The 72,089-nt window shown below is 38.0% G+C and overlaps 1 protein-coding gene and 2 pseudogenes across 1 annotated transcript; all 3 read left to right on the forward strand.

Moving 5' to 3' along the window:
• The first annotated feature begins 18,791 nt into the window (after positions 1 to 18,791).
• Positions 18,792 to 20,335, forward strand: LOC143564770 (delta(12) fatty acid desaturase DES8.11 pseudogene; annotated as a pseudogene).
• Positions 20,336 to 31,864: 11,529 nt separating this feature from the next.
• On the forward strand, positions 31,865 to 33,629 carry LOC143564771 (delta(12) fatty acid desaturase DES8.11 pseudogene; annotated as a pseudogene).
• A 33,620-nt stretch (positions 33,630 to 67,249) lies between these two features.
• On the forward strand, positions 67,250 to 68,448 carry LOC143564779 (uncharacterized). Its single transcript, XM_077051956.1, has 3 exons — positions 67,250 to 67,255; positions 67,354 to 67,438; positions 67,640 to 68,448. Exons 1-3 carry the CDS (start codon positions 67,250 to 67,252, stop codon positions 68,446 to 68,448), a joined length of 900 nt encoding a protein of 299 aa, XP_076908071.1.
• Positions 68,449 to 72,089: the final 3,641 nt, after the last annotated feature.

Genomic DNA, 72,089 nt, shown 5'->3' on the forward strand with positions numbered 1-72,089 from the left:
GAAGTAAGAAGAGTAAGGAAGTACTACAAGTTCCCGAGAGACATTATAAGCAAGGACTACTTTGAATCATTTTTCAACGAAGAACATAAACAAAACCCTAACCCAAGTCCAATCTACCATCTAAACAACACACCACATGAAGTATACCAACCCCCAAGGTACCATTCGATCGACGTCCCCGATAATCCACCAAAGCCAAGTGTTGAGGCACCAAGGCACTCGAGCTATCCTCCACGGAATATGCCAATGTATCAACCGTTAGAAATACCAACATATCACCCATCAGAGATCCTTAATTATCAACCCACAGAAGTACCACAATATTTCCCAACTGGTTATGTACCGCCAAATCCACATCCGCCATATACCTTTATGTCAAACTTACCAATCAAGAAGGAACCAAAGTCCCCTTCATCCGACTAGATGCAATGCCACTCCGATCAACGAAGGTGGCATACCGGCACATCAACCATGGATTCTACCAGCTCACAACACAACAACGAAGGACCCTGTCGAAAACCTAAGATGAGGGTAACAATGCCATATGAGAAGATCCACATGACTGCAATGACCAAGGAGGAACTAGAAGAAAACCAAGAAGAGGAACCGGAAGAAGAAACCGACCCTGAGAACGGAAGAGGAACCTGAGGAGGAGACAGATCTCGAGGAAGAAGAATTTCCCAACAAACCAAATGAAGTAACCACACCGGAGGAAGAACAACACTCCATCCCAAGCTATGGTTCTGTTGACCCATACATGAAATTTCTCCAAGAACTCAATGGTAAGGCATCGTCAAGCTTCCCTCCATATCAAGGCAAGATTCCATCCATTGAGGAACAGGCTAATGAAATCCGCGAGCAAAATGAGGCTGCCAATGCTTTCTTTAATTACCAATCTGATGAGACAGCAACTCCATACCCTGACCCCAAGAACCACTACGATATTGTGATGATGGGTTACCGTGACCCACCTCCAAGATATGGGTATCCGACTGACATGCCTCAGTCCCAGGAAGAGCATTTGGATCGAGCCTTACACGAGACCGATGACCTTAGAAAGAAGATTGTTGTGGATGGGAAGTAAAAGAAGAAGATGGGAGATAAGCTTCTTCGCAAATGCAACAAACTCACCAAAGTTGTGAAGAAGTTTATGAAGGATTGAGAAGAAGAAGTTTATGTGTGTAAAATAGTTTGTATGATATGTGTAAAATATGTATCATATGTAAGAAGGATAGGATCTATAAGTTTGTGGCAACAATAATATACATATCATTTATGATGTATATGAATGTGAAATAAATAAAACTTGTATAATAAGAAAAGAAATGTGTTAATTTTCAGTTAAAAGATAAAAACATAAAAAGATTAAAAGAGAATGTCGAGACAATGTGATAACCGTGAGGTTTCCCGAAAGGAAGCCGAGAAACGTGAAGCTAAAGGGAAAGGTCCCGAACGAGAGGAACCAATTCCCGACAGATACATGAATCAAATACAACAAATGATTAGAAAAGCTGTTCAGGAAGAATCTGAAAATAGATCCCGATCTAGACAAACAAAACATACACGTTCTGAAAATCCTTCCCACAAATCTGTTTCTAAACCTCGCACTCGACCTTCACGAGAGGAAGAAAGCTAACATGAATCAAACGCTGATGTATGGGTTCGTAAAGAACTTAAGAAACTCAAGATAGGAGGATGTTCCTTTAAGGATTTTAAGTATTACGGACCGAAAGAATTTCACGGGGACAAGGGAGCCATCAATACCGTAAGGTGGCTAGAAGAGATGGAGACGATTGTTATTACAAGCAAGTGTACGGAGGAAGAAAAGATTCAATAATCCGCCTTGATGTTCAAAGGCGAAGCACTGGAGTGGTGGAACACACTGATGATGAGTAGAGGAAGGGAGGTGATGTACAAGTTGACCTGGAATGAATTCAAAGAGTTGTTAATGTCAAAGTTCTGTCCGATGCATGAGACGGACCAGATACAAACTAAGTTCTTGGCTCACAAGGTTGTCGGAACAAACCTTCGTGAGTACAACACAATTTCACGAATATTGTCGTTTGGTACCCCAGCTGGTTACCCCCGAGTCCAGCAAAGTCACTCGTTATATATGGGGACTACCACGAGAAATTCGTGATATGGTGACGTCACACTTGCCACAAACCGCTGACTCCACGATGGAGTTGGCTGGATATCTAATGGGTGGAATGATACTCAATAAAGAAGAAGACAAGAAGGTTGTGACAACGCAAGATTCGAAGAAAGATGGGAATACCCGTTTCAAGGGTAAGGGAATTGACCAACGAAGGTCTGGCTTCAACCCCGGCATACCACAATGCAAAATCTATAAGAAATATCATCGGGGTAAATGCCTTCTAGCTCCACGACTTTGTGAATCATGTCACAAACCCGGCCAAGCTGCGGCCGATTGTTGGAAAAAGAAGATGACCTGCTACAATTGTAAAGAGATGGGACATCTTAGCTTCGAGTGTCCCAAGAATAAACCCGCGACTGGTGGTGCAGGTGGTAGCGGTCAGAAGAACGACCCAAAGAAGGGCAATGCAGGAGTCTTCATCTTAGACACGAAGAAAGCGGCCGACATGCCGGAAACTATCACCGGTACGTTTCTTGTTAACAACGCTTATGCTAGAGTCTTGTTTGATTCGGGTGCCAACTTAAGTTTTATAGATTATAAGTTTTGTAGTCTATTAAACGAACCTTTAATCAAACTTAATAAAACTCTAAGCGTCGAGAACGCTAATGGCGAAACTGTTAAAATCACCGAAGCCTTAGAAAACGGAAAGATCTTATTAGCAGGTTATGTTTTGCCTATTCTATTATTACCCATGACTCTTGCTGGTTTTGATGTTGTATTGGGTATGGATTGGTTATCCGACAACCCTGCTCGTATCCTTTGCAGTAGCAAGACCGTTGAACTTCGAGCCCCGGATAAACGAACTATTCGAATTGAAGGGGATAAAGACGCAGGCCGAGTTACCCTAATCTCCATGATAAGGGCAAACAAGCGTTTAAATCAGGGATGCTTAGCATTCATGGCCTACGTCACCGAAGAATCCAAACCTAAAGAACTTAAAGACGTTCCCATTATTTCTAATTATGCCGCTGTATTTCCCAACGAACTCCCCGGCATTCCTCCCGATCGTGAAGTAGAGTTTAGGATTGATCTCATTCCTGGTACTGCTTTGATCGCCAAGGCTCCGTATCGCCTCGCACCAACCGAGATGAAGGAATTGAAGAAACAATTGGACGAACTTCTGGAGAAAGGATTTATACGACCAAGTTCATCACCGTGGGGAGCGTCGATACTATTCGTCAAGAAGAAAGATGGATCCATGCGTATGTGCATCGACTACCGAGCTCTCAACAAAGTTACAATCAAGAATCGATATCCACTTCCCCGAATTGATGACCTTTTTGATCAACTTCAAGGTGCTAGCTATTTTTCAAAAATCGATCTTCGTTCCGGCTATCACCAACTTAAAGTTCAATCCGAAGATATTCCGAAATCCGCTTTCCGAACAAGGTATGGACATTATGAGTTCACGGTTATGCCGTTTGGACTTACTAATGCCCCAGCTGCGTTTATGGATATGATGAACCATATCTGTAAGCCTTACTTGGATAAATTTGTAATCGTTTTCATCGACGACATACTCATTTATTCTAAGTCTAAGGACGATTATGAGAATCACCTCCAAACCTTACTTGAAATCTTAAGAACCGAGAAGTTGTACGCCTAGTTCTCGAAATGCGAGTTCTGGTTGCACGAAGTGCATTTCTTGGTCACATCATCAATATTAACGGTATTCAAGTTGACCCCACTAAGATTGAATCTATCTCTAAGTGAGAGATCCCGAAGTCGCCAACCGAGATTCGAAGTTTCTTGGTATTCGCCGGCTATTACCGTAGGTTCATCGAAAACTTTTCCCGAATCGTTGTTCCTCTAACTTCTTTGACTCGTAAAAATATCAAGTACGAATGGGGAACAAAGCAACAAGAAGCGTTCGATATACTTAAACAAAAGCTTACCCAAGCTCCTATACTGGCCTTGCCAGAAGGTACCGAAGACTTTGTTGTCTTTAGTGATGCATCTCATTCCGGCTTGGGATTTGTGCTAATGCAACGAAAGAAAGTAATCGCCTACGCCTCTCGTCAACTCAAGGTGCACGAAAAGAACTATACAACTCACGATTTAGAGTTAGGCGCCATAATCTTTGCACTTAAGATATGGAGACACTATCTCTATGGAGTAATATTTATCGTGTACACCGATCATAAAAGCTTGAAACACATCTTTGAGCAAAAAGAGCTTAATATGCGCCAATGACGCTGGATGGAAACTCTTAACGACTACGACTGTGAAATCGTTTATCACGAAGGTAAAGCCAACGTTGTGGCTGATGCCTTAAGTCGTAAAGAGCACGAAAAACCAAAAAGAGTCCGAGCGTGAAGGCTAGAACTTCAAATTGATCTTATCGACCAAATTAAATCTGCTCAAGCTCAAGCTATTCACGAAAACAAGATCTCCGATGAAAAGCGTAACGGCACCATTGACTCGCTAGTCAAGGGTGACGATGGTATCCTTAGAATGGGAAACCGGATTTGGGTACCAATCATTGGAGACTTACGTGAGAAGATTCTGAATGAAGCTCACAAAACAAAGTACATGATGCACCCCGGTAGTGACAAAATGTATCAAAACCTTAAGTCGAACTACTGGTGGAATGGAATGAAAAAGAACATCGCTTCGCACGTTGCGAAATGTCTAACTTGTTTGAAAGTCAAGGTTGAACATCAAAAGCCTTCGGGATTGCTTCAGCAACCTGAACTTCCCGTTTGGAAGTGGGAGTTAATCATTATGGACTTCATAACCAAACTCCCAAAAACGACTCGTCAACATAATGCTATATGGGTGATTGTGGATCGTTTAACAAAATCCGCACACTTCATTCCTATCAACGAGTCGTACTTAATGGATAGATTAGCACGTATTTATGTGAGCAACATTGTCGCTTTGCATGGAATACCACTATCAATAATTTCCGATCGAGACAGTCGTTTCACGTCTCACTTTTGGAAAAGCTTCCAACAAGCACTCGGTACAAAGTTAAACCTTAGCACCGCCTATCATCCACAAACTGATGGGCAAAGTGAAAGGACAATTCAAAAGTTGGAAGATATGCTCCGCGCTTGTGTGATAGACTTAGGTGGAAGTTAGGACGACCACTTACCCCTAATGGAATTTTCGTATAACAATAGTTATCACTCGAGCATTCAAGCCGCACCATTCGAGGCGTTATATGGTCGTAAATGTAGGACGCCCGTGTGCTGGTCTGAAACTGGAGACAATCAATTGTCTGGACCTGAAATGGTCCAAGAAACTACCGACAAGGTTCTTCAAATCTGAGAACGACTTAAAACGGCACGTGACCGCCAAAAGAGTTACGCCGATGTCTGTCGTAAGCCATTAGAATTCAATGTTGGTGATAAAGTTCTTTTGAAAGTCTCGCCATGGAAGGGCGTAGTACGCTTCGGCAAGAAAGGTAAGTTAAGTCCTCGGTTCATTGGACCCTTCGAGGTACTCGAACGAATTGGTACTGTCGCATACCGTTTGCGACTACCCGAGGAAATGCAAGGGATACACGATGTATTCCATGTTTCGAATCTTCGTAAATGTCTAGCCGACGAATCTCTTTCGATGCCCCTAAAAGATGTAGAAATTAACGTGAACTTAAAGTTCATTGAAAAACCAATTCAATTTAAAGATTCGAAAACTAAGAAACTTAAAAGGCGAACCTTGAAAATCGTTAAAGTAAGATGGGACTCACGAAGAGGGCCTGAGTATACTTGGGAACTCAAGTCCGAGATGAGAAAGAAATATCCCTACTTTTTCTCGTAAGCAATCTCGAGGACGAAATTTATTTCAAGGTGGGGAGGATGTAACATCACGTAAAATTTGGGCCAAAAATGTCAATTTTCAAAGTCAAGGGACCAATTCTGCCAAAATTTAAACCCCAGGGACCAAAAATATAATTTCTGGTTTTCCTAACCTATCGCGGTACGCGATGGGTCAGAGGAGACACCCATCGTGTACCGCGATAGGGTTGTCTGACACGACTGACACGTGTGCCACGTGGTACACGGTGGCAGCGCCTGCCGCCACGTGTCACCACGTGGCAACACGTCCGCCACGTGGAACGGTGGCCTGCCACGTGTCGACACGTGGCAGGTCTAGGCACTGACTCAGCAAGCCTACATCGCGGTACGCGATGGGCTTGCCAGGTGACCCATCGCGTACCGCGATGGGGTCCGAGATCAGCCCTATAAATAGCGGGTTCCAGCACTTCACATTTGCACATCAAATTTCACACATATACTCTCTCTCTAGCTTTCTCTCACTACCTCGAAATACGTGCCATTGATCCGTCTCGATAAACGTGCTCCGAAACCTCGTTTTCCGTGCCCGTTACCTCGATTTCCGTGCCACTCCCCAACATTCCGAACAAGAAGGAAGTGCTGTCCCACGACCGGGTGATCTCCTCGAAGTGCGTGCCAAAGGTTTCTCGAGAAACGTGTAAAGTGTGGAAAGGAGTGTTGATCAAGTGAACGTTAAGAAGCGAGTAGCGTCGAAGTGTTGCCCAAGTGTGAAGGGTATTAATAAAGCCAAACAAGGTAGGCATAATGCCCGACCAAAATAATAATAAAATATTATAACGGCTTAATGCCCTAAAGTCGGAATTATACTCGATGATTATAAAAGAGAGAAAACGTATAACAAAGAAAATAAAGAAAAGAAAGATGAAAATATATATGTGAATATATATATATATGATTATTCTTTGTTATAAAATATATTATTTAAGTGTAATGAGTATACTTAAATAATAAAGAAAATACGTTTCTTAAAGAAAAAGAAACGTCTGGTTTTTAAATATAAACTAAAGGTTTATAAAGAATACTTTATAACTAAAGGTTTTAAAGTAAAAGAAATAATGAACTAAAGGTTCATCGAGATGATAAGACTAAAGGTCTTAAGCCGGATCGTGTATCCGACTAATGAATGTTATACTCGTACTATAGGTACGAGATAGCAAAGGAAAGACTAACGGACGGTGTTGGAAGCCGATCCCATTGAAAAGGTGAATACGCCACACTTTTTATAAACTTGTTTTCAAACAAACAAACGTGTTTTGTGTAAAACTTTAGATGAGGCTGTGTGTCTCAAAAACCATTGTAAATAAGAGTATAAACCTAGCCCTCAGGCTGTGATATACGTTTGTCTGGATCCTTACATATGTGGTATGCGGTGGGCACATCGCACCACGCCTGGTCACGACCTCCAGCCACGATGGGCCGGACCAAAGTATGTCCGAGTGAGAATGACCTTGTGTATATTTATGGTACCTAAGTATGTCGAAACGCTGTAGTGTTTTGCTGAGGTGTCCTAGTGTAGAGACTCGAGTTTATGATGATTGTTTAAACTTGATTATTCCTAAGCCAAGATGGGCCGAGGCTTACGTGGTCTCGAGGGGTAATTAAGTAAAGAAAATATTTTAGCGTCAGCATATTCACCAGCATTCGTTGCTGACGTATTTTATTAACATTTTGCAGGTAATCAGGAATAGAGCTTGCAAGACGAAGAAGCTCAAGTATCCGATGACTCGGATAAATTTGTGTAAATATTAAAATATGTTGGTTTTGTAAAACTTATAAACAAGTAAACTTAAAACGAGACTGTCGTCTCGTTCTTTTGTAATGTAAATATTTATAAATCGATCCTTTGTTTTTATAAAGACTTCCGCATTAACCCGCAACTCTAATTTATTTACAAATATGGCACCAACAATGGTTCACACTCCTAGGCCTAGAATGGGGGTGTGACATCCAGCCTACCTTATGTGACATATTGTTGTAGAGATAATTTTCAACTGGCTTGCGAAAGGCGCCGTACACCTAATGGGTTTATGCTAATTCAAGTCACATTGGGTCCGCCAATTATGTTATAAATATCAACACCCTAAACTTCAATCTATTATATGTTATTTAACTATTATCTCAGTTGAGCAGATTGAAAGATTAATGTATGTAAAATTAAGGAAAATTCAAATCCACAAGAGGACCATCTCACTGGTTTCGTTGAAGCAAACACACAATAGACCATCCAAGTGTGCTAGTATTTCTACACCCATGAGGCCATTCTGGAGCGGGAATGAAATTATTGTCTCTAGACCATAAGTGTTGTGTTTCAGGTTCATCGAATAAGTTGAGTAGTTGAAATCATGTAATAAAATAGTTCTTTGCTTTGCTGCAATACGCGAACGGGAGTAGTGAGCGGCCTCAAACTCCGGTGTTGATATCATGTCACGCCATTGCCTGCTCATAGACCTACATTTAACAACTTCTATGGCATCCAAGCGTGTTAGTATGTAGAACGTTATGATGTCGAGAGGTAAGCAGGCCATATTCGTGGGTGGTAGTGGTGCAAGAAATGAACATAGATGTTGGAGGAAAGTAAGGGTAATAATAACTTATATAGTGTAGGAAATGTTGAAGTTTAATGCATGCATAAATAGGTGTTAATTGGTGACTTCATAGAGTGTGAGTTTCATTTCATCAATATAAAATGATGAGTTATTTTATTTAATATGACTTTAAGGGATGAACCTAAATACATAGGAAGCTGAGAATTAAAAACGGTAAGCCCTCTATTAAGAGCAGATGGAAAATAAGTGTGAATTATGTATTATCGTATTATCCATTTATTTTAAATACTAAAAAGATGTCACCTTTTGTAGCATATCCTTTGTTTGAATTGATCTATATGATCAGAAACTCGTGGTTGTTCGTTGTTACTTTTTACTTTTTTTTAGAAAATATTTGAAGCCAAATTTTTAGTAATAAAACCCCTAAACTCTAGACATGTAAACAAATAAAAGCCAACTTTAAAGAAAAAAAACTAAAATCGGACTATTAAAGAGCCCAAAGTTACAAGAAATAAAAAGAAACAAACAGAAACTGCAGCAACAAACACAAACTACATCAACAATTGTCTGCAACGTAAAGTTAATAAAATTGAACCGACTCCATTTCTCCCACTCCAATCCGGTAATGTGATGGTTTGATCTTAATAGCTTGACAATTTGAAACTTGAAACTGACTTATAGATTGTTTGTTATTCTACCCATATTATTAAACTTATATTTTAAAGTGCATATAATGTATAAAAATTTTATGAGGTAATATGGTTAACAACATCTAATATTGTTAGTTTTTATCTTTTTTTTTTTGATAAAATCTTTGAAGCCAATTTTCCAATAATAAAACCCCTAAATTCTAGATATGTAAACAAATAAAGACCAACTTTTAAAGGAAAAAAAAAACCAAAATCGGACTATTAAAGAGTCCAAAGTTACAAGGAATAAAAAGAAACAAACACAAACTGCATCAACAAACACAAATTACATCAAGAACTTTCTGTGACGGAAAGTTAATAAAATTGAACCGACTCCATTTCACCCACTCCAAGCCAGTAATGAGTAATGTGCTGGTTTGATTTTAATAGCTTGACGGAATTGAATCTAATTGTTGTTAGAATCAATTAAGCAGTGGAAACAATAATCAAATAGCACTATACAGCTTTAATCTCATTAATCACTTTAGACTCCCTATCTTTTAAGACTTCTAACAGTATTACATGCAATTAAATATGCATAAACTAACAATCCATGTAATCAAAGTTCACAAATTTATAGACAAACAAAGTCTAAATTCGATGCCTCAAATCAACATCGCATTCGTCATCTTAAAGAAACATGGTCACTTCTCTCAATCTACTTTACTTTACTTGTTCAATGTAGTACCAAATCAATTTAATTCAATTCGTTGCTTACTTATTACTTACTTACTTGTATATCATCAATCAATCAATCTATTATTAATAGGTTGGGGCTTTTTACACACATTTTAACTCACATTATAGTAGTAGTAGTAGTAATAATAATAATAATAATAATGTTCCTTCATATGCATTACAATTTTAATAATAATAATCTCACAACAACATCTAGATTGTATTACATATATCATATCTCAAGCCGCCAGTTAAACCAACATAATGAATTTTACAAATTTCCGACACTACCAAAAGTGTGGTTATAAGTTTAGTCCGAGCTTTCACAATATTCAGGCATTATATAGCATCTTCTTCCTTAGCCCAAATCGCCTCAACATTTCCTTATTACATTCTTCGAACCTAGAGAAATAGTGTATATAGAGCATGATAAGTAGAGAAAAGGGAGGTTGTTAGTCATTGGTATCTATGTATGTATATCTAATACAAGCACAAGAAGCCACTGTATATAGGCTAACAAAGTTAATAGAAACATAATGAAACATGGGAGTTAAGAATGTGGATAGTCACAATAATAATAATAATAATAATAATAATAATAATAATAATAATAATAACTAAAGGATTAAGGATTGAAGGGTAATCTTACAAAAAGTGAAGCTACTAAAAGCTTTATGATTGATGGATACATTGACAAATTATTTTTCATGCCCTAATATGAAATGTCGGTTTTGTCCTTCACATGCAATTATGAAAAGACGCTTGTGCCTATCACTCTTCCTTTATATATAATATAGATTACTTAGATTGTTTTATTCTTTCTTTGAAGAAAATAGATATTCAAGGTAAATTAATATTTTTGAACAGAAAAATAAATACAACAATATGTTCCTAAAAATACCATCATATATCAATTTATAAACCAAACAATTAATCTGTGTATTAAAAAAAAATTGAAGTCCGATGTCAACATTACTTCTGGACGCATTATGGTTTTATTTTTGTTATAATTGAAGAAAGCAAGAAAGCTACACATATGATTTCATATGTATATTTTAACGTGTATACATTGACCCATCTACCTATTTAACCTGTTTGAACCGTAACCTAATCAGCCCAGTTAGTGGTGTTATATGGGTCGTGCTCACAGTTTGGCCAGTCCGGCACAAATTTAAAAGCAACTGGAACCCGAAAATCGGGCTACACATGCGAACACAACATGGAATTAGTTTGGGTCAAAACGGGTTTTATGCAATCAAAACGGGCTCTTTCACACAGTTCGGGTCAACATGACTTTTAAGCAAAATGATTTTTAAGCAAATGATTTCCGGTTAATTTGGGCCATTTTTAATAAACATAAATTTGATTTGGGTAAAAAGAGGTTTGGCCAAAATGAAAACAAGTTACAACTAGCGTCTTACAATTGGTTATAATCCATAATATATTAAATACTATTACACTAGATACACTTCTATACAGTTGGTGTGTGTGCATATAAATGTGCTTATTCACCCTATGACATTGATTTTGCAGTATGGAGAATACGCAGAGCTATTGGCAACTGGGGTATAAACTTCAAGGCAGTCAAAAGTGTCAAAGAGGATAAGAAGTTGTATGTAGCAATTTAAGGTTGGCTTCTTATTGTTTGCAATTTGCTTGGTGCTTTATGTTTTTTAATCTGATAGGGGCTGACACTTTGAGTGCCTTTGGCGTCGCAACCTCGGTTGCATCCGTGGAGGCGTTGTGCCATAGTTTGTTGACAATGGCAATGACAAACTGTGTATCTAAGCCTCTTTGTTTGTAATGACTATGATGATCTATTTACTTAATTCCATTGGTTTAATTTTCTTTTTGTTATTTATTTAACTTTAATTTAACAACCACTTTGCTCAACGCTTCTTATTGGGCTTTTGATGATCAGGTAGGTTACGTTATAGATCATAGTTGTAACCGAGATCATCCCTAACCAGCACAACGCGTGGGTTCTAAGCCCTAGTTATACCTTAAGTCGGATTAGTAGAAACAATCGGGAAATTAAGGACTGTTGAAATTCTTTAGCATGTTTCTAAAGTTTGTTGGAAAATTTATTAGTGAAAATGGGTTTTTCACTAACTTTGGACATAAATAATATATTTATATATGTGTTGTATAAATATTGATTTGAGTATCCAAAACGGAGCTCAGATGAATGAATATCAATGCTCGAAGTTGTATGGTTGGAATAACCAAAGAAGAGAAAATTAGATTTATCTTTGACATCGTGTCCAACATAGGAGCGCATGAGTGTCGTGCTTGCATAACGGACTGTTGCGAACAGTTGTTTGGACCTGGTCAAATAGTTTGTCTCAACTCATGTCATGAATAAATATGATGGTTTTGATTCACCACTTAAATCTAATTAAAATTATTTAACCATGTTAATTACAATAATTAATTTCAAGTTTAATACAAGATTAATTATCTTGTTTATGACTAAATTAATTTTATTGTTTATGACATATTAATTTTGGTTGAGTATTTCTCTTTTTTTGTAAGTATATAATGAACTTGTTGGTTCATGTTGGAAAGACTTGAAAAAGTTTTGGAGTCACCTACACACACTCATGACAAAATTTAGAGAGGAGCACCTTCTATATTATGTCAAACAACTTCAACAAATTTTCCTACATCTTGATAAACACTAATATAGCCGGTGACTTCATCGGGTTCGTGGCCATCTCCGGCAGTACACATGTTGTTCCGGTTGGTGTACCCTGGGAAACAGACGCGCTTGAGAGTAGGCACGAAAACTGTTTTAAGGGTCCCGTGTCTAACACGATCCTCAACCAAAACCGTTACTGAATTTCAATAAACGAATTGTTGTTTTGAAGAAACATTTGTTGAAGACTCAAGTGATGAAGACTTGTGACATGGATTCTATAAGAAAGCTTATGGAAGCTCTCTCAGTAAGATATGGATTGAATCATTTCGGTATATAAAATTGCATTTTATATTCTTTTTATGTACTTTTGTAAACGGTATTGTACTAAGTAAATTTCCCACAATTAACGAGAGTATCGTTATTATATTTTTATTATTATCTTAACTAAAAGTGAACCACTTTTCCTACAATCTTAAAACAGATTTCTGTGAAGATTGACGGTTCAATCTTAAAACCTATTGATAAGAATTTTTGGTTCACGAAAGTTTAAAATGTTAATTGGATTTTTTTCTATAAAATCTTATAATATTTGGGGAAATAACGTGATTAGTACAAAAGATATCGGATTTATTTATATTGGAGTACAATATTAAATCTGAATACCATTACAAATCGTATGGTTCGTTTCAACCTTTAGAGTCCTTAAAACGATTTGTTATCGTTTTATATCTAACAATTGTGTTAGAAAAGGCTTCTAGCAATCCGTTTGAGTTAAAATATTTTATGAGTCAAGTAAACCTAGTATGAATTTGTTGCATTTTTTTTATATGCTAACATACATATGCCATAAAATAATATAAGAGTTTTTTGACAATTTCTTCTCATGAATTAATATGGGAGTTTGCTATTAAATTTGACACTAAACATGTCATTATTAAAATGGCGGTTTTATTTTGACTCATAAAATCCATGTTGATTTTGTTTAGTACAAAACTTAATATGGAAAATAAGTTTCAAGTGGGTGATAGATGAGATGAACAAAAGTGCCTATTTTGTTGCATATATATTTGTGTGAAGAGAATCACAATATATTGAAACGATTTGAAAAACCGTTGGGTTTTTAATTTAAAATGATTTTTATAATCATTCTTCATCTAACAAGCGCGTTAGAATATATTATTTAGCTTAATAATATTGGTCTTATTGGGTTTGAAATGTTTATATTTTCTAATGAGCGTATTAGAAGTTATGAATGACTTATGTTAATAAGAACCAACATTTTATTGTTTAGTAAAAATTTGTTTCTAATGAGCGTATTAGAATTGTTTTATCTTATAAACCATCTACTTCAACGATGTGCAATCGTTTATCTTTCTAACGAGGGTGTTAGAATCGGTTTAGTGTGATAAAACTATATTTTGGTGAACAAACGATTTGTAATCGTTTTAATTTTCTAACGAGCGGGTTAGATAACGTTTTATTTAATAAACATATTTTGGAGTTTATGGTCTTGATTGGTTATCAAAACATAAAACACAAAGTTTATTATTAAAACAATTGCAAACTTAAAATATGACTTGAACAAATAAAACTCGTTTTTTGCAATTAATATTGGTTTGTTGCTAGAAAAATAATTAGCACATCTTGAACCATATATTAGCTAGTCTCGAGTAAATTATTTGTTAAAACATTTTTTTATTGTTGTGAACATAATTAATTGTTCAACTACTTGTGAGTAGTTTGTCATGTAAACAACTTTATTGTTTTGGACTAGATTTGTCATTGTTCAAGTTTGGAGTTTCAAGATGAAACAACTAACTTGTCTTTATGAATACTTGACAATTTATTGAGAGAGTATCTCATGATATGTCGAAAGACAAGATATCAAACGTTTAAATCGTGAGAGTATAATGATAAATACTATACGTATATTGAAAGGATATATACAAGAATGAAATATATCATTAAACGTTGAGAGTATCAACATGAGAATTTCACAAAGTGTGAATTCTAATTTGATTACAACATATGAAAGAAATATATGTTATTATTATTAACATTTATAATAAATCGTTCGAGATTTGTTAATGATGGACTCGTAGATGCTTCTACCACCATCAATTTTGTTTGAACTATGTGGAGGACGTGTCCTTCATTTTGGGAGAGTATCCTAATACATGGTTTCAAGAAAACAAGGTCTTCACCAAAATTGACTTGGATTAAGACTTATGTGTAAGTCCACATAAGTCAAATGTTGAAGCCTTGAAGATCAAGGGAAAAAGAGTTGTGTTCTTGAACTGAATGATAAAGTCATGTTTTGTAACATGAAATAATCTAGATATTTTTTCTAAACATTGAAGTTTGTGGTGTGTCTAAGTGAATGTGAACAAGGTATATGGTGTTATACCTTGAGGCTGTGAAGAATCAGAATGATGCATCTTCTGTTCACATGCTAAAGTATTGTAGTCTAAAGCATGCTAGACTAGTACTTAGTTAATTATGGTACTCCCCGGAGACTAATTAACTTTATATATTCAAAACGTATATATGGATACACAACGAATTTGTGTGTAGAGAAAGTTGAAAGATACTTTCATTTATTATAAGGAAGGGCATTAAACTCATTGGTTTGATGACAAACTTATGACAATAACAAATGTTGGTTGGTCAACTCAAAAGCTATTGAGTACCAAAATAAACATTGATGAACTCAATGATGCAATGAGGAAACTCTTGTTCAAATCACGAGTATCTAAATGTCGTTATAAACATTTGTTGTCATAAGTAAGGTTATACAAATAATAGTTCAAATGGCAAGAAATGTGGGGGGATGAGACATTTAAGAACCGACCCTTTGGGTATGTAAATTGGTTGTATGAGAGGATTCTCAAACACGTAGAAAGGGAGAACCTTTCATTACCCCATTTGGATGCTATCCAATAACACTTAAATGTGGGATTAACTTGCATTTGAATATTGGGCATATATTTGGTTGCTAATGTTTGGCAATAAGAATTTGGTGATCCAAATAGATATTGCAAACACGTGTTCGCGTAAAACATAATATGTATGTTCTTCTAAGACACTTATTATAACAAGGTTCAAGGTGATACCTATTGTTATAGTCATAGAAGCTTGAATATAGGCAAATTAACTTACAAGTTAAGAACACATCATAACAACTCATCTCAAGCTGAAATTATCTACAAATGACTTGACAAAGTCATAGATAATATTTTGGATCCAACAACCCGAGGGTTTACGAGAGATGAAGTTGTGGAATGGGACTAAAGCCCGTGGGAAAAAGGAAGTATGAGGGAAACCTAACTTAGCAGACTGGAGATCCCAAGAGCTAAGTTCAATAGGACAATTTAATCATATAACCGAAGGGTAGTCACTGTGGGGGGCATCGCTAATGTATATGTTTACATACAAGCTAATATATATGTTTATATATATATATATATCCTCCAAAAAATAAAGGGAGGTTAATTACTTCCTAGTCCATTCCTATTAACAACGGTGACATGTTGTGAGGTTAAGCATAATGTATAGTTGATGATTTTGTGTAAATCGTGTTAACCTTAATGTTTTTAATGATTTGAGATAAAGTCACCTATGTGAAAGAGAAGTGGGGTCGCTTCGAATGAAACTGTGGGGTGCGCAGTTCCTAGAGCTTTCACAGAACCAGGCTAGTGTTCCATGACCATAACGGACACAACAGTGAGGGGATGTGCCCAGCTAAAGAGAGTATTGTGTGAAGGCATATTGTCGTTTCCACAAATGGGGGTCTGTTCAAAGACATCGCGTATACAAACCGCTAGGAGGCTAAGTATGCTTCACAAAGGAAGGTTCAAAGGATAACACATACCTATCCTGCAATACTCAACTGTCGAGGTTTTCATTGAAAATTTTGTGTGTTTTGATGATCTCCATTCATGTGGGGGATTGTTGGAAAATTTATTATGAAAATGGGTTTTTCACTAACTTTGGACATAAATAATATATTTATATATGTGTTGTATAAATATTGATTTGAGTATCCAAAACGGAGCTTAGATGAATGAATATCAATGCTCGAAGTTGTATGGTTGGAATAACCATAGAAGAGAAAGTTAGATTTATCTTTGACATCGTGTCCCACATAGGAGCACATGAGTGTCGCGCCTGCATAACGGACTGTTGCGAACAGTTGTTTGGACCTGGTCAAATAGTTTGTCTCAACTCATGTCATGAATAAATATGATGGTTTTGATTCACCACTTAAATCTAATTAAAAGTATTTAACCATGTTAATTACAATAATTAATTTCAAGTTTAATACAAGATTAATTATCTTGTTTATGACTAAATTAATTTTATTGTTTATGACATATTAATTTTGGTTGAGTATTTCTCTTTTTTTGTAAGTATATAATGAACTTGTTGGTTCATGTTGAAAAGGCTTGAAAAAGTTTTGGAGTCACTTACACACACTCATAACAAAATTTAGAGAGGAGCACTTTCTATATTATGTCAAACAACTTCAACAAATTTTCCTACATCTTGATAAACACTAATATAGCCGGTGACTTCATCGGGTTCGTGGCCATCTCCGGCAGTACACATGCTGTTCCGGTTGGTGTACCCTGGGAAACAGACGCGCTTGAGAGTAGGCACGAAAACTGTTTTAAGGGCCCCGTGTCTAACACGATCCTCAACCAAAACCGTTACCCAATTTCAATAAACGAATTGTTGTTTTGAAGAAACATTTGTTGAAGACTCAAGTGATGAAGACTTGTGACATGGATTCTAGAAGAAAGCTTATGGAAGCTCTCTTAGTAAGATATGGATTGAATCATTTCGGTATATAAAATTGCATTTTATATTCTTTTTATGTACTTTTGTAAACGGTATTGTACTAAGTGAATTTCCCAAGATTAACGAGAGTATCGTTATTATATTTTTATTATTATCTTAACTAAAAGTGAACCACTTTTCCTACAAAGTTTGATGTTTTTTTTTGTTTTTTTTTTTCTTAAATTAAGGATCACCCTAACATTTATAACGAAAAGAGTTTTAACAACTTCATCGTCGAAAAATAAGATGCATAATGTCTTAAATGTTATCCATTCCGCTTAAAATTGGGCATGCTCGAATTGTAGAATAATGAAAACCTCGTAAGGTGTAATGTATTATTGATCAACTATATATAGAAGTACAATGAGATAAATATAAGAAAACATAATTAAATACAATCTCCTAATTATGGTAATACTATAATACGAAAATCTAATAATATATTCTTCTACAATATTCTCTAACATTCCCATGCAGTCAGAGCGGTAGGAAATCGGACTCTCAGACCGGAGCGTAAAGCTTGTGAAGATACACGATCGGATGACACGTAGAGCAAGAACTTGATCGGTTGTAAGACCTAAGAAGATCGGCGGCGTCTTGACCGTGGCCAGAGGACGGTTAAGATTGATGACAAGAGCTTCCACTGCGGCAACAGGAGCTATGATTAAGTCGGCCGAAGCAACGACTTGGCAACCCATGGCGGCAATTTATTTCTTCCAAAGAATAAAACTAAATAAATAAACACCAAAAACAAATATAAATAAAATTATCAATCGTAAATCCAAAAATAAAACACAAAACTTCAAGTTAAAAAACAATCGATAGATTGGAGATGAGGGTTGGAACTCTTTTTTTTTAATAAATTACGTAAAAAGAGGAAACCAAAACAAAAGAAAATAGATTGAAAAAAAAATATCAAAGTATTAAAAGAAAACTAAGTAAAACGTAGTTGACCCAAAAAAATATAATAAAAAATTAAGTTTTTGATCGGGAAATATAAGAGTGAACCGTAGAAAACTAAGAAATATGGTAATTGTTCTTGCTCGGAATTGAATGGGAAGAAAACCAGCGGCAACGGTGCCATTTACTATGGCCCATAGGCGCGTAAATCTGAGATAGAACACCAACCAGAAAGTAATATATTATGTATGTACAAAAGTCCACGGGGCAGGACAGGAACGAGAAGAAGAGAAAAAAACAGACTAGAACCTTAAGAGAAATACAATCTCCTAATTATGGTAATACTATAATACTAAAACTCTTATAATATATTCTTCTACAATATTCTTTAACACGAATTATAGTATAGGCAATATTGTTTAAAATTTAAGAGAAAGGTTATTTCTGAAAAATGGGTTGATGCATGTTTTGATATCGTAATTTTGCCTAACTTAATTTTGGATTGATTGAAATTAAGGTATAACCAACCTCCCTTTGTCTGGCCCACTCTCCATTAGTACAATTCATGTGCCAAATCATAATAGGACGCCAGCACCCAAACTTCAACCACAGCTATAAATATGCAATATAGCTTCTGAAGTTACAACACAACACAAGAAAGCAAGTACAAGTAAAGAGCTCTTATCAGAGGTATACATCTCTACGATCATATATAATTTGATAAAATTCTATGAATATAGCTATAGATAGACGTGTATATGTTTTATGCATGCAAACTCACGAAATCATTTCTGCAGGTTGAAACAATGGGGGCTGGTGGACGGATGAATGTTGCTAGTGCCGACGACAAACCCCTCGCTCACAGACGTGTACCAGTCTCAAAACCTCCGTTCGAGCTTAGTGATCTAAAAAAAGCAATACCACCACACTGTTTCCAGCGTTCTCTTGTGCGTTCCTTAGCAGCCGTTTTTCGTGATTTTATCCTTGTGGGTGCCTTATACTATCTCGCAGATACCTTCATTCCTATGCTTCCTAAACCCTTAGCATATGTAGCATGGCCAGTTTATTGGTTTTTCCAAGGAGCTTATCTTATGGGGTTATGGGTCATAGGCCACGAATGCGGCCATCACGGGTTTAGCGAGTACCCATGGCTTAATGACACCATTGGGTTCATCGTATACTTGTTGATCCTCACTCCGTATTTTGGTTTCAAATACTGCCATCGTACCCATCATGCCAACACTAACTCTATTGAATACGACGAGGTTTGGATCCCCAAACGCAAGTCGGATAAATTGTACTCCGAACTTCTCAACAACCCAACAGGCGCATTTCTTGTATTCGTGTTCAAGATTGTTCTTGGCTTCCCTTTGTACTTTGTATTCAATCTTTATGGCAGGAAATATGAGAAGGGAATCGCAAGTCACTTTTATCCCTACAGTCCTATCTTTAATGACAGCGAGCGCTTTCAAATTTTCCTAACCGATCTTGGAGTCTTTGCCACTTGTTATGCAGTTTACCGCGCTGCAAAAATCATGGGCACACAATGGGTGATTAACATCTCCGGAATTCCCATACTTGTCATGAGTGGCTTCTTTATCTTACATATCTACACCACACGCACCCTTCCATCCCTCACTACGATTCCACCGAATGGGACTGGCTTCGAGGGGCTTTAGCGACCGTTGACAGAAACTTTGGAATCTTGAACCATGCTTTCCATGATGTTACCCGTACTCACACCGTTCACCATCTCTTCCCAACAATTCCTCATTACCATACTTTCGAGGCCAGGCAGGCAGTGAGGCCTATCTTGGGTGAATACTACAAATACGACGATACGCCCATTCTAGAGGCTGTTTGGAGGGAGACAAAGGACTGCATCTTTATCGAACCGGATGAGGGTAATGGAACGAAAAAGGGTATCTACTGGTTTCAAAAATAGGGACCATGATATCGTTGGTTATGTGATATGTCTGTTATGTTTTAATATATAGTAAGAATAATGGCTAAGGGGTAGCGAGTGAAGGCATGCCATTATGTATTCAATATCTGATGTGATTTTCTTATTTTATATTAATGTCTTAATGGCAATCAAAAGACTAATCCAGATGTAGTTCGGTTTGTGTTATATATAAAAGGATCAATATTTTCTCTAAAAAAAAAAGACTAATCGTAATTACATGCAGATATAATGCGCGTGAATTAGAATTTAGAAAGTAAGGTTGTTCTTGGTGATTTATAATCATTCGGTAAGACGACAATAAATAGACACAACCGATCAAACATCCTCATGGATAATTTTTGCTAAAACATGTTCTCGTACAGATTAAATGAGCACATATACCGAAAATATTTGATGCTTAAAACGGCAATTACATCACACGTTGCGGGAACTTTCAAGGGACCTCTTAGCGGCATGGGTAATAAGGATGTGCAAGTTTACTATATGTCATGCAGTCATGATGATGTGAACATTCTTTTGATGGTTACACGCGCTTTTGATGCTTGTGGGAAGGTTCACATGTTCTTTGGATATAATATTTATCCATAATACTAGGAGTCTAGACTCTTAACGATACACGAATACACGACACGTACGTACACGACTTTGATATTTCCATTAGAGTATGTGGGTCACGTTGTGATAGTGGCTTTTTGGCTAAAAGATGTATAGTAATGAAGCCCCTTCAAATCATCATTTTATTTTTATTTTATTATTATATTTTATCAAAATAAATAAATAAATAAATAACAAGCCCACCAATCACATTCCACCTATTTCCCCCTACTGACACTATATGGGAAGTAGTGGAGCACCCCCCCCCCCCCCCCGCCATCTATAGCGCCCAAAGCGCCTCGAGGGCTGTGTTCCCGGCACTTTGAAAGCTCAATGTGGAGTAAGAAGCGACCCACTACGCATGTTCTTAAGGATTTCCACAGAGTTCTGCCTACCAGGTACAAGAATCCAACTGCTCTACACATTCGTGGCATTATATGGCTTTTGGAAATTGTAAACATGCGAATTCTTAATCTTACCATGGGAACACTCTCTACACATTCAAAGCCTAAAACTTTTAATATACTTTTATCCAATTTATTGCCTTTTCTTTGATTGAATAATTTACCTTTTAACTATGTTAATTATTATTATTATTATTATTATTATTATTATACACATAAAAATATATTTTATGAGCGTAAACGAAATAATAAGCCGAACTTAGGCCACGCTCGTATGATCTTAACCTCGATCAACTCATTTAAATTAAGAGTCGAACTTGTCTCTGAGTAAATAAATAACTAATTAGGTGTAAAAAATAAGACGAGTTGATTACGAGAAGGCTTTCTTTACACTCATCTAAGAATTACTCGATTATATTTTAGAACAATTGCACTATGGAGATTGTGGGTTAAAAAGTTTTTATCCTCTATTATATCACTCATACTTGTTAGCGATCACACACCAGGGAAGTGATCATCGATTGTGGAGTTAGATAAGGTGGGCGAACGATTATTACACTTCCTCTTCTTTTTAGTTAGACAAAGCACCGTTAATTGTTAACATGAATTTAACTAAGAATTAAAAATCAATTCTTATTAAATTAAAAAAACAAGTCCTTATTATGGAAATCAAATACCCTCTTCCTCAGGGTAAACTAACCCTTATTAATGTCTCTTTTTAATAAGCCTTCTTGTTTATTAACTTATTATTATTGTTTTTCTCTCTCTCTCTCTTTGAAGCTCCTCTACAGGTCATCGACTCTCTTGAAGGTATTCATAGAAGAATCCTCTAGATAATAACAACTCAAACTCGTAACAATATGTTGGATTGCTTGAGATAAAATCGTAACTTCAAAAGACCTAATATGACATCCCACATCGGTTGGGAAGGAGAACTAGGCCTTCTTTATAAGGAGGTGGATACCTTCCCCATCATAACGCGTTTTGGGCGCTTAATGGTAGTGGATGAGTGAAGAATTCCACAGTTAAGCGTGCTCAGGATGGGTGACCACCTGGGCAATCAAAAGCAAATCCGTGAGGTGATGGTAGTACGTCCCGGCCAAAGCGGACAATATTAGGGTGCGGTGGTAGCTGAGTTGTTACAGAAGGTATCAAAGCCAGGGCCGGACCGGTGGTGCCAGGTCCCGCGAGGACGCTGGACTCCTAAGGGGGGTGGATTGTGACATCCCACATCGGTTGGGAAGGAGAACTAGGCCTTCTTTATAAGGAGGTGGATACCTTCCCCATCATAACGTGTTTTGGGCGTTTTGGCCGGGGTGTTACAAATTCCACAGTTAAGCGTGCTCAGGTGGGAGAAGTATGAGGATGGGTGACCACCTGGGCAACCAAAAGCAAATCCGTGAGACGATTGTGGTACGTCCCGGCCAAAACGGACAATATTATGATGCAGTGGTAGCTGGGTTGTTACACCTAATTGACCAGGAATTTAGAGAACAAATTTGTGAAGCCCTACCGATGATATGGTACACCATAATAACCCAGAAAGCCTATGATGGAGAAGATTTAATTCTATCATATTTTCGTACATATATTTTTCCTTCGTTTATTCTTATTGTTTCCATATTAGAGAAATTGTTATTTCTTTATATTCCCATGTACTCATTCATTCATGATATGAGAAAATACCAATTTTAATATGGTATCAGGGCGTCATATGCTTGAACCAAAAAATACCTAAACTTCATCTGAAACACATCCACAACATCCCCCATCCCGTTGATCATGACCAACGACAAACCAAACATGACCAAACCCAACATTAACACCCAATCTCCGAACAAATTAGAGGGTTCGTCAATACATCAAGACAGCTTATGTTGAAGGTGATTCGAGCCCCATGCCGGGACTGACTGGTGAACAATACTAACAATTTTTGAGTCACTTTGCGGATAGGGGAAAACCTTTTAAAGATGGTGCACCACCGGCCGTAAACATGGCAAGCAAAACAATTGAAGATGATGAATGGGTTATAGACCCGGGTACCTTTGAGCACATAACTCACATAGGTCATTGGCTTGATGAAATAGTTAATACTTTTCATAAATTTCCGGTCACCATACCGAATGGAGACTCAATGCTAATGGAAGGGATAGGAAATCGTACTCTACCAAATGAAAGCAAACTTAAAGAAGTTTTATATGTTTTGATATTTAATTGCAAATTTTTGTATCTATTAGTCGTATATCCCAAGACCTTTAGTGTCCTATAAGTTTCTCTTCTGAATTTTGTATTATGTGTGGATTGATTTAGAAGAAATTGACTGGAGTGGGTAAGTGCAAGCAAGGTCTATATCGGATTATGATTGTGAGAAGTGAAAAAAAGGAAATGATGACGTACTACTATTGGCACGTGGCACAACAGAATGGGTAATGTAGGGCTAATATTCTATATTATTATTAGGATTGTGTATGTCTTTCAGTTTTCTTATAGTAAATTTATTACGTATTCAATACGTTTATTTTGTACTGTAAAAGCCCATCGGGTAAGTCCACTTGGGCACATGAAATGAAAACCCAGGAGAAATGTGGACCCTATAAAAGGGTTACTTTCACTCATTTCTACTTACAACTTCTTACAAAAACTTCATCTTTTTCTCTCGTTTTGTGTTTGCAAAATTAAGATGCGAGATCCGAGTGCTGTTAATGATTTCCGTTAAGTAACAACACGGATTGATCCGAGTAAAGTTGTGAGATCCAGTAAATAGGACCTACAATTGGTATAAGAGCTTCGGCTCAACTTTTTGTGATTTTTGGATCATACTTTTCGGGCTTTGATTTTAGTTTTTGTTGGATATGAGGTTGTTTTGGTGTTATTCACTACTTTTGGAGTACTTTACACCTTAAATCTATACGAAAATCATCAAATCTGTGTTTCTGGTGATTTTGTGTTTTTTATGTCCGGTTCATATTTGTTTGAAAAACTCAGATCTAGGTCGATTTAATGGTTATGAACTAAAGTCTTTTTGACTTTATTGGTAGTTTAAGTGTTATCTTTTCAAGGAGAAAAATATTATTGTAGCAGTCGCATACTGTAGCAGTCGCATTATTGTAGCAGTCGCTTTACTGTAGCAGTCGCATCATTGTTCACATTCAGAAAAAAAAATTGCAATTTTTTCCGCAAAATATAAATAAATAAATAAATTTAAATTAAAATGTCTTACAATCTTGATCTGTTAAAAAACTATTTGATGCTTAAGAATGAAGTTGGGACAAGTGCTGCAGATGGAAGCCGTCAAGCAAGTCGTATCCTTCCTGAGAACTACCTGATGCTTAAGAATGAAGCTAAGACAAGTGCTACAGGTGGAAGCAGTGAAACAAGTCATATCCTTCCCGAGGTACACACACGTTTATGCTCTAAGTTATGCATAGACAAAGTAGAGAACTATAGAGCCTATAATGCTAGTTTATTAAGAGAAAACATTGGCATTAAGTACCTAAATGATGAGTATAAGAAAACTGAGAAGATATTTACCACTAGAATTAAAACTCATCATGATGACATGGAAAACCTACATCGAAAGTTATTTGAAGCTAATTTACAAGTTGATTCTCACAAAAGCAAATAACTATTTTAAATGCTAAAATTGTAGAACTTGGGCTTGATCTTTCCAAAAGAAAGACAACTGTCGATTTTGAAATGACTTATGTAAGTTCAATGGTATTACTGGTTCACAAATGGGGTGAAACAAAAGACGGGTATTGGATATGATTTTACTGCAGTTTCACCACCATTTAGTGATAATTATACATCCCTACCCCACTTTAGTTTCAACACCCTCCAAAAGACGAAATGGTCTATGGATTTGGTCATGTACCAAAATCTAAGATATTCGTCCCTGCAGTTCCTTTGACTGCTGATCTAATCAGTGAGCCAATGAGCTCTCATGGTAGTTCATCTTGTTCAGTAGGTGGTTTAGAAGGAAAGAAGTCGTTGGAGGATGACATGAGTTGTGAAATACTCACTTTTTGAGTGTGATGTGAATTCAAAACAATCAAGTGTCACCTCTGTCTGTACTGATAATAACTCTATTTGCTTGCAAAATACATTAACTCCATCTTCGGATATTAATGATGATTGTAACAATGTTGATGTTGGCATTGTTTATGATATTTTGGATGAAAATATTGATGTTGTTTCCAATATTGATTGTGTTAATTTAACTAATGATTCTTGTGTTAAAAATTGTGAAAACTTTAGTGAGTCTGTTGATTTGAACACACCAAGTTGTTCATCATCAAGTTGTGAGACTAAGGAATATACATTTAAAAACAAGGTATTTGAAAACGAAAATCAGACTAGTACTTCTAGTAAGTATGTTCCTCCATGTTGCAAAAATTCAGTCTTACAACTTTCCTGATGGTAACTACTATGGTCATAGAAAGCAACCACTCGCTGAGTCTTATTACACAAATGCTTTTGATAATCGTGGTTAAAAATTTTATGCAAATCACAATCATGATTCATTCTTCCAAAGATCACCTATTCCAGGCTATCCACATTCTTATGGTTCTGAGATTATGGTGTTCAAAGTAGAAAATGTTGTTTTATTTGTGGTCATTCTTCTCATCTTGCAAGACATTGCAAGCACTGGTTCAAGCAACAACTTGATATTTAAAGGCAACTTATTCAGTCCCCGAAAGGTGCTTTTAGTAGCCCTAAATCAAGGACTGATCAAGCTGATAGTGAATCAAGTGAAGTGGATGTGAGATCCGAAGTTAATAAAAGTAAAACACAAAAAGAAACATTTTTGTAAAACTAAGAAGGATAAAATGAAAAAGAATCCTAAGACTGTAAAGTCTGAGGATTCACTAAAACAATTTTAAAATCAAGAAAAGAAAAGTCCAAAATTGACGAAACCAAGGAACACGTTTTTGCTTGGATTCCTAAGGACTATTCTTCATCAAGTAAGGCTTCACCAAGAAATAAATGTCTTTCAGGAAATAAAATAAAGTTTGGTCAGTTTACGGTTGACCTTCCCGGGACAAAAATGTCTCTAGAACCCATGTCTAATTAAACGCTTAGTGCATGCAGGTCAATCAAGGAGGACTATCAATAGTATTCGGTACTTAGATAGTGGTTGTTCCCGACATATGATGGGAGACGAACCCTTGCTATTTGACGCTAAACCATTCGATGGAAGATTCTAATATTTTGTAAGCGACATGGGAGGACAAACTTCAAGGAAGGGAAATGTTTCATATGGTGCTTTGTGCTTCAACAACGCCAACCTTGCTCAAATGGCTCCACCACAACTCGTCGAACGCTTCTCAAACTCACCTCGTTCAACTACTTCTCTAAAGTGATGGATCTAACATCAGCTTCTGGGTTCTGTTTGAATCTTTTCAAGTTTGTTTTACAATGTGATAATGCATGCTTAGCATAGTCCATCTAACAACAGCTTTGCTGACCTTTTCACTAAAGCCATCGATCATGCTCGATTTGAATTTATGTTTGAATCGCTCAGCATGATCAATTTTGATTAAAACAACCGATTATATCTTTTTGTATGTAAATTTGTAAATACTTTCGTACGTGTCACAAATTTAGAGGGAGAAAATGAGTTCATAGAACTCACCAAAAATATGTTTTACTTGTCTTAAGAAAAACAAAAATTAATAAGTTTTTAACTCACCAAAGAGATTTTACATTTTATCTTTTAAGAAAATAAGAAAATGTTTCAAATAGAATGATATCCCGTTTGGATGGAGCTTGTGAAAATGATAAGAGATTGACTTAATGCTTCTAGCTCATGGATAAAGTAGGCTAAGAAGAAAATAAGCTCATAATCTGATGTGCTCGATAGGCTTTACATGTTTAGTATGAACCTATGTGATATAAACTAAAGTTTACTAGATTAAGTGGTTTTATTCTTTGAAAGTGTGTGCATGTCTCAAGATACATCTTTTCGAATGATAGACAGAAATGTGATTATCCCGTCATACACGAGTCTGTTAATGGTTGCTTACCAATATATACTTATACACACACACACACAATTTTTGTTCCTAAATGTTGAAAATTCTAAAAAAAAGGAAAAAAATAACGTTCTTATATGCTAAAGAATCACATGAAAAGGTAGAAAAACTGCAAAAGAGCTTAAGTGTTTAATATCAGCACACAATGTTGACAATTAGCAAAGAAAATAGGATACATTAGAACAACTTGAGGTGGGGCAATAAGTCTGACAATCATTAGTCATAAACACCTTAAATGAAGGCATGTAAGTCTGAACTGTGTGACACGTAAGTCCATGGTTCAACCCTTCTTGTTTTTAAAAGTTTTGAAAATTATCTTGAAAGTTTGTTTATATTAAAATGTTTTTAGCCAATCATTGGGGGGGGGGGGTGGAGTCAATTCGGATGATATGGAGGAAGCATAATAAAATTTGAGAATAGATATGAGACATCATTATTTTGATAAGTGGGGACCACACACAGTCTATGCCTAATCATAACTTAATTAGTACCATAAGATTATGAAAACACACGTGTAGATTAAAAGTGGATCAATATATGAGTAGTCAATCTGACTTAGAGTTGTAATATCAACCAAAGTATAAATGTTGCAAAGAGCATCCTAGTCAATATGATTCCATGTTACGATCTTTCTCATAAAAATATTTACGGCTTATGTTTATTATTTGCATTTTTCATCATAGAAAATACAAAACATTATGTATATATTTTTGTAATGTTAAAATATATGAAAATGCCAAAAAAATATTTAAAGTCTTAATTGGGTTCGTACATATTTTATTAAACATTTGTTTTATTCAAACTCGAATGTTTTGTTATCAAAGTCGTTCATGCAAAGTTCATTGGAAACCTAAGACTTAAACAAATCATTTATATGTTGAGGAACTTAAATTGGTATTTTAGGAAAAGTAAAAAAGAATTAAAATTTCAGAGTTATTCTGCGAACACCTCAAACCAAGAGCACGTTTTAAAAAAAGGCAATTCTTCTTTGACCCTCAAGAGGTTTGTTAACGAATCTTATACGTTCCAAGTTTTGTGCAGTTGCAAATGGATAGGTAGATAAATATCAAGTCTGTTGGGCTGCAAAGACCGTAGTTGCAGATGCTGAAGCGCTCAAAATAAAACGAGAATGTGAAAGTTGGTGTGGTGGTTGAACCTAAAAATAAGCTGATCGTGTCTGAAGAGCAGTCAAAGAACAAAGGAAAGAAATCAGTCGGCACAAGAAAGTCAACAAACAAAAATTAGATGTCGAGCCTCCCGCATTTTATGTTTAAAATTTGTTGTTACTGATCCTTTCCAGAAAATAAGATTGGAGTTCAAGTCTACAAGAATGAAAATAAAGAATTGTCTAAAATCCAATCTCGTTCGCGCTCTTGGACCAAGATAAGTACTAAATTTCAAGAAATAAAGACGAATCAAAGAGCTTGATGAAGGTGCCTCGACATATTCAATCATAGACGGAGATTGTTTGGCTAATATTCTATATTATTATTAGGATTGTGTATATATCTCACTTTGCTTATAGTCAGTTTGTTACGTACTCAGTATATTTATTTTGTATGGTATTTTGGGTAAACCCACTTAAGCCCATTAAATTAAAACCTAGGAGAAATGGTATAGGGTTACTTTCACCCATTTCTACATACAACTTCTTACAAAAACTTCATCTTTTTCTCTCTTTTTGTGTTTGCAAAACTAAGACTTAAGATCCGATCATCCTAGTGTTATTGATTTTCAGTATCTAACAACACAGATTGATACGAGTAAAGTTATGAGATCCATTATATATGGACCTACAGATCATGCATCTGATGATAAACTTTCACATTTTGATTTTGTCAATAATCTTTTATTGGAAACTAGAAATATGGTTTGTGATTTATATGCTAAAGCCAAACACAAAAGGTCACCTTTTCCGACCGACTATATTAAGACCCATGATTTGTTCCATTGTGATATTTTGAGAAAATACCAGACTCTATATTTGTCACCAGCAAACTACTTTTTGTCTATTGTTGACGATTATAGCCGAACCGTGCGAGCATACATTTTAAAACAAAAGTATGAGGCAAGTGACCATTTGATATATATTTTTTTAAAATAGTCAGGGCATAGTTTGAAAAAAAAGGTTAAAAAGATCAAGTCTGACAATGGGGGTTTGGGGAGTTTACTTCAAACCGCATTATTGATTTCTATAATGAACAAGGAATTGTCCTACAACTACATGTCCACACACACACCACAACAAAACGGTTTGGTGGAACTAAAATATAGGGCCTCATAGGCATTTACTTGAAATGGCTACAACTCTCAAGTTTGAAGCTATACTTCCTATCAAATTTTGGGGTGAATATATACTGACAGCCACATATATCATTAACCACATCCCGTCTAAAGTTATTAGTAATAAGGCCCCATATGAAATTTTGTTTAAACAAAAACCCGATTATGATGCCGTGAGAGTATTTGGTTGCTTGGCATATTACCGAAACACTGAAACCAAAAAGGATAATTTGAAGAAAGGGGGGGGGGGTATTCTTGGGTTATCCGCATTGAACAAAATGTTATAAAATACATAAAAAGGCACATAACAAAATTATCATGTCAAAGGACGTGAAGTTTGCTGAAAATGTATTCTCGTATGCCACTGTTGACACTTCCGATGAAAAGGAAGATAATAGAATGTTTGAATTTCCAAGCTGGTAATACATAAAGTTTGATGAGATATTAGAAAATAGCCAAAGAAAATCTAGTGAAGTCACTAATTCTAATGGCGGTGGATTGAATTTGAATCTTGGGCCTCAAGTTCAAAATGAGGAAACCTCACTTGGTGAACCAAGTCTTCAACTAGAAAATGAAACTCAACTTGGGTCAGAAACTAAAATTCAATTAGTTGAGCTTTCAAATGCTCAAAATCAAGAATTATACCGCAAGCCCAAAATGAGAATGCACCTCAAGCTGACAATAAACAGTGTACCTCAAACTCCACTCATCGAACCTCCCTTGAACAGTGCCACCTCAAATTAGAAATGAAGAGTGGCTGACAATTTAGACACGAATACACGACAAGAGCCTACACGACTTTAACATGTATCGGGTATGGCCTTAACATGTTTCGTGTACTAAACCGATAGATACAATTGATCTATTAATTTTCGTGTGAAAACAGGTAAAATACCCGTTACATGTTAAGTACCCGTTAGAACTTGATTAGATTTTCTTATAAATAAAAATTTATAAAAATATAATATGTTATATACCCTATATAGTTGATTCTCAATTTTTAATTTTATACCAAACTATTGAACAACGACGCATATCCAGATCCAGTACAACATCGAGCAAACACAATTTTTATACTAAATTTTTGTGTTGAGACGGATCGTTTATTATTTGATATGGTTTGTCTAATTAGTCAGAACCACCATATGACTTTTAAACCTTAATACGGGTCGTATTAAGTGGTTAGATGGTCCATATAACCTACTTTTGAGCTATTTTCATTCTTAACCCATAAGTTAAACTTTGGGGTGAATATCATTTGGTCCCATGATTATAAAGTATCAAAATGTAGGTTCGAGCGTTATTTTTATGGATATTTACGCCTTCTCTTTTATGGGATATTATACCTTAGCCCATTTAGCTTTTAAATGTTGGCAAATTTGGTATGAAATTTTCGGGATGCTCCCAAATATGATTATGAAATCTGAACCGAAATATTTTTCAATCCTTGGGTGATTACTTCATTTAGGTATATCTTATTTACCTTGTGACTTTTCTTGTCTTTTATGATGACCATTGTCATCAACCGGTGTTGTTGAACTTGCTTTCTCCTGGCCTAGAAAAGGAAACACATTTAAACATAATGAAGCGTTCATATATCCCATGATTTCTTATGTGCATTCATATTCTTAGAATCATGTACAAGAAACTATTATGCTATATTGTTATACAGTCAATAATTCTTGTATCCTACCTTTTGGACCTTAGGGGCATGCATTAGTACCTTCGCTTGACACCACCACATTATCAAGTATTTGTATGATAACTTTCATTTCATTCACAACTCACAAGGGGTTTCATCCTTTCTCTTTTGTGTACCGTATTGAAACATAGTTAGCATACAATATTACTTCCACAACAAATCCCAGCTCAACCAAAAGTAATCAATACGACATTCGTCATCTCTCTTAATGTATGAATCTTTTGTTCTGCAATGCCATTTTGTCGTTGAGAATAAGGAGTGTTGCACTCATGTATGATCCCACTTTGTGCACATATATTTTTGAATTTGAAGCATATCCGTATCCTTTTTCACTCATTACAACCTTGACTTTCTTGTTGAGTTGATTGCCGACCTCATTCTTGTACAAGCAAAACTTTTATATTGCTTCATCCTTACTCCTAAGTAAGTATACATAAAAATACCGTCTAGTATCTTTTTTTCACCTATAATCCCACTTACCTTACACTTACAACCTTCATACTTTCGTTTATGTATTATTTAGTTGTAGTTTTATAAAGTTCGATATGTTCATGTGTTTACATGGCACGTATATAACACATAATTTAGCTTTTCTTTTCATGAAAATGACGTTATATGTAAGTTATGCGCCTACGTAACATGAATGGATCCTATGCACGTAATTTATGTGCCGATTTGGCGATCACATAAAATTAGGCATGTTCGAATTCTAGTATAGGCAATATTTTGTAAAATTTAAGAGAAAGGTTAATTCTGCAAAATGGGTTGATGGTTTGATTTCGTGATTTTGCCTACATTTATTTTTGGATTAATTTAATTGAAATTAAACAATAACCAACCTCCTTTTGTCTGGTCCACTATCCATTAGTACAATTCATGTGCCAAATCATAATAGGACGCCAGCACCCAAACTTCAACCACAGCTATAAATATGCAATATAGCTTCTGAAGTTTCAACACAACAAAGCAATCACAAGTAACGAGCTCTTATCAGAGGTATGCATCTCTACGATCATATATAATTTGATAAAATTCTATGAATATAGCTATAGATAGACGTGTATATGTTTTATGCATGCAAACTCATGAAATCATGTCTGCAGGTTGAAACAATGGGGGCTGGTGGACGGATGAATGTTGCTAGTGCCGACGACAAACCCCTAGCTCACAGACGTGTACCAGTCTCAAAACCTCCGTTCGAGCTTAGTGATCTAAAGAAAGCAATACCACCACACTGTTTCCAGCGTTCTCTGGTGCGTTCCTTAGCAGCTGTTTTTCGTGATTTTATCCTTGTGGGTGCGTTATACTATCTCGCAGATACCTTCATTCCCATGCTTCCTAAACCCTTAGCATATGTAGCATGGCCTGTTTATTGGTTTTTCCAAGGAGCTTATCTTATGGGGTTATGGGTCATAGGCCACGAATGCGGCCATCATGGGTTTAGCGAGTACCCATGGCTTAATGACACCATTGGGTTCATCGTACACTCGTTGATCCTCACTCCGTATTTTGGTTTCAAATACAGCCATCGTACCCATCATGCCAACACTAACTCTATTGAATACGACGAGGTTTGGATCCCCAAACGCAAGTCGGATAAATTGTACTCCGAACTTCTCAACAACCCAATAGGCGCATTTCTTGTATTCGTGTTCAAGATTGTTCTTGGCTTCCCTTTGTACTTTGTATTCAATCTTTATGGCAGGAAATATGAGAAGGGAATCGCAAGTCACTTTTACCCCTACAGTCCTATCTTTAATGACAGCGAGCGCTTTCAAATTTTCCTAACCGATCTTGGAGTCTTTGCCACTTGTTATGCAGTTTACCGCGCTGCAAAAATCATGGGCATGCAATGGGTGATCAACATCTACGGAATTCCCATACTTGTCATGAGTGGCTTCTTTATCTTACTCACATATCTACACCACACGCACCCTTCCATCCCTCACTACGATTCCACCGAATGGGACTGGCTTCGAGGTGCTTTAGCCACTGTCGATAGAAACTTTGGAATCTTGAACCATGCTTTCCATGATGTTACCCGTACTCACACCGTTCACCATCTCTTCCCAACAATTCCACATTACCATACTTTCGAGGCCAGGCAGGCAGTGAGGCCTATCTTGGGTGAATACTACAAATACGACGATACGCCCATTCTAGAGGCTGTTTGGAGGGAGACAAAGGACTGCATCTTTATAGAACCGGATGAGGGTAATGGAACGAAAAAGGGTATCTATTGGTTTCAAAAATAGGGACCATGATCGATATCGTTGCTTATGTCTGTTATCTTTTAATATATGTAATAAGAATAATGGCTAAGGGGTAGCGAGTGAAGGTATGCCATTATGTATTCAATGTTTGATGTGGTTCTCTTGTTTTGTATTAATGTCTTAATGGCAATCAAAAAACTTTTAATAGATCGATTAATGAATGTTTGAATCAACAATGGACATAATCTTAATTACGTGAATTAGAAAGTAGGGTTGATTCACCGGGTTGATTCTTGGTGATTTATAAATTATAATCATTTAGTAAGACAAGAAACAGAAACAATTGCTATAACATGTTCACCTACTGATTTATATGAACACAGCTACAGAAGTTACAAGATACAATTTTTTGACTTAACTTTTCATTTTGTGAAACCCTTTTGCATATACAGTATGCAGTTCCTAAAGGCTAAAACTACTATTATAATTAACAGATTTTATATCGAAAAATTCAAACTCATAGGAAATGTTAATACCCTTTAAATAAGTTATATCTTCTATGGAGGTAGTCTTCAAAATTGATCTATGCATGGTAGGTTTAAAAACAACATTTCTAGTACCCTTTTTAACTACTTCAAATCACCCAAAAACTTGACGCAAGTTAGTATTCAGTTTTCATGGACCGCATGGATGGGCGACAAAATTTAACAATATAAATATATTTTCATTTCATGAAAATTCTAACTCCAAAGATCAAAATTGAACGTTTTTTTCACTTAAATGCATATAAATGAAACCAGGTTGATATGCTTTTTTAACGACGACTTTTTTTTATTTAGGCTACCGCACTTTTCAAATTGGAGAGCCCCGATGCCCCATTCAGACCATGCAATATTGTCTTAACCAGGCACACACGGGCTTTAGAGTTTGGCTTGTCCGTTCCCCCGGGAAACCATACTGTCGACTGTCACCTTATAGTTGTTATGCCACTACAAGAGCAGAACTCTCTGGCGTAACACACGGTGAGACAACAACCCGGGTGGGATTTGGGTTCGAACCGACAATTTTTGCACAAAGCATTGCTCAAATCCTTCATTGTTAATATCCACCTAAAAGTGACATAGTTTCCAGGTTAATATGTTAGTGATCTACATATGAATATATGATTCTTTACTAATATTATAATATAACATCTACTTAAATATTGTATGTGTCTATATAATCGTACCCCAATATTTATATGATGTATGCCACCATTGGTCGTTTTCTACCAATGGGTCTCATGGCCAACATAAGGGAGGTTAGCATACGACAAGTCAAATGTCTGATAAGACTTTACATAAATATAAAGAATTGCAAAGAAAACCAAATTTATCTAATTTTGAGTAATGACCAAAGGGGTTTTGGTTCATGTAACATGGTGGAGCCACCGATGCGTTAAAAAGGCAAAAGATAGAGAGAGAATGAAATAAGAAAAATAAACATTTTAACCAAAATATTATAAAAATAGTATTGACTTTCTTCTTGACAAAATCGGTTATTTAAGGATTTCTATGGTTCTGCCCGCGTGGTGCGAGAATCCAACTGCTCTTCACCTACGTGGCACTATAAGTGTAAACGAACTAATAAGCTGAACCAAAGCCAAGCTCGTATAATCTCAACCTTGATCAATTAACTCATTTAACCATAGAGTAGAACTCGGCTATGAGCAGATAAATAACTAATTAGGTGCAAATATAAGACGAGTGATTACGAGAAGACTTTCTTTACACTCATCTAAGTATTACTCGATTATATATTAGAACAAAAGAATTTCCTAGCACTATGGAGATTATGGGTTAAAAAGATTTTATCCTCTGTTGTATCATCCATACTAGTTAGCGGTCACACACCAAGGAACTGATTAACGAATGTGGAGTTAGACAAGGCCGACAAACGATATTTCATTTCCTCTCCTTTTTATTTATTTGGGCATGGTACTGTTGACTTCTAAATGAATTTAATTAAGAATTGGAAACGATTCTTATTAAATTTGAAACAAGCACTTCTTCTGGAAATCAAAGACCCTCTTCCTCGAGGTAAAATAATCCTTATTAAGACCACGTGTAGTGGTAACTTATCATATAGGGGTGTTTTCTGACACGTGTCGTCTTTTTTAGCAATGACTAGTTTTGCAAAAAGTGATGTAATGGTAAAAATAGCCCCAACCCCTTTCAATCATTACACAATTATTACTTTTTAAATATAAATAAATATATAAATTAAAAGACATAAAATTGTGATTGGCCAAACCCTCCCACTACCATATTTGTGTACACAACGTGGCTAGCCGAGACCAAAACAAGCCGGGGCAGTGTGCCCGACGTTTTGGCCTCATTTCCATCTCCACAATGGCACCACAACGCGTGATATAAGGCCTTTTTTCAAAAGCCTCCCAGTTTATTATTATTGTTTTATATCTTTTTTTTTTAAGTTCCTCTACATGTCATTGAATCTCTTAAAGGTATTAAGAGAAGATTCCTTTAACGAAGTGATGGATTGCTTGAGATAAAATCTTAGCTCCAAAAGACCTTAGTGGACTAGGAATTCAGGGCATACATTTGCAAAGCCCTACCAATGAAATGGTGGACGGTAATAACACCGAAAGCCTACAGGTGAAACCAATTAATTAAATATATTCGCTTTGGTGGCCGAATATGGAGATGCAGTTTAGGGGTGTTTGGCTGAGCTTTTTTTTTTTGCTTTTTGCTTTTTGGAGGGGCAAAATGTCCAAAATGCCCCTCCAAAAAGCAAAAAAACTTCAATTTGATGCTTTTAAGTGCTTTTGGAAAGATATCACAAAACTATAGCTCGAACGGTCCAACATGAACATCGAATTGTTCAACGACAATGTCAGCAACGGGAAGAGCATTATTTTTTAGGAGGACCCCTCGATAAATCATAGGCAATTGAAGGTAGTTTTTCCATACATTTGTGATCTAGATTAGAAAAGAAAACGTGTACGTGTTTCGCGGTAGAGCATTTTTAGAAGTTAGATAACGGTGTGTCATGGTAATGGAATATTGGAATTGGAAATCCACACTTGAAATAAGAGATTATAAATTTACAAGTTTGTGACAACAAATTAAATTCTCACTATCTCATCAAAGGAATCAACAAGCGGTCTTGGACTAAAAACGCCTTTGCAGGATGAGTATAAGCAGTTTTGTAAAAATCCTGACTAGGCACCGATTAATTGCTAGTCCCCACTTCACTGATTAATTTTGGGCTAGTCAGCTAATTAATCGGTCAATGGTTAAATCTGGCCAAAATGACGGTTTCCGGTGAGATTCCGACCAAAATAGGTGGTTTCCTATGAGATTCCGACCAAAAGCAGCGGTTTCTGGCGAGATTCAGGCCAAAATATGTTTGTGGTGGTGGTGGAGGTGGTGATGGCGACGGTGGCGGTCAGGTGGTGGCGGCGGAGGTGGTGGTGGTGACGATGGCGGTGGTGGTCAGATGATGGTGGTGGCTATGGTAGTGGTGGTGGTGGTGGCGGTGTTTGTTGTGGTGTTGTTGAGAAAGTAGGTTGAATGAGGAATGGAATGAAAAAAAAGAAAGGGGTGGGAAGAAATGGTTTTGATGGAATGGGATTCCATGTGTAATGGATGATTTCATCTCATTGTGCAACCAAACACCTCTTATTTCATTCTCACGTAATTAATCATTTCATTCCACCTGTCATTACTGCATAACAAACGCTACCCTACGATTTATCCATTAAAGTTGAATTTACCAAAAATAATATTGAATTTAATGGTGAAAGCTGACCCACCGCTAACAATAACAAATTAAAAAAGAAACAAAATTTGGGTTGTTGCACTACTAAAAGAGCAATTAGCAAAACGTTTTTAAACTAGAAGACGGTACATGGTTCATGCGAACAGCCTTCAAGAGATGCGGTGTGGTGGTAAAATACATCCTAAAAGTGAATTATCCGAATCTTATAAGCTACAAGTGTAGCCGTGTAGGTGATTTATATAAATATTTAGGAGTATATTGGTTATGTACTTATGTTGAGGAGGGTTATACTAAAAAGAAGTAGTTTTCTAGGAAGACTAGGAATAAATCATAGTCATTGGATTATGCTAATCAATGGTTGAGATTTAAAATTACCAAAAACCGACATAGTTTCCTAGAATTACTCTTTCATCACTATAACCGACATAGTTTCCTAAAATTGTTCTTTCACCATCATTTGTAATGCCAAATGTCAAAATTTTGTTGTTTCTTACCATTCATAGGAAACTCCTTATTCTTATTTGAACCTTTTTCACGGTTCAAATATATATATATATACTAGACGAGTACCCGCGCGATCCAGCGGGAAATACGGACCTTGGTAATCACATTATAGATTTATGGGTGCACGTCGTTTCGTTTGTAACCGTGAAACCATTTATTGGTATAGGTATTCATAGTTCTTATTTTAAACTCATTTTAATATCGAAGTACAAACGGAACAGACCTAACCATTGTTAATGGTTTGATTTTGTTGAGTAATTTTCAACGGTTTATTTTCAATTTTCGGTGACCAAAAACCGTTAATAATGGCTTGGCTCATGGTTTAATTTAAGACCATCAAAACTGGACGGAAAACGGCTATATGTAAAATTTTATTTTTTTTAACTGAAAAGAAACTATGACATTATCATACTCAAATTAAAGAGAACTAAATACTCGTTTTTATGGTGCAATTTAAAAAAAAAAATATTAACGTATGAAAAAGTTATAACCGTTTAAAAATCGTGGGGGTATTTGGGTTAAAAATGAAATTATAAACCATAGATAGTTAAAAGATAATAGACAAAAGTTATAACTATTCCTTAAATTTTTAAAATTTTATTGAAGTTAAAAGGGGCAATCGTATAACTATTTTGGAGAAAAATGAAATAGTGAGATTCATTTAATGTTATAATGACCATTTTGCCCTCATTTTAGTTTAGATATAGATATGATACGTGTAATCTCGCAAAAAAACACATCGTTTTAGTGTGTTATTGTTATAACTGCGGTCCAACGAGGCTAAGCATGTGCGGACGAGGCTAAGCAGGTGCGGACCTAGGGGGATTAATCGGGTGTATTAATCGGCGCATAGTCAGGATTTTTGCAACCCTTGTTATATATAATTACACTACTTGATTCTCACAATTAGAAAATTATGTGCATTACGTACACGGCACCCTTACCCCCTTGATTTCAAAAACACACTAACCCTAAAATCACAACTACGTGATCTGTTTGTCGTCCATCGCCTCTGTCGTCCCGTCAAAGTCGACCGTCCACCGTGAGCACTGCTCTCTTCCGTCACCACCATCGATCGTTTTTCGGAGGCCAGTTGTTCAATTTCCAATTGAAATTGAAATTGTTGAACCTAATTGATTAATTAACCTTGAAATTGATCCAATTAATCATCAATTTGAAGCTTCAATCGATTAATTTTGAGTTTTGAATGATGGGTTTTAACCTTGAATGTATCAGGATTTTAGCCTGAATGTTTAAGTTTTTCTGCTTGAACGTTTTAAGGTTGGGAATTTGGCTTGAAAGTTTTAGTGTTTTTAACCTTGAACGTATTTCGCCTACGCAATGTACGTTAAGCAATTATTGTACGTTAACTTACCTATATATATATAAGTATTAAAATCTGATAAAAAAAATTTTCCAACAATCCATATTTCATCATTTTTGTTGGAAAATCATTACCAGTGGCAAATCTGTCAGAAGTTGCAATGGTTGTCCGTTTTTGTTCTATTAGATCATTCCCATCCAATCCCCAAAAATTATGTGAGAGAAGTTCGTAAATTATAGGGTGAAGTTTTGAGTGATTGTGATTGCAAATTATAGAATGGAGAGAGAAAATGTAGTTATTTTTGTAAATTTAGAGAAACAAAGTTTGGCCCTTTTTATTTTTAATATTTATTGAATTGGTTATAAGTATAGGAGAAAGAAAACTTAATAATAAAAGTATAAATAAAATTAATTAAATAAACAGGAGAAAGAAATGTTATGCGTTTTAGTATAATAAGAGAGATGAGTATATGAGATAGGTTAAGAATGCTTTACAGTGACTATGACTGATTTTCTTCATCCCAACCTAACGTCCCTATTTTATGCCATATTTGTTTATTTTATGGTAAATAAAATGTTGGAAATGGTTTTCTTGGAATTAAATTGCAGAAAAATGGTATAGAAATCTGCATCTTTGTCTGAGGATTTACCATTTCTTAAGCTATCTTAGCATCATTGTCCTTTTATGAGTTTATCCATTGTACGGGCCCACTACGTGAGAATTGACCTTCGACCACACAAAAAAAGTGTGGTCGTAGGCCTTTAGCCACACACATTTGGTTCAGGTCATATGTGTCTAAAGGTCGTGACACCGTGGGTATGATATGGCCACACAGAGTTTTTAGTGGCCTTATGTGGTAATAAGTGTGGCTAAAGGGTATAGGCATTAGTTGCTGGCCATCAAGAAGCCTCTCCAATAAGTGTGGCTAAACGGTAGAAAATGGTCACATGACAATTTACTATGAGTGACCATTGCATCTATATAGCCACATGAATTCATGTTTCAGCCACATGAATTTTATATTAATGTGGCCAATAGGGTTGTGTTAAGCTTGCATTGTGACCTATACCGTGTGGATATAGCAAAGAAATGGCCACTTAAATTTAATAATAGAGTGGCTAATTATATGATATAGACATTGGATATTATATTAAAAGTTGCTAAATATGTTTACTTGTCACTCAAACACTCATTTGTAGATTATAGTGTGGCTATTGTCTTACCGTTTGTCACACGTAATGTTTTTCTTAATTTAAAGTGTGGCTGTTGTCAAACTTTTCGTCACACATAGTGAGGTACTGTGTGACTAATAATATCATATACACACTGGAGGTTATTGTCAATGTGGCTAAAAATGTGAACTTGCTAGTCAAAAACTCTTTTGTAGTTTGTGGTGTGGCCATTGTCTTACCGTTTGTCACACATAATGTTATTCGTAATTTAAAGTGTGGCTATTGTCAAACTTTTCGTCACACATAGTGAAGTACTGTGTGGCTAATCATATCTTATAGACACTGGAGGTTATTGTCAATATGGCTAAAAATGTGAACTTGCCAGTCAAGCACTCTTTTGTAGTTTGTGGTGTGGCTATTGTATTATCATTTGTCACACATAATGCTTTTTCTAATTTAAAGTGTGGCTAATGTCAAACTTTTCGTCACACATGTGATGTATTGTGTGGCCAGTCATATCATATAGACACTGGAGTTTATTGTCAATGTGGCTAAAAATGTAACTAAACACATTAGCATAAATTCAAAACATGTTTTTTCATAAGTTTAACAAACCCAACAAAATAAATTTAAAACAGGTTTACATTACCAAACCTTCGCTAATAAGTTATAAATTCAAAATATTTGAAACTACTACTAATTACTACCGACCTCAAACTTTATCATAAGCTCATCAGATTGTTTTTGCCTCCTTTCTTCATTTTCCTTGCGTTCTTTTTTCATTTGTTCCATTCGTTGCTCGTTCTTCCAACTCGTTTCTTGACTTCCTTTATTTTCTAGTTCTTTTTCTATTTCGGCTCTAACTTTTTGAACCTAAAATTGTTAAAAATATTAGCATCATAACTAATAATGGGTTAATGTAAGGCGAAACCTCAAAGCCAAGTAGGGGTGTTCACGGTCCGGTTTTCGCGGTTTTTCGTCAAACTATAAACCAAACAGTTGGTAATGGTTTTTAATTTATGTAAACCAAAACCAAACCGTATAACTTTTAAACCGAACCAAACCAAACCGTTACTAACGGTTTGGTTCCGGTTTGGTTTCATGGACCTGAACCCGAACCAACCCGTTTATATATTACACCCACAAAATCAGTATGTAATTTTCATTTCAAATTTTTAGTTATAAACCGAACCAACCCGTTTATGAGTATACCACATGTATATTAAATTATAGTGTTAGCAGTTTTTATGTTACCACATGTATATGAAATATGAAACGGTCTATTTCATTTGTTCGCCCCTGGTTGATATGTTATACCTAATTATATAACAAAATGAAAATTGATAAAGATAACTTACAAATGCGTGTTCTGACTCATCCGTACAAAAATCAAATCCAACAAGGCTATTAATGTTGAGCTCGCCCACCCAATATTTTTTCTTGCTTTCTTTGCTAAGGTGGGTATCTAAGAATACTTCAATCCACTTAACTTTTTGACCATGTCATTTTTCCTAATAAGAAGTAATGTAATAAACGTTAAAGCACAAACAATTATAATTTTTGACCTATTTTTTTAAGATTGAATTTACAAATAAAACTAGCTTACCAAGCGGATACGATGCTCATCAAACCCTATTGAACCGCCCGTATGCTGAGATATACTGCCATCATTACCCTCTTTCGTGCGGTTGTCTCTCCCGCTCGCGGACTTCTTTAGCCATTTTTCTGTGTTCCAACCCTATAAAGAGAGAAAAATATATGATACATATATAGGGTAAAAAATATAAAAAAATAAAAAACTTGAATCGACGCATAGCACAACGACCTTCACGCACAATCACATTAGACAACTGTACTAAAAAGTCCTAACATGTATTCACACATCGTATCATGACAAATCAACCAAACATTCATCATACAACTTAACTTATGATCACTTAGTTCACGAGACAGATTATAACATGTACAAACTGATTTTATTCACTATGAAAAGATGAGGAATAAATTCTACAAAATTTACCACAGTATAATATTTGAATTAGGTTTCTCAATCAATTTTTATTATATTTTTCTCATGCATACAAAACTCACAATAATTCAAGCATTAAAGATATATACCAACAATTCAGCAGATTGCACAACAAACACTTGTTTAATGGTTCTATCAACTCATTAATCCAAATTGTGCAAGATCAATTGGGTTGTCTTCAAAGCTCATAATACTAATTTTCAGAACTGGAACCAACCCGTTTGGTTTTGTCAATAGGGAGTTATGGTGTCGGAAAGACAGACCAGAATATAACTCCCCAAATCAGCTTTGACTAGTGTTTTTGTAAGATTATAAAAACTATTCAAAACTCGTCCAAAAATTACAAATTTTACCTTTCTCGAAACTAGACTCATAGTACTATATCCTAGAATCGACAATCGTTCAATAATAATCGTTTAACATGAAGTTACATACCAATAAATAAACAAAAACGAATCTGTTAGCAATGAAAGAAGGTGTATTAAACTTCAATTACAAGTGAAATACATACATTTTTAGCGATGAAAGAAGATGTACTAAGATTCAATTACAAGAAATAACACTTAAAATTTAAAATCCCCAAACTTGGTTCTTAGGGTTCTTCACACTCAACACGAATCCGGCAAAAATCGAGATAGAATTGATGGAAACCGATACCATACGTGAATTCCTCTCGCAAAAATAATAAGATTAGAGCCCAGAATCAAAGGATTTGGTTAAAAATTGAGTGAGTTAGAGAATTAAAGATGAAAGATGGTGGGTGTAGAGAGATGAAGAAGAAGAAGAAGAATAAGAAGTAATGAAAAGAAAGAAAAAAAGGTAGGTTAATTAGAAATTAGATTTAAGAATGAGAGGGTAATTCAAATTTTTTTAAAGAAAAGAGGGGGTGAATTTAATTTTAAATTTTGAGGGAAGTAAAATTAATAGGAAATAAATAGAATTAAATATTTTTATTTTTAATTAAAATAAAGAGTTGTTAGTGTGTGTGTAACAACTAATTAAACCTTAAATAATATAACAAATTGTATTTTAAATATAAAAACATATAAAATAAATATAAGTGATATTTATAGTTGCTCTAAAAGAGTTGTATAAGAGTGTAGTAATCAGTGTTAACGCCCAATAATAAACCATACGCTTATTAGTGGGTCATCCTAGTTCTTGATCGGTGTTAGTGTCTCATTATAGCACTATCATGTCACAGTTGCTCTAAAAGAGTTGTATAGGAGTGTCATTAGTCATGATTAGATGTTAACGCCAGAAACACACCATACTTTCCTCAATAGGCCTTATTTGGCTATCATTAGTCATAGACTCATAGTTAGATGTTAGTGTCCCTTGGTTACGTCATAGTTGCTTTAAGAAGTTTGTATATGACTATCATTAGTCCTACTTAGATGTTAACGCCCAAAACATGTCATGCATTCATCAATGGGCCTTGAATGATACTAGTGGTCATTATAGCATCTATCATGTCCCCGTTGCTACAAGAGGGTTGTATATGAGTGTAGTGAGCCATAGGCATAGTTGGTCGTTATACTTTGAATTAATGGGCCGTCTTGGGCCTTGATTGTTGTTAGTGACCCATTATAGTCTCTATCATATCATAGTTGTTCTAAAAGGGTTGAATATGAGTTTAGTGAGTTATAGTTTGGTTAACGCCCAACAAAATGTCTTACTTTCATCAATGGGCCTTATTGGACCTTAACTGGTGTTTGTGGCCCATTATAGCCTTTATCACATCATAGTTGCTCTAAGAAGGTTGTATAGGAATGTCATTAGTCATAGTTAGATGTTAATGGCCGATAACATGTGATACTTTCATCATAGGTCTTATTGGGCCTTGTTGGTGTTAGTGGCCCATTATAGCCTTTTTCATGTCATAGTCTCTCTAATGGGTCATATTAGGGCTTGAAATCTCTTAGTGGTCTATTATGGCATGTGATATGTAACATTAGATATTTAAGGGTTATATCGTGTTATAAGGAGTCATATTAGACCATAATAGACAAAAACAACTCATACATGTCCTAATGGATCATATTGGGCCTTGAAATATTTAATGGGCCATTATGCATATAATTTTAAATTGTGTCTTAAGAGGTACAACTCGCATAACCCGTCAATATACATTAAACATAGGGGTGGAAAATGGGTTGGGTTGGGTCGGAACGGGTTATGGGTCGAAACGGGTCAGGTCCAAACGGGTCAATTAAAAAAAGGGGTTGTTATGGTTCGGGTCGGAATGGGTCAGGGTCAAAAGATTCGGGTCATAACGGGTCAGGGTCAAAATGGGTCGTCGGAACGTGTCAAAACAGGTTTCAGGTCGATTTTTTTTTGAACAAGGACAACGGAGGAAATGTTTTAGTTTTTTTACTTTTTCCGTTTTTATTTATAATTTGACTTATAATTTTTTTATTATTACTTTTGAATATTTTTTTAAATTGTGTCTTAAGAGGTACAACTCGCCTAACCCGTCAATATACATTAAACATAGGGGTGGCAAATGGGTTGGGTTAGGTCGGAACGGATTATGGGTCGAAACAGGTCAATTAAAAAAAGGGGTGTTATGGTTCGGGTCGGAATGGGTCAGGGTCAAAAGGTTCGGGTCATAACGGGTCCGGGTCAAAATGGGTCAAGGTCGGAACGTGTCAAAACAGGTTTCAGGTCGATTTTTTTTAACAAGGACAACGGAGGAAATGTTTTAGTTTTTTTACTTTTTCCGTTTTTTATTTATAATTTGACTTATGATTTTTTTATTATTATTTTTGAATATTTTTTTAAATTGTGTCTTAAGAGGTACAACTCACCTAACACGTCAATATACATTAAACATATGGGTGGCAAATGGGTTGGGTTGGGTCGAAATGGGTTGGGTTGGGTCGAAATGGGTTATGAGTCGGAACGGGTCAGGGTCGAAACAGGTCAGGGTCGGAACGACTCAATTAAAAAAATCGTTGGTGATAATAAGTAATGTCAACAGTACCAAAAGTCCTAACATGTATCCACACATCACGTATAATATCCGAACATCACGAATAATATCTGTATGAACTTGTCTTTTAATCAAAGATAGTACATATTTTAAAACTTATTCATAATTCATTATCAATATTAGAAACTTGCACTTTGATGTGTATTGGTGTCCAAATCCGAGCACTTGATCTTCGGCTTTTCACTTCCATTTGCGGGCTTCGCCAATATTTAAATATTATATATAAATAAGATATTAATCCCAGAGTAACATTAGTCAAAATATTAAGCCAAACCAGGTCCAGCGTAGTCTATGTCGGCTACCTTTATGCAACTCCAAAGATTCAATTTATTATGTATCTTAACTCGCCCGATTGATCATAAGCTTCACGTACCTGTTTCTAATCAGCATGATTATAACCCATCAACATAATTACAACCCATTTAAATTAATCTTAATGCTATTTCACGTCTCAACTAAAATTCAACTTTAGAAACGGTTACAACTTTCCAACATATTATTTACAACCCGTCTAAACAACTTAACGAATCATTTATCTAATTAAATCATGTTACTAATTTAATATTCACCAACGAGTCAAATCTTCATCTAGTTACTATATTATTATTATAATCGACAAGCTGGTCCGAAACTCAAATCAAACCGTACTACACAATGCTAGTACTATTTATATTCTAGACACGAATAATTCCCACTTAGACATTTGGTAGGGTAAACTTCAAACTGTAATGAGTTAAAACAACCAGTACGCACTAAGTATAATCAAAAGAATCAACTTTCAATTAATGGGTTAAGGCGGCCCGTATCCATTTGATATTCATAATAAATCAAAACATACTAATAAGACTTGTAACTTCTTAAAATAGATGTAAGATAAACTTACCTTTGTTCGTAGGAGCTTGATTACACTTCGTCCATTTGACTCGTTGGCTTCCAAGCTTCAACATACCTGGCTTGTTAAAGTCAACTTTCAACAAGTTAGAATACATAATGTGGAAACTCGGCATTAGTATTCTTTATATTTTCATATCACTCTCATTCATACCGAATAATTAACAAGCCAAGAATCATCAATGTGTTCATCAAGTTATCAGTTAAACATTTTCAAGTCATTTATCCATTTCCCCCATTTTAACGGTTAACTCAGTACATATACGACTAGGCTCTACTTAGCAACTTCATACATTATGACATTAATTTACATTAAAGCAGTTATGTCATAATCTCTTCTAAACAATTGCGCACACCATTTATTATTATGAAAAAAACTATTTTCAGTACTACACCTTTTATGCAGCACCTATTCACCTCAACTTTTGACCAGTTAAAAGTCAGAACTAACTTAATATGCTCAAAAGTAAAATGTAGTAAACTCACAGAGGTTTCCAAGCATATAAAGTTCACCTTTATCGGAGCTACGTTTTATTATATGTGATTTTTAGCAAAACAGGTCAGTAACCTATTTTCTGTCAAAACAGTATGTTGAATCTGCTGTATTGCTCTAGAAACTAACTATTTTGAACAATATTTCATCCGAAACAACTTTTCATGTTCACATATAAAATGTAGTAGACTCAAGGAGCTTTTCAAGAATATAAAATACATCTTTCTCGGATTTTTATACTATTTTATATGATTATTCAAAGAACAGGACAACAACATAATTTAACTTCAAACAGCATGCTGTCATCATTTTAATCTATCGTTTTGATCCGTTTTAAGTCTGAATTAGCTTATCGTGTTCAAAGATGAAACCTAGTACATAAAAAGAGGTTTTCGAGCATGTATAATACACATTCACCCGATTTTTCTATGATTTTATACGAACTTTATTGACAGCAGTAATATGAATTTCACATCTTAACAACTCTTTTAATTTCTTGTTGGTTGAGACATTTTCACAAACACCTTGTGTGCATTCATTTGAAATCATTCCTTTAAATCTCTACGCACGATCTGAAATGCCTATTTGCTCACACATTTTAACAATGACCTCTTATGTTTGATGCATTACAACAATCAACTTATGTGTACAGATTATAATCATATGACCACATCCATAAAAGATCTCTAATTTATCAACTGTGTTCATCAAATATGGTATACTCTTGAACACAGTTTAACACTACTGTGATAGAATCAACAATTATAACTAGTAATAGATCACATAATCAATACTATCACTATCAGTTCATCAATAATCACATAAAACACGTACTGGATCATCATGCATGAAGTGTAGATAACAAAGCCCCAACTTTAGGGTTAGAAACACTTACCCAATAATCCATCTAATAGACGATGATTATGTATTTTCTAATGCTAGATTTGATAATCGATTTGAGAAGTGAAATCATATGTTCTCCTTCTTGCTCGTTCTCTTCTTCTTGCTTGTTTTCTTCTTCTGTCCACACACACATCCAGAACATCCAAAAATATACATCACCCACCCTTTTGTTTTATTTCCTCTTTGACCTCTCTTTGGTTTAAAATCCATATTTATAAAAATCTTGAAATTTGGGATATTACATAATCGTTATTTAACATCGAGTTACAGACCAATCAATAAACGAGAACGAATATGTCAACCAACTGATCTCAACAAAACTCAAACCCTAACATTTTTTGACATCTCTAGGGTTCTAATTAATCATTTTGAAAACCTCCGTTAGATTTGATCGCAGGATGGTTGATGAAGTTTGGAGCAAGAATCAAAGTGATGAAGAAGAGTAATGAGCTTCAATCGATGTTTATGGGTTAGGTTTGTAATTGGGAGGAGGTGAAGGTGCTGGTACTTAGGAAAAATAAAGCGTTGTAGCCATATAAAACTAAACTACTCTTTGGTCACACAACCTCGTATAAGTGGCCATATATTTTAAGCGTTTTAGCCACATTACTAATAAATACAATGGTTGTTCGTCATATTTCGCCACATTATTAAAAATGTGGCTAACAAATGTGACATTAGGCCAAACAACGTAATATAAGTGGCTATATCTTTTACCTTTTAGACACATCTCTTATCAATACAGTAGCCGTTCGTCACATTTGCACACTATTAAAACATGTGGCTAGTTAAATGTCACAGTTTTTGGCTAATGTATGTGTTTTTGGTCACATGTATCAAAGATCAAACAAACTATGACTGTAGGTCACATTTCGCCACACGTTTTTATAATGTGGCTAGATTTTGTCACAGGTTTTTTCAAAGTGTGGCGAAAAGTACCTGAGTAGGTATAAAATAGTCACATGAAGAATAACATGTGTGACCAAAACATTCTGAAAGGTTTTTAAACATGGTCAAAGACCTTTTAGCCACACATTTAAGCCGAAGTGTGGCAAATCGCCCAGACCACATGTGTGGCTAAAAGTCGATATTCACGGATCGATCTACAATAGATGAACCAAAGTCGCTGCCCCTCCGAATCTCTATAGAACATTACTATAAGGGATGTGTGTCAATATGCAACGAGACAAGTAACAGAGAGAGATAGAGATAATTTTGATGGGAAGAGAGGGCGAAATATGTCTTTAAACAATACTCCCTATTGTGGATATCACTATTCGTTCGACAAGAGATTATCAACATGGTACATATTATTTGAATTATAAATTAATATATTTATTTAATAATATATTATTCTTATGAAAGGTTTGGGACATCAAGAAGTGGAAGGCAGTGTCGAGGTCTGACAAGGAAAATCGTAGCACCTACACACCTAGTATGGGGACATTGTCGTAGCACCTACACACCTAGTATGGGGACATTATCTCGACGCACTATGCGTCGATAACTATGTCACAACGGTCGAAGGAACTAGCTATTTTATTTTTTAACGTTCTCTAACATATGCATTTATTTATTAAGAATCAACGTAACTTATTGGTTTAGGTTGTAGAGAACTAGAGAAGGGTACACAAGCCACTCGGGTTGAAATTCAAACGAAGACACACACAAAGAAGTGACATGGGTCACTTCTTAATCAATTTCCCTCTATCCGAAGGTGCGAAGTGTTGGCAAGACATTTTACTCAAATCTTTCTTTTTCTTGTATCATTACAACTTTTCACAAACTAAGTACCGACAAATACACATTTTTGGATCATGGCATGCAAAATCTTCACGAAACAACTTGTAAGCAATGTGCCATGGATGGAAGAAGGGGCACATATTCGGGACATGGATCGCCACCTATCCCATTATTCCATTATCGGTGAGCTCAGAACTTCCAATACACTGTACCTTCCTCGCACCAATCGAGAGAGATGTAATAATTTTTATATAATGCATTTATTTTGTCGTCAAGAATCAACTAATCATTTGTTTAATGTTCATAGATTGTCGTACTGAAAGCACAATTGAAAATGCTATAGAGGGAGCAAGAAACGGATGGTAATAATTAAGTCGCATTGTCTCATATTCTGATTGTATAATCGCCTTCAGAAATTCTTCAATCTTGTACTATGACCAGTGGCAGGTGGGGGTCGACTTTTGCATTCTCGCTTCCCATCTTTCATCAATCTTCATTCCAAGTCCTCCAAACTCAATCCAAACCTGGTTCCATAGCATTTTTGACACACCTTATGTTAGTGATTTTAGTGTAATTGGAGAATACCTTGTTAATCAAGTTAATTGCAATATGAATTTAAATAAGTCGGGTGCGGGGTGCACACTTATTTGATCTTATTATAATTGGAACTCGCCCCTAAGTAAGGGGGTTCCAAGGGGGAAACGCCCCCTTGGCGGGGGTCCGGGGCAACGCCCTGGTAGGCAGGGTCCAAGGGGCAGCACCGTTGGCTGAGGTCGAGCTCTTTATTAAAAGCGTATTCGTTACAAAGATTAATAAAATAAGAGGAGCGTATTTTCAGTTATTTTTTATAACTGTTATGATAACTGTATCCATGTTTCAAACCTTAATATAACGTAGTTTGATCATATGATATTTTCTTCTGGTTCATAATAACTCTCTCAAATTCGTACTTGATTATTGCTCTCATTTCTGAGTTTTATCCAATCAAAATATTTGTGAACCACAGATAATTTTGATCCGAAAGTGTTTCACGACTCTCAAATTTTCCGAAGATATGGGATTTGTAGAAATCCCCAACACCTCACCTAAAACACAATAATATCTCAGTAACCATGTAGCATATGAATAAATAGTTAAACACGCACAATTAACAACAAACAAACAAACAAACGTACCCAGTAAATCCCACAAATAGCAAAAGTTATTAGTAGGGTCTGGGGAATGTGTGATGTAGGCAAACCTTTTCTCTATCCATGATGATAGAGAAGCTGCTTCCAAAAAGACCACCGGCTCCAAAGCATACAACATACAAATACACATGTACAAATAACAAAGTATATAGTGATACAAACACATATGAAATCATAGAATCCAAATAAACATACCAACAAAAGAAAAAACACAAACAAAATCCCCTAAAATGGAGAAGAGTCTACGTCCATATGCTAAAAGCTAAGTTTCAAAAGTGACATTCTCTAGGACTCGTTAACCTTAATCCTACGTCTCCATAAAGTCATGTCGTGGACAACGCCTTCCAGTCGGTAACTCCATCACCAACGACTGTGATGGAATCATCCGTCAGTATTGACTAGTGAATGTAGAAATATAAAATAGTTATTATTTTTCTTATCTTACCTAAACCGAAAATCAATTAACGATGGTTTTCGAGTCCGAATTCGATCCTCAGATGTATATTAGTTCGATTACGCTTACTAAGTACTCGATCTTCTCGGTTGGCCACATCTGTATTTCATAACCTGATAGGACAGCGAACTGGACGGGTAATCGGTTCAACCGGTCCGACAGCCCGAACAACTTTCGACTAAAAACGACGGGTAGGGCTGAAAATAAAATATTTCAAAAGAAAAATATTTTGTATAGTTCATACAGTCCGGTAATCTGGTCGGACCGGTCCTCTAAGAACCGAGCGAACTACATAAAATCGGACTGATCAGTGAACCGAATTCCGGTCCGATCCGGTGTGGTCACAACAACATTAAAAAATACAATGCTGTTACAAACTATAGCGACACATATTTCTCTAGGAGATTTCATAATTTGAATTTGAATAAAGCTTGTTGCATCTTAGTTTATAAGATTGTTAAATGTTAACTATTTTTACGAAACTATTTATGTAAAAATAGTCTATAAAATCATAATCAACCTTATTACGTAAAGAAACACCCTAATACATAATTTTATTCGATGCCCTATAGTCCTATACTCTCGTACAAATGCAAGCTACAAAGCTCCTAATTATGAGTCTTAGTTGATGAGTTAATAATGGCTGGAAAGAAGAACCCAAAAGCAACAAGCAAAGGCTGATTAAAAATGATGGAATCATGATGATCAATTCCAGGTGGATAACAAGTTCCAAAGAGTTTCTTGAATTACAAACAAAAAAGCATCAAACAAAAGTTGATTAATAATCCGGGAATCACCAGTTCCAAAGAGATGATTCTTTTTTTTTTTTTGAACGGCTAACTAAGTAATGTCGGGTATCCCGTACGCGGCCCCTATTAACTAAAGGTAGCCCGAGCCGGCCACTAGTCCGGACGGACGGAGCCCTTAGCGGTCCACCTGTTGAGGGATTCACCGGATAAAACCCAACCCCCACGCCCGCCAAACGGCACGACAGCGAGAGCCGGTAAAACCGGGTGAGATCAGGACTCGAACCCTGGCAAGCCGGGGTTATCTCTCATATCTCTCATATAAGTGGTGGTAGTGATGTTAGATCCCCTACCTCTCACTTATAAAGTGAATGCTCTACCATTGAGCCACAACCAACCTATCCAAAGAGATGATTCTTGATTCTTTCTTAAAAGTTGATAGACATTGGCTGGAAATATGAACCAACAAGTTGATTTAGAAGGCCGGTGAATTATTAAAAAAAAGTATCACAAGAAAGATAAAAGTTTCGCTCTTTGACTCAATTGATTAGTTGGGTTTATCAATTCTTTTTATATGTAAAGGACAGACAAAAGTGAAAGAGATACACACGACATATGACTGAATTCTTAGAATAATTTCATTGATCATGTCGTTACTATATATAATTACAAAGCATCTCTCTTTGAGATAATATACAACTATTAATGAGAGATACAAAGGAATAGTATTTATTTCAAATATAATTCCTATCTATTACACCCTCACAGTCGAAAGTCAAAGTGCATGGAAGGTAAATGAGTCTTGAGACTGAAGCGGAAGTCCTACAACAGTACATGAGAAAGGCCTTTCATAAAGATGTCAAGCAGTTTTAAAATTTTGATTATGAAAACACGGTTACTTTGGCTGTAAAATCAATATGATAAAAATGTGACGACACTTTATAAGGTTCAGGTAATGCAATGAACTATATAATCGTAACTCTTATCTCATGGATAACCACACAGGAAAGATTCGTTAATTATTTTTGATATATAATTACTAGACGTATTAGTTTGGTTATGATTATTCACATAACTTAATCCGTCGAATTGACACAACTAGATAGACGTGGTCTACCTAATTAATAGTTTATTAGTATATGACTCTATATAAATTAATGATCAAAGGGAAATGGTTCAATGACTACAAGGACTTAATCCAAAATGTTGATAAACACAAACCAATTGATTGATAAGAAACGGGAATCCCAGAAAAACAACTGTTTAATCAGTTTAAATAAACGTAAAGCTAGATTAATCGAATGATTAAATCAATACTCAATCAAATCATATATAGAAGTTACAAAACCATTAGTTCATACAAACCCTACACCTGAAGTAATCATAAGTGGTTTAGTCTTGCCTTCGTATCTCAATTCTCTTGATTTTTGGTTGAAAGGATGAATTCATGGATGATTTGGTGATTCATGGGTGCTGATTTGATGACTTAGAGCTCCCAAAAATAGTCCAAAACGGCTGGGGTATGAAGATATCTCGACCTAGGGTTAAATCGGGGTTAAATATGGAAGAAACCCAAAAACCGAATTTCCTCGTCGGGTCCACCGTAAGCTACGCTGGACTTCTGCTCTACGGTAGTTGCTTTATGCCTTATGTTGTACATTATGCCATTTTTACCCTGCTTCCGCCGTTAGCTACTGTGGAGCCACCGTAAGCTACGGTGGAGTGACACCTGATTCTTCACTTTGAATTTTCTTGATGCCCGTTCAACGTTCTGACCCTCAGTTGCCTTTATGCATAACTTGATTCCTCACCATCTTGAATGCTTCAAATTAGCTCCTTAAGCTCCTGTAATCATTAAACCAATCAAAGTAATCGTGTTCGATAAACATATAAAAATTACGACACGTGACATTAAACGCCAAAAGTACGCTATTTCACCCACACATCACCTAGTCGGTGTTGTTGTATGCAAGTAAAGAAGGATCCATTATTTTCTCGAAAATGAGTCCATATGTCGTTGTCCCTTCAATTTAATAGATATTTTTTAGGGCATTCTAGTGATTAGACATCGATGCATGTAGATGCAAATTTATTGCACGACAAAGCTAAATGTCAGGGCGAGTGATAGTTAACTATTGTAATGCCCCAACCAAGCTCCGATTTAGTGTTAAATAACCAAAAATAGTACCGGAAGTGGCACTCAGTTTAGCATATTTATCGACTGGGGGGCCGACAGGTTTGTGCAAATGCATACTCACCCTTTGTATGATATCATTATCATAGGCGTGCTACAGGAGGAACATGGTATCTCCTTTTCTTAAGACTGAGATACCGAGAACATAACTAAGTGAACCAAGGTCCTTCATTGAAAACTCATTAGCGATGCTAGACATTAGGTTTTTGAAGAAACACTAAGTGAACCCTGGGCAGATTATAGATAATCTGGGGGTTAAGTAATGTTTCCCACGAGGATGAGGTTCAGCAGAGAAGATTGTTCTTCAGATGACCTGCAAAACAGACACCGTAAGCTCGTCACTGAGAAGGGGGGGGGGGGGTTCCTCCTTGTGACCACCCTCCGGCGTGAGAATCAGACTAGATTGCTCTGAATATAAGTGTATATTAAGAGATTGCTAGATAAGATGAGATATCAGATGATGTCCTTACCATTCCAAGGTGTTGGAGTATTTATAGCCGAAGGTAGGTTTCCTAGAAGGTACAGCCGGCTGAATAGTATTCCTGTTCCACCAACAGTGGACTACGCACAGGCCATGCTGGTTGGTGAATAGGCTACGGCCAACAGTAAAGGTCGGCTGTACACTGTTCCTTTACTGCCGGCTACGCACTGTTCCACCAACTGTAGGCTGCGCACGTCCCATCGTAAGGGTTGGTGAGTAGGCAGCGGCTAATAGTGACAAACAGTACTAGAGGGTGCTCCTCCTCGTATTGTTGTCGGTGAGCTGTCACCCTGTGATTGGTTCATGGGCTGTTCTGGTCAAATTGTCTGTTCCGCCCATACCTTAGTAGGTATAGTACGAAAGATCTTCCAGAAGCATACGGACTGGCTCATTTAGGCGGGAGTATTCCTGCCTTGCTCATTCCTTCATGTGACTACTGAAGTAGGTAATGCCTTGTGCGTGTAGCCTTGCTGTTAGTGCGGGTAGCCTTCCCTGATGGCTTGTATCCGCAGCTGCGGGAACAGGCGGGGTACTTCACCATTGGGAGGCTTTCCCTGCGGGTACAGCTGGCGTACTGCGCGTAAGGTTCTCTGAGCATGGTGGGTCCTGCTGGAGCAGTTGGTCGTTGCGCAGACGTCCCTGTTCAAGGTGAGTCTTGCGGGTCCAACTAGGCTCTGCTGGGACCTACCTCTTCAAGTCCCCCAGTCCAATGTTCTTCTCATGAATTATTAATAAGTGAGGTGAACTTTTGGACTTAGCAAGGGGTTTTGAAAAGGGTTTAGTTTTTAGGTTTTCCGTGGTGATTCTCCCCGCGGTTTTCCTGATGTCACGCAGAAATTCCCGACTTTTCTGCTTGATCTTAGGGTATGAAGCGGGTAGGTTTGTAACCTTCTCGCAAGTCAGGAGCGTTGAGTCCCACTTGTGTGGATTCTCCATGGGGTTTTGTTAGTTTTCAACATAGTGATCAATTATGCTAAAACCACCAATTCCATCTTGGAGTTTCAAACAATATAGTTCTCGACGTTCCCGTCATGCGGGGATGTTATTCCCGTTTCCGCAAGCATGGCCCAGAAGATCCTTCTTGGTTTGAATTCCCTGCAGAGTGCTAAGTATGTGAAGGGTTTTGCCTTGACACTGTACCCGCACTCGTCTTACGGTTACTTTATTCCCAAGGTATTCCTGGTGTCAATTCCCTGCGGGTGCTAAGTATGTGAAGGGTTTTGCCTTGACACTGTACCCGCACCCGTCTTATGGTTACTTGGTTACCAAGGTAAGGGGTATTTTCCCGCCTACTTTTGAATCTTTTTTGAATTTTTTTGAAATTCGAAGAGTTGGTGAAAGGATAAGAACAGTCCAAACCTCTGAAACGTCGTGCGACGGTTTCTTCTGACTGTGTCAGGACGTGCAGGAAGTTAAGGTGACGTGACAGTACATGGTCATTCCAGACGCTTTTTCAGGCGCGTGGGCGCGATTTTTCGGGCGCGTGGCCGCGAAATTAATGGTACGCGTCCTTTCAACAGCTGTTGCCAGCTTGCTTTTTGCCACGTGTCATAGTTTCATTGCACCTTCGATTTCTCTCTCTTCCGCATTAAATTCATCGCATTAATTGCGATTAGTATATAAAGGGGGAGAGGGTTCTTTGTAATTCACACTTTCACTTTTCTCTTCATCTTCAGAACGATTTCCGGTGAATACTCAACTTTTCAGTCGAGCCTTTTCTCGAAATCGTTTTCTTTTATCTGCAAGATGTCGTCTCGTGATCTCGAATCTACAGCCGACGACAAGAGTACTGCTGGCGAGTGCCAGTGTGCTTTGCCTGTCGATCTGTACCAGTACGTCGTCAGGAAGTTCATGCTCGAGTCTCTCGAGCCTGAGTTTCCTGAACCCCATCAGACAGTGTACGATGCCCCCAGAGGCAAGATCGGGGTATATGCTGCATTCTTTGTTTATGGGAATCTTAGGTTCCCATTGACAAAGTTTGTGTATCGTGTCCTGGAGAGGCACGGTGTGCACCTGACCGAGGTGCATCCGATGGCGATTGCCAAGATCCGGCACTTCGAGTGGGTGTGCCGGATTCTGGGCATTGAGCCCTATGTTGACCGCCTGATGACCTTCTACTCCTGGAGGTGCATCCAGGGGTGGTATACGTTGATAACCCGGATTAAGGGTTTGAAGATTTGCGCAACCGAGCGCAGTCTTCGCTCGTGGAAGCGGGAGTTCTTCTACATCTCCGCTCTCGCCATCCCCCTTGCCATGAAGTTCAAAAATGGGCAAGCACTTCCCAGCCTTCACGCCTCCAACTACGAGGAGGCGGAATGGTTTTTGAAGATATCCCGGGTCCAATCTCCGGTTTACCGGTTTGCGGAGTCCGGGATGGTAATGCTCGGGATGAGCCGGGTGTGGAAGGATGCGGATGCGCGAAAGATCCCGATCGTCCTCGAATACGGTTCGAACTCTGTTCCTTACGGTATGCTTTGTTTCTTTTTGTTGATTTAGAATCTCTTCTAACTTTTTTCCTGTTTATTTCAGAGGGGAACGACTTGCAGTCGCTCCTGCATCCGCGGGAGGCTGACAGTCCCGCTCGGATGGGTACTCGCGCTCTAGACGAGAACGAGTTGCCCATCCTAGAACAAACGGCGGATCGGTTCGTGGAGGTCTACCCGCTAGGCCACGAGATCCTGAGCGCCAGACGGCCAGGTAAGGCGCTATTCGACCCTCGACCCCTCAATGTTGAAACCTCTGCTGGAATTCCTCTAATCTTATGTTCTGATGAGGAATCCGCAGATGGTCCTCCGTTGGTGCGGAAGAAGAAGGCTGCCGGCGGGAAGGGGAAGGAGAAGGTGGCCTCCACTGCCGATCCGGTGCCTCGGTCTGACTCCGAGGCCGAGAGCGAAGAGGTGGCGGGGAACCCCGGTGGTGAGAAGACCACCGCTCCGGAGGCTGTGACGACTGTCACCGGAGAGCCCCGGATGACGACGGTGAGCGGCGCAAAGAGGCCGGCTCCATCGGGTTCATCCCCGCCTGTCCGTACTTTCAGGCTCAAGAAAACCCGTGAGTACAAACTTCCTTTATCTTTAACTTCATAGTTTTTCCATCATTAATACTTATCTTCTTTGTGCAGGCGTGGATGTTGACGCATTCCAGGGTGGAGCGCAGAGTACCTCCCCGCCAATGACGGTAGGCTTGGTCAGCCTACCTGAGGCGACGACCCAGGCGCCTGCGCCTGCTTCCGCTGGTTCAGTTGCTCACTCCTTTGAGCCGACTGTTCCAGCTGTGATGACGTCACCGCCGGCTGTGAGTGCTATTTTTACAGCATCTTTCACTGAGCCGGCGGTTACTTTTGTTGCGGACTCCGCAACGGCGACCGCGGCGGCTGTTACCATGCCGCCTCCGTCATCGGCCACGACGGCCGATCCTTCTGGTATGCCCGGGGCTTATCGCCAACCTCTTCCTCCTTCCCATCTGCCTGACCTCTTGGATGGATTTCCGTTGGGTTCAGGTGATGGGTTTGGCGGCTATCGGCCTGTTATTGACCCTACAGGTGCGTAGGGTTCTTTTGGCCTATTTTATATATTTTTATCATCTTTTCCTAACTGCCTTATGTTTTTTGCAGTGTCGGATTCCAATGAAGTGTATGTTCCACGCTGGAACATCCGCCGAGGAACAACCCTTCGCACCCCTGTGGAGTGCGTGGAGTGGGCTCGTCACGCTGCTCCCAGTGGTGCATTGGGGGAAGCCATGGCTAGCTACCAGGAGGGTAGGCTAACCAATGAGCTTCGGGTTCTCCTGGCCCGGATGCAGCCGCGCGTCGAGCTGCTTTGTCGTGAAAACGACAAGTTAAAAGCAGCTCGCATTAAAGAAGTAGCTCAAGCGCGGGCTGTCCGGGAGGAGAACCAATGGCTTACCGCAGTGGCTGCGGAAAAGGAGAAGGCCTTCAAGGCCCTCGAGGTTGAAGTTCAGGCCCGGCTAGAGGCCCGTTCCAAGGCTGCCCAAGCTGTTAATGAACAGCTTCGGCTGGCTAAGGAAACTGCAAGGAACGCAACCGAGAGGGCCACCAAGGCTGAAGCTGTTGCTGAGCCTCTACGCGTGGAGAATGAGGAGCTTAAGGCCAAATTAGAGGCTCTCCAGCAGGCTCATGATGCCTTGGCGATGGAAGACGCCAAAAAGCTCCAGGAGATCTTGGACCAGAGGGGGGTGCTTGACCATACTGAGCGGAAGCTAAAGGGCGTCGAAGAGGCTGCTGCAAAGGAAGTGTTGCTTGCCAACCTTAATAAAAGTGAAGCCGAACGCGCCTGTACCCAAGCTCAAGCCGCCCTCCAAGAAGCTCTGGTTGCCAAGGAATGGCTTCTTCGAGAAGCGTTGTCTCAGGTAAGCTTTTCATGTCTTTACGCTTTTCTTTGTAAATAGAAAAGGTTCTGATACTTGTATTTTTTCTTTGTAGGTTGTGCATCGGGTCTTCTCAGAGACGTCTTATGACGATGCTATGAGCGCAGCCCTCAACGCTTCTCATGAGGATGGGGAAAAGGCCGGCTTCCTGCTTGGCCTAGGGTTCGTTGAGAAAGGCATCCCGCCTTCCAACTTCCCTTTGTATAATGTTGATACTGAAGCTGTTTACGACCAAGCAGTGAATCAGTATGCCGCCTTCCCGCATCCGGTGGTGGAGAAGGTGAATGAAGTCGCTGCTGCTGATGATGGGCTAGCTATCCTTAAAGCTTTCCTTGAACCACCACGCTCTACTGATGGAGCGGGTCCAAGTGGAAGTGGTCCTGAAGCTTGATTCTGAAGATCTCTTTCCACCATTAGCGTAGATTTTTGCTTTTGTATAGCTATCTTTGTAATATTTGAATTTGATGGAATAAAGATTGTGTTAGTTCTTTGCCTTGTTTATTTTACGCCTGTTTTGATCTAACTTAGCAACTTCTTTAGTACTTAGATAAGTTAACTTTTTAACGTGGTAAATTATAAGTTTGTTTCGCTTCCTCTTTCATGATTGTGCGGGTATGACCGTCACTTACACTTAGTAGGATGGCTTAACTTTACTTATATCTGACCTGCGTGGAAGTTTTCCTCATCTTTTCCTTTGAAATTTTCTAAGTGTTCAGAATAAGTTAACCTTTAAACGTGGTAGATGATAGGTTGAAGTTTTGCTTCCTTGTTCGTGATTGTGCGGGTAAGACCGTCACTTGCACTTACAAGGATGGCTAAACTTTACTTACATCTGACCTGCGTGTAGGTTTTCCTTAAAACTTGAGATTTTTAGCGTTGTGTTTATGCGGGTTTTGCCGCCTTCCACACGTAACGACTTACTTCTTCCCCCATTTATGCTGTGAATACCGGCACATCAGTGTGGGAAGTTCATAAGTATAAAGGTAAGGCTATCAACACATTGTGAAAGGAGAATCATTTCCATTAGAAGTGGCTCTAGGCCTTTTCTTTACAAGTTTGGAATTGATCTACATATAACATTTGCGTAATTGAGCTCCATTCCATGTTCTTGGGATGGGAGTGCCATCGAGCCTTTCGAGCCGGTATGCGCCCTTTCCCAGGACTTCTTTGATAATGTATGGCCCTTCCCAGACCGGGGCCAGCTTTCCTGGGCGTTCTTGGTTCGAAGCCTCGTTGTTACGCAGTATGTAGTCTCCTACATTGAAGTTGCAGAGTTTTACCCGCGTGTTGTAGTACTTTTGCATTTGTCGCTTGTAGTTCTCTTCACGCACTGCGGCTAAGTCTCTGCGTTCCTCGGTTAGCATAAGGTCCAACCGTCTTTCCGCATCATTGTCTTCTGGCTGAATCAAGACCCTTGGTGAGGGTAAACCAATTTCGACCGGGACCATGGCTTCAGTGCCATAAGTGAGGCTGAACGGGGTTTCTCCCGTACTGGCCTTCTTCAGTGTTCTGTTTGCCCAAAGGACGTGCGGAAGCTCGTCCACCCAGCCGGATCTGTGTTCCAAGAGTCTTTTCTTTATGCCTTCGACGATGCTCTTATTTGCTCTTTCCACCTCACCATTACCTTGCGGGTGTGCCACTGATGTAAAGGTGTGGGTGATTTGAAGTTCTTTCAGCCACTGTTGTAGCTTCTTGTCAGCAAAGTTGGTGCCGTTATCGCTCACCAAATTCTGTGGAAGTCCAAAACGACAAATAATAAATTCCCAAATAAATTTTTTGATATGTTTCTCGGTTGTTTGGGCTAAGGGTTTTGCTTCTATCCACTTGGTGAAGTAGTCGATGGCTACCACTAGGAACTGAACATTTCCTGCTGCTGTAGGAAATGGGCCTGTCACATCGATGGCCCACTTCTGAAATGGCCATGAAGAGGTGACTGGAACAAGTTCATTCTTCGGGCGGTGCGTGTTGGGTGCGTAAAGCTGGCAAGACCTGCATTTTCTGATGTATGCCAGCGCATCCGTATGCATCCCCGGCCAAAAGTATCCCGCGTTGTTTAGCTTAGCTACAACAGCGCGGGGACCTGCGTGTACTCCACAGATGCCTTCGTGTACTTCCCGTAGGAGGTAGTCAGCATCTTGGTTGTCCACGCATCTTAAGAGTGGGCCAAGAAAGTTACGCCTGTAAAGGATGTCATCGATGAGTTGATAATTCAGTGCTTTACAGCGTAGTTTTCTTGCCTGTGTTTTTGACTCTGGTAGTGTACCTGCCTCAAGGTATTTTATTATTGGTGTCATCCATGTTTCTGTGCCGGTTTGGATGACACAAATTTCCTTGTGCGGGACCGAAGGTGTCTCGAGGAGTTCAATGCGGATATCCTTTCCTAAGTGGGTGAAGGCTAATGATGCAAGCTTGCTTAACGCATCCGCAGATTTGTTTTCACTTCGCTTGACGTGTATGACTTGGCAGTCGTTGAAATCGCGCATAAGGGATTTTGCTTGTGCGAGGTACAGGGCCATTGTGTCGTTCACGGCCGTGTACGTCCCGTTGATTTGATTGGCTACTAACATGGAATCCACGTGGGCTTCCAAGTTTTTCACTCCCATCTTACGGGCAATTCTCAGCCCAGCCAAGAATGCCTCATACTCGGCCTCGTTATTCGTACTTGGAAAGTCCAGTCGAATAGCGTAAGTGTATTCTTGGCCTGCTGGGTTGGTTAGTTTCAGTCCTGCGCCTGAACCCTCGTTACTGGCTGCTCCATCAGTGTAGATTCGCCAGACATCATTGATGTCTTGTGCTGGAGAGGGTTGAGCCTCTTCCTGGCACTCTTTTTCCCGCGATGCAGGCACTTCTGCAATAAAGTCGGCCAAAACCTGGCCTTTTATGGCTGGTCTTGGCTTATACTTTATCGCGTACTCCCCCAACTCAATTGCCCATTTGGCTAGGCGTCCCGATAACTCGGGTTTGCCTAGAACGTTTGCAAGTTTGAAGTTGGAGAGAATGGTGATTGGGTGACCCTGGAAATATCGTCTTAACCTGCGTGAAGCGTGTATAAGTGCTAAGACTAATTTTTCGAGGGTAGAGTACCGGGTTTCTACGTCTGTTAGGATACGACTGACATAATAGATTGGCATCTGGATGCCTTTTCGCTCTACTAGCAGGACTGCCCCGGTTGCTCTATCTGTTGCGGAAAGGTATAGGATTAACTCCTTTCCCGCTTTTGGTGCTGTGAGCGTTGGGAGTTCGATCAAGCGTGACCGAATCTCCTGAAAAGCTGCTTCCGCTTCTGGCGTCCAGCGGAAGTGCGTTTTCTTTAAACAGTTTCTCAACGTTGACACGAAGGGAAACGACTTATCCGCGTGGTTTGCCAAAAAGCGATTAAGCGCCACTAGTCGTCCATTCAGTGTCTGAGCCTGTTTGATGGTAGTAGGTGATTCCATTTTGATAATGGCTTCGACCTTTTCAGGGTTCGCTCTGAAGCCATCTTTAGTAACGATGACCCCCAAGAACTTCCCTTCTTCCATTCCAAAGGCACACTTGCTCGGGTTGAGCTTCATGTTTATCTTCCTGAGCGTGTTGAAAGTTTCTTCGATGTCTTTCAACATCGCTTCTGGGTCAGGGCTTTTGATGACCAAGTCATCCATGTAGACTTCCAAGTTCCTCCCAATTTGGGCATGAAACTGGTTGTCCATCAGGCGTTGGTATGTGGACCCGGCATTCTTAAGTCCGAATGGCATCATTTGATAACAAAATGTGCCATCGGGAGTCCGAAAAGCGGTTTTGTCCTGATCATCAACGGCCATGTGGATTTGATGGTACCCCTTATACGCGTCCAGGATGCATTTAAGGCGGAATGGTGCCAACGAATCCACCTTAAGATCAATTTCAGGTAACGGATAACAATCTTTGGGGCATGCTTTGTTCAAGTCCTTGAAATCTATGCACATGCGCCATTGTTTGTTATTCTTCGGTACCATAACGGGATTTGCAACCCAAGTTTGATATTTACTAACGCGTACGATGCCTGCGTCAAGGAGTTCCTTGACTTGGGTTCTACACGCGTTAGTTTGTTCTGGCCCCATTACTCTGCGCTTTTGTACGATTGGCGTAACAGCCGGATCGCATTTGAGCTTATGCTCTGCCTTACTTCGGGGTACACCAGTCATGTCAGCTGGTGTCCATGCGAAGATGTCAGCGTTTTTCTGTAATAATCGCTTGAGTAAGGTGCGTGTGGGATCAACAACTGTTGGGCCAATGGAAACGGCCTGGTCAGGGTACTTGCCGTTGAAGGCCCATCTTTCTGGCTCGGTGATGGTTGGTTTAGCCATCTTTGGTTTGGGTTTAGATGAGACAGATGCGATGCATACCAGGGGAATGCCGGTGATCATCGCTACACCCTCAGCTGTTGGCCATCCTATCATGCCGTGGACTGAGGATACCACGGCGTTGAATCTTGCCATCCCGTCTCTTCCGAAGAGAATGTCATATGTGTGGTGTGGCTTCCTCATTACGACAAAATCCACGTCTTCTGTGCGTGAGTGATTCCCGTCCGTAAGAGTGACGGGGAAAGATAGGATGCCCAGGGGGTGTTTGTGCTGCCATCGAACCCTTCCATCGAGGCGCAGATCGTTTCCAGGCGCTCTTTGTCTTCGTCATCTAGCTTGTCGAAGAACTGCCTGTACATCACCGTTGACGAGGCGCCGTTGTCAGCAAGAGTGCGAGAAGTGATGTAGTGCCCCAGCTGGCTTTTGATGACGATAGGTCCTTCTTTGCTGGGTCCTCCTGGCACTCGCGGGAAGCGCATCTCAGCTTCCTTCCACGCACATGGTTCTGTCGTTCGCCTTTTTCTTCCTCTGATCTTGCCATGAACCATGTTGATGCTGATGTCAACGGGCTTTCGTCCGTTGCCTCGGTACCGGTTGTCGTTCCTTCCTCCCTTCTTGATTGATGCCACCAGGTGTGCCAGTCTTCCATCCTTGACGAATGCTTCAACAATATCCTTCAAGGATGTACACTCTTCCGTACTATGACCTTTTGTCCCGTGGAAGTCACAGGATTTGCTCTGATCCGCATTAGGTCGCTGCCGGATCATTGGAGCTTTTGGCCATGGTAGCTTTTCAGTGGCAAATATCTCCGTGACGCTTTTGGTGAGTGGCGTCCACCGGTGTTTTTGGCTTGAAGGGTGTGTGTGATTTCTTCCGCCAACAAGAGGGTGAGAGCTGGATGAGGTGTCAAAGTTTACCCTTGACTGCCAGATACCTAGCTTCCTCTTTTTGTTCTGACGGGCGATCCGAACATTGTTTTCTCTAGTCCTCTGCTTGTAGAGGTGTGTACTCTGGGGAAGATCCCTTCCCAGCTGCTTCTCCGTCTCGGCAAAGCGCTTGGCCGCCGTCATGATGGCATCCCATGTTGATGGCATGCCATCCTTACCCGTCAATGTGCGGATAAGCTCTGGGTATTCGGCGCCCTGGATGAAAGCGGCGCGAACAAGATCTTCACTTATGTTGCCGAGACTTAGCTTTTTGGAGTTGAAGCGAGTGATGAAGTCTAGTAAAGATTCATCCTCCTCTCTAACGCAGTTGAGGATCGTCCACTGTTCTTCAGTATATTTCCTCTGCTGGCTGAAGTGCTGGCTGAACTTGTTCTGAAAGTCCGCCCAATCATAAATGTGGTGGACCGGTAAACGGTCGAACCATGCCCTGGCCGCTCCAACCATAGTCATCTGGAACATATAACACCACGTGGGTTCCGTCCAGTTACTGACGGTTGCCCCCGCAATGAATCTGTTCAAATGGTCGTCTGGGTCGGATAGACCATCATAAGTGCCAATGTTGGACATTTGTTTGGCACTTCTCGGGGCGATTGCTTCCGCAATGTCCCTTGCGAACTTTGACTTTCCTGCATTTGTAGCAGTTGGTCTAAAGGTTTTGGAGAAGTCACGCGGGTTTCTCTCCGCATTCGTTGGTTTAAAGGCTTCCCCAAAATTCCTTTTTGGTTGGAAGTCCGTTTCCTTACGCTTCCCTTTCGCCTTATGGCGAGGGTTTGCGTCGGTATCGGATTCTTCCCTCTCATCGTCTGAGTACTCGCACTCACTGTTCATATTGAGATGTTGGCGAGTACTGCCGAATTCGTCAGCCTGTTGAACTGAACGCAAGCATTCATCCAATTCAGCTTGGAACTCTTTCTGACGTGTCTCGGCCCACGCCTTAACTTGATCTACTGTTTGGCGAGGGACCCTCGTTCGTTTTTCCAACTGGGCATCAGTGAACCCCAGTGGAATATTTACTGCACTTGCCCCGGCTTGGGTAACCGGGGTAGTGTTCGTAAGATTTGTATAACCGCCGGTGTTCCCCCCAGTTGCTGGGGTTGTGGTTACCGGGGTTTCTTGGTCGATTACTGGCCTTTGGACCGGAGTAAAGTTAACCATTTCTTCAGAAATTTTGAAAAAACTAAGAATTAGTTCTAGCTTTTATGCACGGATGGCGCCAATGAAGAAACACTAAGTGAACTCTGGGCAGATTATAGATAATCTAGGGGTTAAGTAATGTTTCCCACGAGGATGAGGTTTAGCAGAGAAGATTGTTCTTCAGATGACCTGCAAAACAGACACTGTAAGCTCGTCACTGAGAAGGGGGGGTTCCTCCTTGTGACCACCCTCCGGCGTGAGAATCAGACTAGATTGCTCTGAATATAAGTGTATATTAAGAGATTGCTAGATAAGATGAGATATCAGATGATGTCCTTACCATTCCAAGGTGTTGGAGTATTTATAGCCGAAGGTAGGTTTCCTAGAAGGTACAGCCGGCAGAATAGTATTCCTGTTCCACCAACAGTGGACTACGCACAGGCCATGCTGGTTGGTGAATAGGCTACGGCCAACAGTAAAGGTCGGCTGTACACTGTTCCTTTACTGCCGGATACGCACTGTTCCACCAACTGTAGGCTGCGTACGTCCCATCGTAAGGGTTGGTGAGTAGGCAGCGGCTAATAGTGACAAACAGTACTAGAGGGTGCTCCTCCTCGTATTGTTGTCGGTGAGCTGTCACCCTGTGATTGGTTCATGGGCTGTTCTGGTCAAATTGTCTGTTCCGCCCATACCTTAGTAGGTATAGTACGAAAGATCTTCCAGAAGCATACGGACTGGCTCATTTAGGTGGGAGTATTCCTGCTTTGCTCATTCCTTCATGTGACTACTGAAGTAGGTAATGCCTTGTGCGTGTAGCCTTGCTGTTAGTGCGGGTAGCCTTCCCTGATGGCTTGTATCCGCAGCTGCGGGAACAGGCGGGGTACTTCACCATTGGGAGGCTTTCCCTGCGGGTACAGCTGGCGTACTGCGCGTAAGGTTCTCTGAGCATGGTGGGTCCTGCTGGAGCAGTTGGTCGTTGCGCAGACGTCCCTGTTCAAGGTGAGTCTTGCGGGTCCAACTGGGCTCTGCTGGAACCTACCTCTTCAGTTTTGATGAAGTTTATTCGATGGGGTAGTAATTTAGTCAACGTATAAGTGTAAGTCGGGGCCCGTTTGTTACATTGGAGAGAATTGTCACAGTGTTCCCGTTTTGTTTTGTTTTTTTCTAATGTTTACGTTTAGGCTATTTGCTTCTCGTAAGACTTCCCAGTTTTTGTCCTTCAATAAATTTCCTTTCAAAAAACAGCTTTGTTTGAATCCCAATGTGATAACATAGCCCGTGAATTGTACGTATCATGCTCGTTTGTTTTAGCCTATAAAGGGAAATTTTAGTAAGCATACCTGATTCGGGTAGTCTTTGTCGTGAAACCCCAACATTTAGATTTTAATCATGTGTTAAATCTGATAGTGATTGGTGGCGAGTGTCATTCTGTTATTAAAAAAAAATTATTGGATATTAAAATAAAAATAATTCAGCTGACTATTTTCGTAATTTCAAAAGGAGAGGTTTATTTATTAATATTGTCAGTCCATGATTACTTACGTAATTTATTTAAAAGAAACCACATAAAATATAATATAATATAATATAACTAAATATCAAATTGTAACTAAATCTTACTATAGCAGTTAGCTTATGGTGCAATGATATGTGTGTGATGGTTAAAGTTTAAGATTTTATGATCTCATGTTTAAAATCAATGAGGTTTTCCTACATTAATATGTTTTCTCTTCAGTGATTGCCTAAAGTGTCAAGATCAATACAGTGTAAAGTGTTAGAGATCCAAAAACTTTTCACGTATAACAAGAAAAAAAATAAACAAAATGGAAGTGATACTTTTACACAAAACTGCAACTTATTCATTCTCAAGAATATTATTGTTTTACTTATTTGTAAATAACATTTTAAAACTATAAGCATTTAAATATTTAAAATATGTTTTAGTTACATGTATTATATATTATATCTTCAAGCATACAATTAAGATTTTCTAGAGCCAAAGTCGCACACCTCATAAGCGCCTTTTAAATATTCTCTCTTCAGCACTAATAAATGCCACATGTTCATTCTTGATTTCCCACGCTCTCCTTAGGAACCATCTCTTCAGAAAATGGAGGTACCATCTAAAACCCATCTCCAATTATGCAATCTTATACCTAATAACTACATTAATTTGATCAAGATGCTAAAATTTCCATATGAATATGCATTCAGAAACCACTAGTCACGGAGATTATAGTTCGAATCGACTGTAATGGGTGCGTTCAAAAGATCAAGAAGGCTTTACATGGAATTAATGGTAAGAAATTAACTTAATTAGTTGTCTTGATCTAGCACATCACTTCTATCTCGTTATTTTGCACATAATCATAGTGTTTTTGTTTTACAACACTCTTAATATTCACAAAATTCCTAAATATACATAATTTCCCTCAGTCAGGACCTCCCACTAACACGAAAAATCCCGAGTAATAATTTCGTGTTTTGTTAATGTTTTCAGGCATAAGTGATATTTATATCAACGTTCCTCAACAAAAACTGACTATAATCGGGTGGGCGGATCCAGAAAAAATTCTCAAGGCCATCAAGAAAACAAGGAAACATGCAATCTTGTTTTCGGAAACACAATCATCCCCGCCAACCAAACCACCATTAGCAGGTAGCACACCACCTTCGGATCCATCAAACCCACCCCCAACGTCACCTAAACCAAATGAACCAATACTAGCACCAGCACAAGCACCCACGGCTCAAGAACCGCAATCTACACCACGACAACCACCGCAACTTTCAGGATCAAAAGAAGAGGAAGAGGTTCACATTGTCCATCACTACCCACCTGACCAAGGCCACGGTCACAGGCATGATCAACGAGCGTCGGTGGAACATTACTCGAATCCAGTACAAAAACATGAGCCACCGCTATCGGTTAATGTGAAGCACAATTATAGCACGTACAAGCCTACACCTTGTGTCACTAAATACACACGTTCACCAACACAACAATTCACACATTACAACACACCCAAACCATCTCCACAACAAACACATTATGTCAGACCGAAACCACCACAACAAATGACACATTACAACAAACCAGAACCACCTCCACAACAAATACATTATGCCAGACCCAACACACAATACAACAGTCCAGAACGACTACAGCCGTACACAAATAATGGTCAAACCGAATTACCACCGCGCTATACTAACTATAGTGGTGAGTATCACAGCAGTAGGAATGGAAATGATAGTATTACCTCAATATTTAGTGATGATAATCCAAATGCGTGTACAATTGTCTAGAAGAAATGATAGGACTTTGGTGCAAATGAAAGCCACACTTTTCTTTTAATTAGTCGGTGAGAGGTGGCGAAAAAGTTGATGGAGAATCAACAGTTGATTTGCATGTGATAGATGATGATCACAATCATTATGATGATGTCATGATGAATATGATGAGAAGAATATGATTCATAGCTTGTAAGTGTAGGAATATGATTCATAGCTTGTAAGAATATGATGAGAAGAATATGATTCATAGCTTGTAAAGTTAAATTAAATGCTATGTTTTAACATTTAATTTAACTTTACTCGGTTTAACATTCCAATATAGATGTTACTAAAAAATTTGAGTTCGGCTAGTAACTTGCTATTTCGTGGTTAATAAAAGACTTTTTAACCACCCTTTTGTAACCACTAATAAATAATTAAACCCACTAAAATATTTTGAAATTATAAATGTGGTGTTTGTATGTAAAAGTTTTTTTTTTTACGGTAAATTAGGATCACTCACGGACTACTGAAGTATCATCGTGTTACCAGCAGAACCACGTGATCATATCCATCTCCACTAGGCAATAATGTCTAACCACCAATTCAGAAGGAAACCCAGTAAATCTTGGAAAAACCCCCTTGTAAGATTCGAACCCAGAACCTTATGATCCCTAAGCCTTCTAAGATGCCACTAGGCTATAAAGCCATGGACAAGCTTTTTAATTTGTAGTTGTAGCTTTTGAGATTTTTATTTAGAAAATAAAATCCGCGTACAAATATAATGAAATCATCAACTTGATAACTGCAATTAATCATACAACACTGATAAAAACTATAGCAATTTAAATTCATCATCATCATCATCGTACTCAGTATATCCCACCAATAGCAAAGCTATGGTAGGGTCTGAGGAGGGTAAGATGTAGACAGCCTTACCTCTACCCCATGGGGATAGAGAGGCTGCTTCCGGTGAGACCCCCGGCTCGATAGTAGTTTTGCATCAAGCCTTGGACATATTACATAAGGCACATAGCACTCAATCATCGGGACGCCGGCTGATTGGTGCATGTACCCTTGTCTTTCAGCTATCAACGCCACCACATGATGCCTGATTAACCTTCCATCACTTTTAACGTTATTTTCACAAAATTAGTAAAATAACGTCAAAATTAGTGCAATTTTACTTTTGCCCACCCGAGGGTTCACACATATATACATTATATGCGCGCACCGCAAGCAGGGCACAGCAATTTAAATTCCTATAACCAACAATGTTTGGTCATATTCAAACCCATCGCGAAGCCGAGCTCTCTACTAGTATGAACTATACACTTCAATGAAATTTTTGCAAAACGTGTAAAACGATATCATAAAAGTAGTCTTTTAAAACTCAACTTATTTCTCATCCTGTTTATACCATCGACTTATTCTATTGCCCCCGTTTCTACATAACTGTTAGAAAATCCTCAATTGTTGTGCATTTAACCATTAATTATATTTTAAAGGATATTGGATTTTAATAATTCAAACTTTAACATATTACCTGATATTAATCTCAATTAAAAAATTCACTAGGTTAATTCCAGCTTTTACCCTATTAGCCTCCATCGAGCATTTATTTAGCGGGAGCTAACCTGGTTAGTTTTATAACAAAATACGTCATTTCTCCAAGTTGAAAGAGACTATTGAAAATGTAATTAAACTTAAAAAACTCACCACCGCCACCACTGTTTATGAAGGAAGGGTTTGAAAATTCATATAAATATGATTTGTTAATATATATATAGTTATGAAAAAATAAATAAATAATACATAGTATATAAAGTTATAATTAAAAATATATAAAAATTGATTAATAAATAGTAAGCGAGTTGAGCTCGAGCTTAAAAAAGCACTCACGAGCCGAGCTCAAGCTGTAGAATTAGAGATTGAAGTGAACCGAGATCGAGCTCAAGCTTTGCATAAGTTAAATGACTCGAGCCTGGTTGAGCTTAAGCTCGGCTCGTTTGTACCCCTAGTTGGAGAAGAAAAATAAACATGGGTCATATTATAGCTAAGTTTTGTTTTACCCTATCAACTTGGATTAATGGCATATTTTGCTCAAAAAATGGTTGGGTTAGTCTTCGTTAAAGTTGAGATTTATAGAGAATTTAGTAAGTTGAAATTATGTGTATGTCAAAATGCCAAAATTTAAATTATTAAAATCCAATATCCCTATTTTAAGATATCAATGTTCTATGCTTTCATTATCATCATCACCTACTTCAGTTTGATCAATACATGTGCGTATATAATTGTACATCACACGCCATCATCTAATATAAAACAATCGCGCTTGAGATAAAACAAAATAAGAGAAATTGTCAAGTTTAACGATTAATAAATTACTTAGAACACGCATAGTGTTAAGGGGAGAATGAGGAGAGAAGTGTGTCACGTGGCGCGCAATTAACAAGAACATGAATAGTATTTTACGGGTGTAGTTTTCTGGAAGAGATAGGAGGGTGAGGTGTCACAATTGTAGTGGTTAGTAAATGAAAAATTAATAAAATCAGATGGGCCCACATGAATACACCGAGAAATATTTCAAGTCTCCCCCCCCCCCCACCTCACCCCCACACCCATCTCCCTTGCTCCAAATCTCGACCATTACGGATGGTCTTAAAACATGCAATTTTAGCATAACCTAGGAACCAAACTGTAAATAACTGAAAAAAATATTGCAACCAGCAAACCTCATATTTAATTATCTATACTATATATAACACATTAAACAAGGGCAAGACACTCATTTTTAAGTAAATTATAAACTTAAAGCATGAGGTACATGTGTTAGTAAGGGTAAACATGTCTTTTAAACACAATCCATTCAATTTACAAGTTTGGTCCCTCATCTTTAACCATATTATGTTTTCAATTTAACTTATAAACCAACTTTCCACCCATGATTTTTAAACGACTATAGCCTTTTCATACGTTAATATTTTTATAAATAAATTGCACAATAAAAACGAGCATTTTATTCTCTTTAATTTGGATATGATATTGTTGTAATTTTTTTTCATTTTAAATAAATTAATTTGTTACGTAGGGTTGTTTAGTGTCGGTTTTGATGGTTTTTAAGTTAAACTTGTGAGTCCAACCGTTAATACTGATTTTTTGTCGTCCAAAACCAAACTCAACCATTGAAAGTTGAAACTGAATCGTTACTAACGGCCTGGTTCCAGTTTGGTTTCACAGTTTAAACTTTAATAATAAATTTAATTTAAAATAATTAATAATTTAAATGTACCATCAATTTTAACTAAAAACCAACATGATACTTGAGATAATCATAAATAAAAAATAATAATTTTAGCCACATAAATGGTAAATATTAATGGAAGAACTAGGACGTGAAATAATAATAACAAAGATTACAAAAGGAATCATATTGCAATTACGTTAATTTACAGTCTTTTCTGGTTTCATATGGCCGGTTGCCGATATAAACCGCGAACCAACCGTTCACTATGTTTTGAAAATTTTGAAACCGACCAACAAACCGAAAGTAAAAAAGAAAAAGAAAAAAGAAGTCAAACCAATGACCGATTTAAACGATTTCAAGGTTTTAACCGAACCATAAACACTTATATTTGTACGTGATTAACAGTTTCAAACACCCGCTGCGT

This window comes from Bidens hawaiensis, unplaced genomic scaffold, assembly GCF_021521415.1.
Source record: "Bidens hawaiensis isolate Kalapana, Puna unplaced genomic scaffold, B.hawaiensis_p1.1 tig00022158_1, whole genome shotgun sequence".
Classification (NCBI taxonomy): Eukaryota; Viridiplantae; Streptophyta; class Magnoliopsida; order Asterales; family Asteraceae; genus Bidens; species Bidens hawaiensis.

Excerpts from the sequence above, each read along its gene's own strand:
- LOC143564779 (XM_077051956.1), top strand. Across the intron at positions 67,439-67,639 it reads GGCTTTACATGGAATTAATG|GCATAAGTGATATTTATATC; the intron begins GTAAGAAATTAA and ends TAATGTTTTCAG.